General features: G+C 34.7%; 1 long non-coding RNA gene and 1 pseudogene across 2 annotated transcripts; one reads left to right on the forward strand and one right to left on the reverse strand.

The window, feature by feature from the left end:
• The first annotated feature begins 18,761 nt into the window (after positions 1-18,761).
• Positions 18,762-50,258, forward strand: LOC149528155 (beta-galactosidase 8-like; annotated as a pseudogene).
• On the reverse strand, positions 46,561-50,232 carry LOC149528156 (uncharacterized). Of its 2 annotated transcripts, XR_016358490.1 has the most exons (3): positions 50,091-50,232; positions 49,871-49,990; positions 46,561-46,770 (listed from the first exon to the last, which is right to left on the reverse strand). It is a non-coding gene; the product is annotated as an uncharacterized LOC149528156 (long non-coding RNA). The 2 variants fall into 2 exon arrangements; XR_016358489.1 differs by lacking the exon at positions 46,561-46,770 and having other exon boundaries at positions 48,861-49,990.
• Positions 50,259-72,089: the final 21,831 nt, after the last annotated feature.

The raw sequence follows: 72,089 nt of genomic DNA on the forward strand, positions 1-72,089 counted from the left end.
AACTTTTAGATAACAACCTTGTCGGCTTAGATTTGGCAAATCTTTGATTTTAAAAATAATGCAGCAACTCGGCATTATTGGTTTACTAGTGCTCGGCATCTCCGTGTTACTCGACACTATTGGTTTTACTGGTGGTCGATACCTAATATCACTCGGCACTTGATAAACTCTATATCACTCGGCATCTGAAGTTTACTCGACATCTAAAGTTTACTCGGCACTTGAAGTTGAACTTGCTCGGCTTCAACTAAAAATCTGTTCGGCACCTAACAGCTTGCTTTGCTCCCTCTTTCTAATGAACTTAGTTGGGCTTTACAAAAGACTTAGCTAAAACCTTACATCTTTGATATGTTTTAGTGTGTCCATTCTCTGTGTCTTATAGTATGTCATCAAATACACTTTTTCATCAATGGTTTAGCTAATCCTTGTACTTCATTACAATATCATAACTTCAACCTTTCTCTAGGTGTTCTAGTTACATCTTATCGATTGCCTCCTCCTCGTCAATCAACTAATTGATAGTATTTGGATCACTAAAGCAATTGTCATTCTTGCGAGTAGCAAGTTTGACATCAATGACAAAACAATGATTGAGAACATTCTTTACTAGTTCCATATGATCAATCCAACAACTTTCCTCATGACCTTTTCAATCATTTCCAACAATCTCCCTCTCTGGAATTGATGGCAAACCAAACTGATCAATTAACCAACTTAGTTACCACCAAGATTGTATACATTGTCTGCTACTTTTCTTGGCTATTGCATCTTTACTACTGATCTCATATATCTCCCTCTTTCATATATATCTCCCTCTTGCTTTGTATTGATAAGGTTTCTTCACATTTCTCCCTCTTTGACATAAATTCCAAAGATGTAGCATCTTTATCATGCAAAATATAAGCTTTGGCTTCTTGATTTTTTCTCCCTCTATCACCATGCTTGTGACTGATTTAGAGTTTTTGCTCCTACTATTATCCTCTACATCAATCTGTTGATATTTCAATGATTTTTTCTTGTTGATGCAGGACAGCTTCCTTGTTGCTTTAAACTGCTTGAGTTAGGGGTATTGACCCCCAACTTGCCTCTAAGATATTCATAAGCATCCTTGGGCAATGGTTTTGTGAAGATATCTGCAGTTTGTTCCTTTGTGTGAATGTATTCCAACTTCACTTGTTTGTCTTCTACCAATTCTCTGATATAATTATACTTGATTGCAATATGCTTGGTTTTTGCATGTATTACTGGATTTTGGATATATTTATAGCACTTGTGTTATCACAATACAATATCACAGGTTTTGTTACCTCTTCTTTCATTCCTTTCAATAGATGTGTGAGCCACACAATGTTTGTGCAATTGATTGTTGCTGCCACATATTCTGACTCTGCAATGGACTAGGATGTGCATGTTTGTTTCTTGCTAGTCCAGGTAACAAGTCTTTTGCCTAAAAATAATGCACCTCCACTTGTGCTTTTTCTATCATTAATGTTGCCTCCCCAATATGCATCTATATATGCATTGAGCTCAAATTTTTCATTCTTTTTGTAGTATAGACCAAAGTTATCAATTCCTTTAAGATATCTCATTATTCTTTTTATTGCTATGAGATGATTTTCTTTAGGATTAGCAGAGAATCTAGCCACTATTCCAACTGATAATGCTATGTCTGGTCTACTATGTACAACATATTGTAGTTTTCCAATCATAGATCTGTACATTGTTTGATTGACTTCAGTTGATTCGTCATTTTTGGACAGCTTATTTCCTATTGCCATTGGTGTGCTGACTGGTTTGGACTCCTCCAATCCAAATGTTTTAAGAATCTCTTTGGTGTACTTTGATTGTGTCACAAATATACCATGTTCGAGTTGATGTACTTGCAATCCAACAAAAAATTTGATTTCTCCAAACATAGATATCTCAAATTCATATTTCATTTTGTCAGCAAAGCCTTTGCAAAGCACTTCCTTTCCACCAAACACTATGTCATCCACAAATATTTCAGATACAATAATGTCCTTATCTTCTTCTACTTTGATGTACATGTTGCTGTTATCATTAGTTCTTTCAAATCCTATTTGCATTAGATACTTATGAAGTCTCTCATACCATGCTCTAAGTGCTTGTTTCAAACCATAGAGTGCTTTATGTAGCTTACAAACCATATCTCTGTTGTTCTCATCAACAAATCCTTCTGGTTGTTCAATGTAGACTTCTTCTTCTAGTATACCATTTAAAAAAGCAGACTTTACGTCCATCTGATAGACTTTAAAATATTTATATGCAGCATATGCAAGTAAAGTTCTTACTCCTTCCATTCTAGCAACAGGGGCAAATGTTTCTCCATAGTCTAGTCCTTCTTCTTGAGCATAACCCTTGCATACTAGTTTAGCTTTGTTTCTAGTAATCTCACCATTCTCATCTAGCTTGTTTCTGAATACCCACTTGGTGCCAATCACATTCTTGTCAACTGGTCTGGGAACCAAACTCCAAGTTTTGTTTTTCTTTATTTGATCAATCTCTTCTTCCATAGCTTTATACCAGTCATCATCTTGTAATGCACCATATACTGTCTTGGGTTCAGATTTGTTGATCAGACATGATTCATGTCTCATTTTGTTCCTTGTCATTGGTCTTGCATCTTTGTCACCAATTATTTGTTCAGCAGGGTGATGTCTTTTTACATATTTGGATAATCTTGGCTCTGTCCTTGTTTCCATGTTTGATCTTTCAAATTCAGGATCACTATGCACTTGACTATCAGGTTATTCTTCATCTATTTCATGTGTACTATCTTCAAAATCAGATTGTACATTTTCTTCATTCTGCAACTTGGCTTCTGAATGCAACTCGGCATTCACTGGTTGGGACTCGGCTGAGACTGAAATTTGTTGTTGAGTATCAATTTGATTGACGACATCCTCATCAACAGGCATTCCTTCATAAGAATACATAAAGGTTCTGTACTCTTCCATTTTCTTTGGTTCTTCAACTTGGACTTTTGTGTGCTCATCAAAGTTTACATTTGCACTTTTCACAATTTTGTTAGTGTTAGTATTCAAACACTTGTATGCCTTACTTCTAGTGGAGTAACCAAGAAATATGCCTTCATCTCTTTTTGCATCAAATTTTCCATTTCTAGCATCTTTAAGGATAAACCATTTGCAACCAAATACTTTGAAATATTTTACATTGGATGAGTGACCATACCATAATTCAAAAGGTGTTGTATTTGTACCTTTCTTGACTTGTACTCGGTTTAGTGTATGAACAGATACACTTACATCTTCTCTCTAGTATTTTAGAGCAACAGTTTTTTCCATCATTAATGTTCTGGCACAATCAATCATAGATCTATTTCTTCTTTCAGCAATTCCATTCTGTGGGGGAGTTCTAGGAGCTGACATTTGTCTTTTGATTCCTCTATCATTACAAAATATCTCGAATTCATTTGATGTGAATTCACCACCTCTATCTGATCTTAGGCATTTCAAGCTTTTTCTTGTTTCCTTTTCAACTCTAGCCACATACTACTTAAACATTTGAAAAGCATCAGATTTTTGTTTTAAGAACATAACAGTCATCATCCTGGAATAGTCATCAACAAACAACATTATGTATTTATCTCGTCTATAGCTTTGTACTTCCATTGGACCACATCAGTTAGTACGAACTAACTCAAGTACTTCTTTAGATGTATAGTTTTTGCTTTTGAAACTTGACTTTGTCATCTTTCCTAGCTGACATTGTTTGCACATGATATTATCAGGCTTCTTCAATTTTGGTAAACCTCTGACTCTCTTCATTTTACTGATGTTGACTAGATTGTCAAAGTTGACATGACATAATCTTCTATGCCATAAACATTCATCATCGAATTTTGTAATAAAACAAGAAACATCATCCATATCAAGATAAAACAGATTACTCCTTGTTTGATCTCCTTTTCCTATTAGTTTACCATCAATATCATAGATTTTTGTAGTTTTGTTTCCAAATTCTACTTTGCATCCTATATTGCCTAACTGTGAGACGCTCAGCAAATTGTAGTTTAATCCTTCAACATAGTATGCATTATCACATGAAATTTTTTCTGTAAGCTTAATGGAACCTTTTCCTTTGATTTGACATGGAGCATCATTACCAAATCTGACACTATTTCCACCATACTGAGTAAAGTTAACAAACTTACTTTTGTCTCTTGTCATGTGATGTGAGCATCCACTGTCTATGATCCACCTATCATTCTTGCTCATACATGTTACCAGTGTTGTGGGCTCTTCTTCATCAAATTGGTCCTTTATGGCTACATAAACAACTTCATCATCATTATCATCAGAATTTTCTTCAACAATATAACACTTCTTGCCTTTTTCTTTGTAATTTCTTTTGTCATCATCTCTTCTGAATTTTTTTTTGTTGCCTTCCTTGTAATCCTTTTTCTGTGTACACTTGGTAGCAATATGACCTACTTCATTGCAATTGAAACAAATGATAGGCATCTTACCTTTGAATTTTCCTTTACCTCTGTGAAATCTTCTAGATAGTAATGCTTCCACTTGTTCCACATCTTCCTCATCAGTGCTACTGTCACTGGATACATATTTCATTTTTCTTCCTTTCTTTGATTTCACCTGTTCAGCATCTTTCAGTGATAGCTTGGCCTTAAAAGTAGATTCAACATTCTCAGGTCTGTAGTTGTCAAAGTTAGATAACTCAAATGCAGTGAGTCTACCTATTATACCTTCAAAACTCAGATTGTTTCCTGGTACACATCTTAGTTCTTGTATTGTTGATACTCTAATAGCATAGATAGGGAGCAAGGTTCTTAAGAACTTACTATTAACAATATCTTCATCCAGTTGACCACTCAAGCATCTTATTGCACTTACCACTTCTTTTATTCTTGCGCCATACTGAGCAGCATTCTCATTTTCCTCCATTTTCATATCATCAAACTTTCCTCTGAGACTTTCTCTTTTTGCTCTTTGTACATTCTAATCTCCTCCATAGATGTTTGATAGGGCTTTCTACATTTTGAATGCAGTGTCACAACCTTTGATATCATCAAATTTAGCATAGTTGAGTGCAGAGGCAATTTCCAACATTGTCTGATTGTGTTCCTGCTTGTTTTTCATATCTTTTGCAGTACGAGTGCCAGTTGGATCTACATGTTCAGTGAAAATTGAATTTTGGGCATAATCTCCTATGGATCCAAGATGTAGCTTCATCAAGCTTTGCCATGCAACAAAGTTGTCTTTGTTGAGCTTGGGAACTTCTCTCTTAGGCATTTTGATCTTTTCTCCTTATAGTCCCTTTAAACTGAATCAACAGTCTTGCTCTGATACCAATTGTTAGAATTTTTTAGAATAACTGAGAGGGGGGGGAGGGGTGTGAATCAGTTATCCAAGGTCCAAATGCCCTAATAATACTTTTTCACTACTTTTAATTAATCCATACACTTTTCATCCATCCAAACTTAAATCAACCATATTAGCAAGTTACAGTAAATCCACATGCAGAGATAAAACATGCAAGATCAACACATGACACAATGATTTACGTGAAAACCCAATTTGGGAAAAACCACTAGTAACATGCTACTTGATTCTCACTCTTCTAAAGTGATGCCCTGTTAAAAGCCTACCCTATTAAAGGCTTACAACACACTGTTAAATGTGACCTTGTTAGAGGATTTCACCAAACTGTTAGGAATGGGCCTAGTTAAAGGACTTTAGAACATTCACTTGGAATGTCACCCTGTTAAAATATTTATCTCATAGCTATTAAACCAACCTAAATTCATAGGATTTAAACTAATTGTTACAATTGCTAGAAAGTAACGATAATGACTTTTTGATCTGATATAACTTACAACATACTTTGTAGATTTCAGATCAAACTTTCAGTTCAATCCTTATGCTTGGCTTCAATCACTTCAGCTCTGACTGCTTGTCTTCCTCTCAAGCTTCATCTCCTTGAGTCTTCTTACTCATCATACCAATGCAGCCATATATATGGTCTACTTATTGAAACAGAGTAACTATGCTCTCTTTCTCCTTAGTACCTCCTTCACCATTTTATGCTTTCATGCTTGACTGCCTCTCTCTCCCTCTCTCTCTCTCTCTCTCTCTCTCTCTCTCTCTCTTTCATGAACTTATGACTCCTTAAATAGAGATCTGATTTGCCTTTTCCACTCAATTCTCCCTCTCTAATTTTAGGGTTTCAAATGGATTAGGTAGGATACAATGTATCTACCCCGTATCTTGCTCTTATCTAGAAACTTCATCAATTGTATCTTTAAAAATGTTCTACATGGTGTTCTGTGCCACCAGCTCATCATTCTTATCTTCCATTTAATTCACAAAATTTTAGATAACAACCTTGTTGGCTTAGATCTAGCGAATCTTTGATTTTTAAAATAATGCAGCAACTCGACATTATTGGTTTACTGGTGCTCGGCATTTTTGTGTTACTCAGCGCTATTGGTTTTACTAGTGCTCAGCACATGATATCACTCGGCACTTGATAAACTCTGTATCACTCAGCATCTGAAGTTTACTCGGCATCTGAAGTTGAACTTGCTCGGCTTCAACTAGGAATCTGTTCGGCACATACTAGCTTGCTTGGCTCCCTCTTTCTAATGAACTTAGTTGGGCTTTACAAAAGACTTAGCTAAAACCTTACATCTTTGATATGTTTTAGTGTGTCCATTCTCTGTGTCTTATAGTATGTCATCAAATACACTTTTTCATCAATGGTTTAGTTGATCCTTGTACTTCATTACAACATCATAACTTCAACCTTTCTCTAAGTGTTCTAGTTACATCTTATTGATCGCCTCCTCCTTGTCAATCAACTAATTGATAGTATTTGGATCACTAAAGCAATTGTCATTCCTGCGAGTAGCAAGTTTGACATCAATGACAAAACAATGATTGAGAACATTCTTTACCAGTTCCATATGATCATTCCAACAACTTTCCTCATGATCTTTTCAATCATTTCCAACATGCTCGCCTTGCAACCAACCACTCCTATAAGGATAAGGATGCCTCTCTCTCTTCAAACTAAGTTTTTGAACCATCTCCTCAGCAACAAGGTTATCTGTAGTAGCACCATCTACAATCACCATGTAGACTTTACCACCAAACTTACACCAAGTCCTGAACAAACTAGTTCTCTAACAAGAATACAGTTTCCTCTCACCAACCAATACTTGTCAAGCTAGAAAATTCTCTCCTTGCTCAGGCTGACTATCCTGGACTGCAACCTCATTTGCAATAGTAGTTTTCCTTCCAATCAAACATTCAAAAGATCTATTCCCTTCTTGAAAAAAAACCTAAAATAATTACCTCTTAACCCACCTCCACTTGTTCTAGTTTTATGTTCAACGAGTTTTTGTTCAACTTCTGCACTCAATTTATTTTGTGTTGAGCTATCATGTTTCTCCTTCCCTCTAGCATTACCTTAACTCTTCCTCTTCAACTTATCTTCTACCTTCAGAGCATAATGATAAGCATTTTCAACTGAAGAAATATTTAGCATACCAACCTCATCTCAAATATTGAATCTTAAACCATTAATGTATTGAGCTACCTTTTCCTTTGACAATTCTCTATGACCAGACTGAATAGTCAACTTATAGAATTCCTTAGTATAATATTTCACTGTCATATCTTTCTATTTCAAATTTTGCAACCTTATAAACAACTCAAGTTCATAATCAATAGGGATGAACTTAGCTTTACCTTAGCCACCATCAACCTCCATCTAGTGATCTTCATTTCGCCTTCCTCTTTTTTGTCCCTTGGTATTCCCTTCCACCAAAGAGTAGCATATTCGTTCAGCTTAGTTTATGAAAACCTTACTTTAAGTGGATCCTCAATATCCTCAAGCTCAAAGTAGTCTTCCAATTCACCAATCCAATCAATCAAGTCTTCAAGATTTAAAGTACCTGAGAAATTAGAAACCTCCATCTTATGCTTCAACTTCAACTGAGATCTAGGTCTAGCAAAATGACCAAACCTATTTCCCAAATGTCTCTCCACACGACTAGTTCTGGCCTCACCACTTGATCCAGTAAATTCAAAGTCTTCAACAATTTCCTCATAACCATCTTCAATACCCATGTGTCGAGGTACACCACCTCTAACACTTATGATCTTAGTGATCATATCATCCTTCATTGTTACCATCTCAAATCTAAAAATGGCTTTAACCTCCTCTATTTTAGATCTAAAATCTTATTTAACCCTCTCTTAGATCCTTTCTTCCACAACATCACTAAGATCATTAATCACCCTAGGGTTCAATCTTCTCAAAGGCATCTTCCATGATTTTTGCAAACCCTAATAAATCTACTTCACATAACCCTGGTACAAACTACCTCAATTTCAGTGCTCAAAAAAACCTTAGCTCTGATATCACTTGATGGAGTGCAAGGTAGGAGAATCTCCAAAGGAGATGTTGTAGCCCCTAGCAAATAACCACACAACAAAAACACAATAACAATGCAAGATTTGATACCAAATCACAACTCTTTATTCATAAAATAACTCTTACATGCAATGTGTCAAGTTGTAAAGCCTTCCTGGTTATGGCCAAATACAAATAAATTACAATAACAATTCTACAAGATCCCTCAAGATCCAACCCAAACCCTAGCTAGTCCAAATCCACAATCTGGTAGAAACCTCCAAGATCTCAACTTGTGCTCACAAGTCACCAAGCAATCTCCTTGTTTCCCAAGCCTCAACTACTAGCCTTCTCAATTTCGCTCCTCTACCACCTCCTTTTCTCCAAGATGGATGAATAAATGACTAAAGACTTCACCACAACCCCTATTTATACCAATCTAAGCCACAAGTCAGCCCAAAATGATTAAAAACTAAATAAACCTAACATTTAAATACTTGAATAGCCACAAGTAGGCCTCCAACAGAAATTGAATACCAAATGCCTTTAAAGGCTTACAATAATTATTAAATACATCAAAATTAACTACCCAAGACCCAAATAGGTCCACTCAACCCCACCAAAATATCTTAATCATGTAGGATAGCCAACTACCCCAAGATGCTCTTGCATCATCATCTAAGATATTCCTTACACAACATATTCTCAATATAAATCATAGGAGAAAACTGAAATTCCAAGGGATGGTCATTAGGAAGGTTGGATTTTCAAGTTTAAAGTTGGGTTCAAAACATCAACTAATAGTATAACAATAAGTTTATTCCTAATTGAACAACATTTTTTAATCTTGAAACAAAAAGTAGAAAATATAATTGTAGATAGTAAAATATTTTGATAGAAGTTTTATGGTCATATAATTGATGATAAGAAGAAGGAACAAGGTGAGAAAGCTAAGCTAGAACATGTAGAGTTGGATAACACATTATACATCAATAATGATTAAAGAGACATGGTTCAACAAGGAGCAGATAATATAGAAATTGTTACAATTAAAGATGAGTTGGAGGTCTTCCCAACAAAGGATATAACACAAGATGAAAATACAGTGGCTAAACAAGAGAAGATGTCTACAATGATCAAGCCAGAGAGGGAGGAAACTCCAAAACCTAAGTCAACACATGAGACCTTGATCCAAACTCTATGATTGTTTAAGTTAAATATTATCCTAAGGTTGACATATAGGTAAGAACTCAATAGGATGACTCAACACCTATTATTCCATCTATTTCTATTATTCTATTTAGTTTAGATGTCAATAAGGGTGATGAGAATATTGGTGAGGCTGAGCAACAGAGTGTGCCAACCAATGAAGGTGAGAACACCCAAGAGAAAATAAATGAAATATGATTCCACTGAGGGAAATGCAAATGTTAATAATGAAGGTAAGAAGTTAGACAAGAGCCTAAATGATCAAGTAGACTAGTCTACTACTAGTGAGAGACCACATGCCTCAAGATCTCTGATGGAGGGTGAAAAGGAGGTAGATAGTTGAGTTCAATGAGTGAACTCAAAACTAGTGATTAAAAGGAGAAGAAAGATGAACAAACTCAAAAAGAGCACAAACCTAAGGAGGAGAAGAGAGATGAAGAACCTAAGAAGGCCAAGGAAACAAGAGGCAAGTTACAAAGGTGGAGTTTGGAGATTAAAATACAAGAACAACAAACTATGTCAAGGTACAACACACCAGACTCCAAGGGCAAAAGATTAGAGAAAAAGGTGAAACACTCACCCCAATCCATTAAAGGTATGTTTGTTACTTTAGATGAGGAGATTGTGATTTCAAATTGGAACACAAATAATTTAAATAATGATTAGATGATGGCACTCAGTGATTTTCTAGCAAGAAAGACTAAGCAAGAGGAGATGTGACAAGAGCATCAACAAAGGCAAAAATTTCATGATATCAAAGATATATTTCTTAATACTTTTGTTGTTGATAACCTAGATGAAAAAGCACCCATCATTGACTAACTTATCAAAATCGTTGAGAAAGTTAGTGAACCTACCGTTGATACACAAGACAAATTCATGCAATGGCAAGAAAGAAAATTTGAGAATAAAGTATTGTAGAAAGTGGCTATAGAAATTCAATTAAGAAGGTAGAACTTTCTACTCTTATTATAGATTTGGAGCAATTAGTTAATATTGCCAACACATCATTTGGTAAAATATGTAATGTTCTAGTATTCACAAAGGAGATTAAGGAGAAAATGGATAAAATAGATGCAAATATAAAGAAATGTGGATCAATCTGAACATGGATCCTAGTTCCAGTTCAATTTATTTTTCAAAGATCAAATTTTTGTAGGGAAAATAGTTAGAGTTAATGCATAACGAGTGCAACATAAGGGTCACTACTATCCAAGTACTCATTTAAACTCATTTGGAAGTAATGCAAAGGGAATTTACAAACTACAAAATATCTTATGTAGAGTCCACAAGTATCTTATTGCAAACAACATGGTGGATCTTGCAACAACACTAGAGATTGAATGTCAAACTCTTGAGACTACCAAGAAAAATTGGGACAATACAATGTCTATTGTTATGAAATGACATGACCCATTTTTTAAAGAGTTTGGTATACTCCCTGGGCCCCAACTGCATATCACTACTCAAAATAAGTGACAAAACCAAGGGGGAAATATTTATGAAAGGGGAGACATACGCATATTGCCATATTATGTATAATATTTCTAAAGGAAAGGGATTAATAAGGAGATAGAGGTGCTCACTTTATTTTGACATATAAATCCTTTAATCAAGATAAACTGTAGGATTTGATGATGAACAAATCCACACACTCTGGATATCCTAAATGTAAATAACCTGTTACAAGGAACAAAGAAGAGAGAGAGAGAGGGGGGGGGGGGGGGGGGGGGGGGGTTTCTCAACAAACAAGAAAATTGTATTTTCTTGTGCAAATTAGAATGAATGAATTTACAACCGATCAATCCTTATGAAAGAGATAAAAACCCTAAAAGGTAAATGACAGTTAATAATTACTAATTAATTATTAAATCAAAATGCAATGTGCATAAAGTGAAATATTAAGAAGGGAGTAAAGGTAATTTAATAAATGAGATTAAATTAACATTTTACTCTAATACCTCCCTTAAGATGAATAACAATGTAGCTACAAACAATGCAAGGAGACTACAATGCTGAAAGAAAACTTGGGTCTTGACAACAAGGCCTGATGAGGTACCCAATCAAAACCAAATCTCTATGAAATGGAGGAAAAGAGAAAACTCAATAGGAAAAACCCTACTCCAAAAAGAGATAGAAAATGATGCACAAATGACACATTTCAAGAGACTCTCTCAAGGACATAAGTACAATGAAGGCCCCCATGATAGAATCTTGAGACGCCATAGCCCCCTCAAAATGGTGGAACTCCTATGTCGATGAACATACCAATGTGGCTCCAATCTAAAGAAAAAAAAGGTAGTGAACAAGGATAATAAAACCCATGTATATAAGGTGTAGTTGGAAGTCCTAGCTAATGCACAAAGGAGAAAGAATTAGAATCCTAAAATAGAATCTCCTATGGAGATGGGGATAATAGGTGCGTTGAATCTACCATCTAAGGGGAGATGTGTGTCCTTTGATATATCCTCAAAAAATATAATATGTGGCTCGATGAATAGAGTTGCAATAGTAGGCAATGTTGAAGAGTAATCCTATGTGAGAAATGGAATCTGAAGAGGAGGTGAGGTGTAGAAGTCACAACATCCATCTCAAGAACAACACATAAGTTCAATCAACCTGACCACCTCAGTAGTCTCTCATGAAGAAGGAGAACGAGTCTTCGATAATAGACATGTTGGACCAGAATGTGAGAAGGAATATAGGCGAGAAGCATGATCAATAATATCTATAGAAACAATATTGCTTGTATCATTATCTCTAATGTGCACTGAATCTTGTGCAAACTCAAATGTCTTCCCTGTTGCACTGTGTGTAATTTGATAAATAGAGAGAAGGTTAGAGGATAAAGATGGTACACAAAGTACATCATGAAATGTACCATCATCAATTTCAATATAACCTTTTCCACATATAGTCATAACATTGTTGTTCCCCATCAAAATGTGTGGAGTAGGAGAAGCCTCAAAAGTACATAACAAATCTTGAGAAGATGTCATATGGTGTGAAGCACCTGAATCTAGTAACCATCTAGAAGAGGGTGGAGTATTAGTTGCACATAGTGCATGACCCTTTCCTATATCTTTACCATCTAACTAAAATGATGATGATGAAGAAGATCTATGAGAAGTAGAAGGAATATTAATGTTGCTCTTCTAAAGGAGAACTATCAAATCTGAAACATGTTTGGCATAGCCATCTAACTTCTTCTCATAGCAGTGTGACTCATCATGATTAGGCTTATTATAATAAGCACACTTCATTATTTTTGGTTTTGGTTTACCCCTCTTAGGAGAAGGTGGCCCTGATGAACTGTGAGGGATAGAATCAATCTGAAACTATATAGAATGAGATTTTTGTGTCTTGTCCTTCATCCCAAAAGATGGTCAAGCTACCAATGCATAAATCTATGAGCCTATGAGAGAATCCAACTGAGAGAGCTTAGCTTTCTCTCGAGTCAAATGATCACAAAAAACCTCAAAAGATGACATGGTAAATCTATTAATACCCAAAGCATCTTTGGTGGAATAGAAGGTAGAAACAAAAATCTAAAATTTTCCAAGAAGCTTAGAAAGAATTAGGTAGATGCACTTAGTATTAGTCTTGGTTTTCCTACAACCCTACAATAAAGGTTTATGTTGTTTGAACTTCATCAAAAAGTCCTCAATGGAAGGAAAAGAATTTGGTACAAGAGAGGCAAGCTCTGTTTCAATTGAAGTGCCCTGAACTCTCATTCACTATACCAAACAAGCCATCAAGCTTGGTCCACATATCTAGAGGGGTATTGCACCCATCAAGATGAAATTGTAGATTGTCTTATACTTGTAAAGAAATCAACCCCATTGCCTCATCCATCTTGAACCTATGCTACATGACCTCAAAAGGTCTTTGTAAAAATGGTTGCATGGTATCTACACAAGACTACAACCCTTTTGACTAGAGAAGTCATGTCATCAAGGTCTTCAATATGTGATAGTTATGAGGGGTCAAAAGATATAGACAAGAAGAAGTTTTGACCATTGTTTTAGAAGGTGTTGAATTATTTTTTTGCAGGCCAGAAATGACCAATTGTTGAAAGTACTATGTCCACTCAATATTACTTCAAACTGATACCAAATCAAGAAAGTAGACAATAAGACATGCACTTTAAAAAAAAATAACACCTAAAAATGTGTCTGTATGAGTCCAAACGAAGCCTCCAAAGTTGTAAAAATTGAGATTTACAATTTTTCAGAACAATTCTAAAACAATGATAAAAAAAGCCCTGCAAAAATGATTTCATATGAGGGAGATATCTATGTTTGAAAATCACCTCTGTAATTATTTTTTCTAAATCGTCATCGTCGCACCTCCAAAAATCAAAGACTGCCCTATTTTCACAAAAAATGTTAAAAAAATGTCAGATCTGTTCTATCAAACCCTTATTCTTCTTTTTCTCCAAACAAGAACAGGGAGCTATAGTCAAGGCTCTGATGCCATGTAGGATTTGATGATGAACAAATCCACACACCTTGGATATTTTGCATGCAAATAACCTGTTATAAGGAAGAAAGAAAAGCAGAGAGAAAGTTTTTCTCAACAAACAAGAAAATTAAATTTGCTTGTGCAAAATATATTGAATTAATTTACAATTGATTAGTCCTTATGAACGAGATTAAAACCCTAAAAGGTAAATAATATTTGATAGTTACTAATTAATTATTAAATGGAAATGCACGCTGCATAAAATGAAATCTTAAGAAGGCAATAAAGGTAATTTAAAAAATGAAATTAAAATTAACCTTTTACTCTAGCATAGACTTAATAATCTTGTAAGCAATTAACAAAGCATACCCCTCACAAGGTAGATCATTAGAAGTGATCAAAATTGTAGCCCTAGTAGACATACTTTATTGCTATAGTAGTGAATATTTTGTCGGTCGCATCCCCCACCACATTTTTACCTTCACCTTGGAGCAATCCTATGTTACCACATCTTGTGTTATATTCTGATTAGTTGTTTACATGTTTATTCATGTTATTAGGTGTTAGATTAGATATTACATGTTATTATGATGCATGGTTAAAGGGTTAATGAGGTGTGAGGTGAGATAATCTTGATCTATGGTTTATGTTTGATATGATATGATGATACATACTATCAAGTGTGGGATTTACACCTCACTAAAACCATATATACAATAAACTTCTAATCTAGAATAGGGGTAACATATTATGCCTAAATAATGCATAAAAAGAAAGCAATATGATAGCATATCAAAATCCCCCTCGCACGAGAATCAAAATGCCCTATGCTATGAGGAATCAAGGATAGCAGGATGGTATATCTAGAATGGTGATTATAGAGGAGGATAATAAAGACACCAAGGAGAGAGAAGAGGAAATAATGAGACATTTTTTAATCATGGGAAGTTGGTCATTATGTTGTTAAATGATACCTACTTGAAAAGATGTGTGTGTGTGTGTATTTTGTGGATGATATTATACTACAATTTTCAATTGCCAAAAAGATAAGGACTTTTATAACCTACAAGATAAATCATCATGGAGTGATAAATTTCAAAGAGGGGCCAACATGTTCCAAAAAGTAACACAATACAGTGCATAAGGTTGTAAAAGGATAGAATTATGAACATCAAATACACCATGCAATAGGATATCAAAAGAAGAAATTATAACTACCCAGAAAAGAAAAGAAAAAGAGAAATAAAAGAAAGAAGAAAGCTCTTGTGGTGAATGACGCACATTGCATTAATAAAACCAATAAGAAATATTTGATATAGGAAGGATTTGTATATTATTCCAATTTAAAGATGAAGAAGATAAAGGCCCATCATTGATCTAGAAAGAAAAATAAATGGAAAAATGGCATAACACTTAAGTTGCCTTAATATATATTTTCACACCCAATGATTTGAAAGGAAAGATATTTAAAAGAAATTACATAAAATCTACAAAAATAAAATAAAATTGTGAGAGATATATATCTCCATAATGATTTTTGTAAATAAAGTTTGGAAGAGAAAACTACTGTGTTAATTGATAGTGCTTATAGCTCAAAGGAAGTCTCTTCATTAGCTATGTTGGAGAAAAGAAACACTTTCCTCCCTCATTCATAATTTTAAATAAACCTCTTCATTCAAGAGGGGGCCCCAATTCATATAATCTTGTTGTAGTTATTTGAATGTTGTAGTTATTTGAATATATAAACAACTTAAAATAAGAGATACAATTTGTTAAAGTTTTTCTTGATAGTTAGAGACTAACATCTTTTTCACTTACTATATCTTTTCCTTTCTTCATATTTCAAACACTACGTGATAACAAATCATAAATTAGATATTTGCTAACTTTTAACATTCCAAATTAATCAATTATAAATACATCATGCTTGTATCAATCAAATTGGACAAATTTTTCTATTTCAAGTTATTTTAAACATGAATTTTTCATATTGACTATGTAAATTTACTTTTTTTAAAGAGACATTATTTATTCAAAGACAAATCTATAACATAATCATGTAAATTTATTTTCTCATTTCAAGTTAATTTAAAATTTATTTTATGATATTGACTATATTTTTCTTTTTAAAAAAAAAGAATTAATTTTTTAATTTTACATTTATATATTTATATTTCTTCCATTTGAACAATAATATATTAATTATTTTGACATTATATATTTCAACATTTAGTTTCAATAGTTAATTGATTTTTGGATATTTTTATAGTTTACAATTATAGTCTTATTGTGTTTTAACTTTCAAACGTGCTTTCAAGATTACTATTTTAAAATATAGAAGCTATTTTGACTATTCTACTATCTATTCTCGCTACATATTTCAAATTTTTAATCTAACTAATTTCTCTTTGTCATTCAAACCAAAAATGTTTCCATCATATACTTGGTACTTACTCTCTTCCTATACTCACCAAGAGCTTTTGTTTAATTAATTATTTCATTTCAAATGCTAGTGTCTAGGTATTGGTGGTTTGGATCTCGTAGACAACTTTGGCAAAATGACATCTACGGTCTCAAATTAGACACAACCAAATTTATTCGCTGAGATAGGGTGCCATCATTGAACCGTAATTAATTGTGTAGCCCAAGCTTTTGTAAGGATACATATAAGATATCATCTGATTTAAATATATGTTTTCATATTTTACATACACTTAGCATGTTTAACCATAAGAAAGTATGCTATGGAATTCAATTTTTGAAATTTGAAGTCTTGTGATTGGGGAGTATATTATATTTGATTGGTTCCACAAAATGCAAAAAGTTTTGGCTTCGTATTGCAATCTATGTACAATAATGTTTTTCAAAAGGTGTAAAGAAAAATTTAAGAAAATTACATTGGAAGGCATAGTCAAACAATGAGATCTTATTTTTTTATTTTTTTGGCAAATGATACACCCCATTCACCTATCAACTATATACCCTTGCATCTACAATCAGTCCAAGTGCTAGTTATGTAACAAAGATGTAATTGATAGAGATGTAAGAAACTTTGTTAAAAAATGTATGTCCATCAAATTTAAATAGAATAGATTATTTTGACCAATCAAATCATCATAAAATATAGTTGAAAATTAAATTTTAAAAAAATGTATATTTTCTCTATAAAAATAATGATAACAAATATAAAAAATAAAAATAAATCCTAACATGTAATTTGTCTAAACAAACTTTTCCTTACCATTAATTAAAACTACAAATTATAATAATTCAATTTGATATTTTTTAAAAGAATGCTGCAAAATTATAATAATTAAAATAAATTATAAACTAATAACAAATAAAATTAATTACAGCCAATAGTGGCATCTTGTGATGGTTAAGTTGTTGTGCTGGTTCATAGCTCTAGGTCAAAGCGTTTACCCCTCTTATAAAAAGAAAATTAATTAATTACAAGATGATGATAATGTAATAACAATTAAAAAATCAAAATTTGTTATTAATTGGGTCATTATTGTTATAAGTACTATTGTGACATATTTTGGATTTTACGCTAACTAGTGATTAAATTTTTTGGTTTCTATACTGAGAATTAATTGATTTTAATTTTTGTTATCAAATTAATGTGTTGCATAAGCATAGATGTAAGATTTTGAACTTTACAATTTTTAAAAAATATATTTCTAAAATTTGATTGGGTGAATTCATTTAGCTCTTATATGGGTGGGTTTGATGGATTTTAGATTTTTATTAAGATGACTATGATTATTTTTTATGTTTTTTTAATATAAGTGTAGATTTTTATATTTTTATATTGCATTTTTTTAATAATATAATTTTTACCATTCAACTAAACATTAAAAAAATGATATTTCTTATATTATAATCATTTAAGAAATATTATAATATATTATTATTAAAGATATTATGATTTATTTATAACATAACAGTATCATATATATATATATAGTATCATTTCACAAAACTATAAATATATAATATTTTTATTAATTAAAATATTTTATAAATTATATCAAATTTCTTAAACTAAAACTATATCTATATAAAAAATTATAGACAAGTACTAAGCCACGATATGACAGTTACTCGGAAGAAAGGAACATTTCCATCAAGTAGAAAGATGAAGTGACTAAATAGCCAACTAAAACGTGAAGCGGATATAAAGACACAGACGATTGTAAACTAAAAACTAAAGTTTCCTCACTTGATAAGATGCGCGTTTTAGTTTGCTGTACAGACGTTGCCTCTGAAGATAGCTCTTCAATAAGTCCTCCAAACTTAAGCTAAAAATGGGGCCTCTCGCTCCAACCAAATTCCCAGAATTCCACATTTCATGATGTCCAAGTACTTATCAAACCATTCTATCCCAAAAACATAGGTTTGCAAGATCAGCAACATTGTTATCGGATAAGCACAGCCCCATGACAACCACCAGCGAAGCAGAAACTCGATGTTATTAAAATGGCCATTTTCATCCATATCACCTTGTCAACTGAAACCCCAAACAAATTCTCTGAACTAGACAGTTTCATAATATCTGCCATAAATCCGCCACCCTACATGGTAGCCTCTTAAAATGGACGTAAGTCAGTCTATAAATAATCACATATCTTGACAGTTGATTTGGACAGAACCCAACTGTTCGAAGAGTCTCGAACAAAAACATGGAAGTGACAGGGATAATTATGTTGGTCCTGATATTTGCTTTGTATGGGATTTGTCAAGTACAAATGTTACCTATGATCACAGAGCTCTAGTGATCAATGGGCAAAGAAGAGTTTTGGTATCTGGGTCTATTCATTACCCTAGAAGCACACCGCAGGTATATAATGTCTTCCCTTTTTCATGAAGTTTGGGGGAAAATGGTCTCTTTTAAGTTCACATATTACTTGTTAAGGCATTCAGTAATTGCTTATGAAATTAATTACTGTTAAGTATGCTGAATCTTGTAAGCGGACTCCAGAGCCTGCTCTTGTTTTACTTTTATGAAAAATATGCTAGATTGTACCCCATATTTGATACTCGAAGTTATAGGTAGCCTTATTGCTTTTTTCACTGGCTTAGATTAGTACTGATTCACTGAAAGATTATTTGTATTGCATTGGCAGATGTGGCCTGATCTTATTCAGAAGGCCAAGGAGGGAGGCGTGGATATAATTGAGACTTATGTGTTTTGGAATGGGCACGAACCCCAGCAAAACAAGGTGCTTAAATCTTGGTTTTCATGTTTTGAATCATTTTCTATTTTAAAATTTTTACTATGCAAGGTAGATTTTGGGTTAAGAATGTGGAAAGCTTTCCTACTGTGTGCGTTTGTAGACAACGGTCATAACTGAAATTGAATCTTAAAACTATATTCTTATGTTTTTAAAAAAATGGTCATGCTAAAATGTTCAGTATAATAGTTAATAGAATTTGAACTTAGGTTACTCACCGATTATTATTGTACTACATCCCCCTACAAAATAGCATGTTTCCCTGTAGAAAATCTTTACAGTTCTAGCATCTCATTAATACCAAGTCATCTGCACACTTGGACCAAAATCATTTTTCAACTCGTCATTTGCACACTACCAGATGCACCAAAACCACCTAGCAAAATCTATTCTTTGAGACGCAATAATCAATTGAGAGTTCCCTGACCAAAATCAATTTTCAACTTTTCGTTTGCACACTTTCAGTCATATCAAATCATTCTGAAACCCTGCCTCATTTTAGAAGTTTAGATTGTTCTGTCTCCAAACTTGAACCTTTTTTCAGCACCTTGTGATACTCTGTGACTCAGCTACTGGCTTTTCACCAATTCTATTTTTCCACTGAGTGCGAAATATCCTTCCTGCATACTACACCTTTCTTGTTCAAAATGAGAATCTCTGACTCAGTTTTCCATGGGTAGCCTTCCAAAGCTTTACTGCGCTTAATTATACCACTGGCTTAGAAGGTCTCTCTGCAATTACGGTGCCTTAATTCTTTGGATGTATTACTTGAGGGATCTAGTTCATTAAATAATTATTTCAATTCTTTTAATTATCTTTCCCTCGTCCCTTGCCACAAATTATGTTTAATAGCCTCTTAAATACTAAATTTTAATGGTATGTTTAAAACAAGTAGAAATTATTCTGTTTGTCATAAATGTTTCCGAATATAGATTGGAGAACTTTAAAGACATGGTGAGAAATGATGTATTGTCAGTAATACCAACAAAATCACAAGTGTATGTTGCCTATGAATGCACTTTGCTGAAAGACATGGTGAGAAATGATAATATTGTCAGTAATGTGAACAAAATCACAAGTGTATGTTGCCTATGAATGCATTTTGCCGAAGCCTATATTGTTGTCAACCATTTTTTGCAGTATAACTTCAAGGGAAGGCATGATCTGGTGAAGTTCATAAAAGAAATTCAAAAGGCTGGACTCTATGCCCATCTTCGCATTGGTCCATATGCATGTGCAGAGTGGACTTATGGGTAAGTCTAGCCCAAAAAATGTTATCTATTCTTGCGGCTGTATAGAAATGGTAGATGAAATCATTGTCATTTCAATTGATCTAGAGGTTTCCCACTTTGGTTGCACTTTATTCCTGGAATCAAGTTCCGGACTGATAATTACCCATTCAAGGTTGGCAATTTTCTTCTTTATGCAATATAAATTTACAGAGCTATTTTTGTGTTGTCGCATTTTGAGGTCTAGTAATCTTTGATAAGTAATTACAAGATCTTCTCTGGCTCCATTAAATACTAACCAGATTTCTGTTTTCCCAAAATTTTCTTGGTTTTTCTTTGGTAGATTGAGATGGAACGTTTCACCCAAAAGATTGTAGACTTGATGAAGCGGGCAAATCTCTTTGCTCCTTAATCTTTGATAAGTAATTACAAGCTCTTCTGCAGCTCCATTAAATACTAACCAGATTTCTGTTTTCCCAAAATTTTCTTGGTTTTTCTTTCGTAGATTGAGATGGAACTTTTCACCCGAAAGATTGTAGACTTGATGAAACACGCAAATCTCTTTGCTCCTCAAGGAGGACCTATTATCTTAGCTCAGGGCTTTTTTGTGAGGTTTCTGTATGTTTCTTTGGTTTTCTTCAAGATATCTATTTTAAACTATGTTACCCTGAGTTTCTGGGACGGGGGGACGGCCAGGACGGTTTTTTTTTTTGGCTAAAATAGGGGACGACAGGGGACGGCTATATATATATATCGTTGAAAGACATTTTTAGCTAGCCAATTTTATAGCTGACCTGAGCAACTTAATTTGGTGCTGCGTTTTAGCACCTTTGTAATTAATTGCACTAGGATTTGAAACCTTCATTTTGGGCCATTATAACTTGGCCATCATTTCAAGGACGACTTTGCATGTTTGATATGTGTAAACCCTATATTTATGTTTTTTGGATAGTAGACTTCTGGGCAAGTCAAGTATCAAAATCTGCACATCCATCTCTATTATATCTCAAAAATAGTAAGGAAGGTTGTATTTCAAGACTGAAATTTCCAGGGCAAATATTAAGATTATTGTATGTTTCTAAACTCAGAATATAATCTAAAAAACTGTCTTTAGTTGATAAACTCAGATCTGATTCTGACATAATATCTGAGCTGTAATTGACGTATTTGAATGCAAATAAATATTTTGAATGTTTGTGCCCTAGTTTATAATATTTGTTATCTTTTCCTAGCATCCCTATTTGGAGATATTACACTACAACAGCTTCAAAGATGAAACTTGAGCATAAAATATTTAGCTAATCATGAATAAGAGCTACGTAAAGTAGAGTGTGAAATGTTTTCTCTATTGTACCCCTGGGAAAACAATAAAATTATTGCATATTAACAATTTAATAGTGAAATTTTCTAAGCAGATACTAAGATTAATGTTTGTTTCTGAATTCGGATTACTATTATGTTTCTAAATATTTAACTAATCATGAACAACAGCTAGGTAGAGTGTGATCTAATATTTTCTCTATTACACCCTAGGGGAAAACAATAAAAAATTGCATATCACTAGTAATGTTTTTTTAAAGTTGAATTTTATTTTAAAATTGGAAACTTCAAGCAGTCCCCAGGACGGATAGGAAACAGCTACGGAGTCCTGGGGACAGTCAACACCATCTGGAAACGCGTTGATCATTTTCAAATTTTCAGAGACGGATTTTCAATTCTTTTGCTTGGGTGGGGACGGCTTGGAAACATTTCCGGCCGTCCCCAAGTCCCCGAAACAGGGATGGTTTCCGAAACTCAAGGCTAAGGGCAGGAAACGTGTTTTCAGGTAACATAGATTTTAAATTAAAACATGGATGCGCTTTAATTTCATTGCTCATGCATGCTGTAGGCTAGAGACGCAAATAATAATTTTGTGTTACTTTGTAAGAGTTAAAACTGAAACAAAATCCATTAAGTGAATGTGCATGCTTTCCACATTTTTGTAGTGGAACCTATGAGAAAAAGAAGGCAGGTGGGGTGGTGCACACTTTTTAGAATCATTCTAATGCTGTTTATCTTGTACAACAGATAGAGAATGAGTATGGAAACATTGATGGACCATATGGAGAAGTAGGCAAGCGGTACATCAAATGGGCAGCATCTATGGCTGTTAATATGACAATAGGAGTTCCTTGGTTGATGTGCAAACAAAATGATGCTCCTCCTATAGTTGTGAGTTCATGCTTCAACCTATATGGAACATGTTTCTCTTACAAGCAACTTCTTCTCATGGTTAGAGAAAAGACTCTCTTAATAGTTACATTTAATTCTTACAAGCTGAAATTAAACTACAGATATATTAGTTATGACTAATGGCTAATTGTAATTAGACAAGATCAAGTACAAATAGGTCCTTATCAAACAGACATGGGTTGTGTTGGTAAATAGATTTGTTACAGTAGAATTTGCCCAATGGAGTGTGTGGCAAACCATTCACAACAGTTGGATAGGCCTTAGTATGCGGCCTTCCTCTCTGTTTAGAGGGGCAGCTCCCTCATATGATATAATTTTTGAAAAGATTTTCAACTAAAGAATCTAAGATTTCACGGATCAAGAGAAAGTCATTCAGGACGAATGCACCACACGCCCTCACAACCTTCTTCGGTAAACAAGATTGATAACAAAGGTGATCAAGGACTACGCTTGAAAGCAACCAGTATTACCAAACACATTCATTATCATTCATAAACACTCACATAGTACCATGAGAATGTCTACTACAACGTATAATAATTTTGATTTTAGAATAAGAAACCCAAAGCACATCTCATTTCATTTCCTTGCACCAAGAAGACAAAAGAGATTTTCAATTTCAGAGATAAAAAGTGTACATACTTTCCAAAATTTATTATCAATCAAAATTTCAGCATAGTGTTCCCTTATTTTTAGAACAAAAAAAGTCCCCTTACAAAGCCAAAAGGAGTCCTTATATAGACATAGAGGTTAATAACCAACTCTTCGTGATTAATAACTACTTCCCAAATATGTGATTTGGGTGAGGTTAATTAACCTCTACAAAATTAACCTATAAATGACAATGACCACTAATCGAAATGTATGGTTTGGAACATGTCTTCAAATGGTCGAATCATTGGTTTATTGAGTTATTTGGTACAAACTCTTCTTCATGATCATCGCCAAGTTTGACAAAGAAACAATCATTCACAACATCAATTGCTCGTTCATTGACTGTAGTCTTGATAGTGATACTACAACCTTGTCTTCCTATTGATATAGATTATAGAATTTTCAATCCTTTGGGACTGATTTTGATGAGCCATTATCATATCCATCTGTTTGAACGCCCACTCTTGATAGTAAAATTTGTTGGATCTGCTTGCTCTGATATCAAAATTCTCTCTTCCACCCATCATTTCCATGAGCAACATACCATAGTTGTAGACATCTGATCTGTCAGTCACCGGTCCATTGCTTCTAGACCACACCTCTAGAGCCACGTAGCTAGGAGTTCCTCTAGCGCCTGTCAGAGAAACATGGCTTTCTTCTTTATCTGTTAATTTTGCCAGACCAAAATCTGCAACCTTTGGGGAGAAATTGGCATCCAACAATACATTATGAGGTTTTATGTCACAGTGCAATATCCTATTTCGACATTCATCATGTAGATATGCAATCCCATGAGTTGTACCCATTGCACTGGAGTGCAATTGTTTCCAATTCAATACATTTTGATCATCTTCATGGATATATTTTTCAAGAGAACCTTTGATGATGAACTCATAAATCAAAGCTCTTTTAGACCCTTCCAAGCAATACCCTTGGAGTCAGACAAGATGTAAGTGGTGGATCCTTCCAATGGCAGCCACTTCATTCAAAAATTGAATTTGACTTTGTTTAGATTTATCAATTGTCTTAACAGCAATCATACATCCATTGGTAAGCTCACCTTTGAAAACTGTACCAAAGCCTCCTTGACCAAGTTTAATTGCAAAACTTTTGGTGTACCTTTTTATCTGACGATAAGAATATCTTGTTGGAATTCCTGCTTGTAAGAAGTTCTCAATGATTGAAGATTACAAAACTCTTTTGGCAAAGCTTCTAAGCTCGTGTTAAGACAACCATCCACCACAATATTTTGTAGCTGGTGCAAATGCCCTAAAGATTTTGGAAACATTCCGATGCTACCTAAAATAACCAGCTCCCTCAACTGTATCAGTTGCTTTACTTTACTAGTCCATATTTTATTGAAGGACCCAATAACGTGCATAATTCTCACATTATCAAAAGACACCAATTGGAGTATGCTTGTGTATGTACAATTGCGCCAGAGAAGCCACACGATGTCTTTTGTGATCTTGCTATTCTCACCTTTCAAGGAATCCCCATTGGCCACCAGAATCTTTATAGTTTGCCTCTTGTTTGTGAGTCCAATCTGATCTGACAATGATCGCGGAATCCCATTTTCATGAGACATTCTTTCAAACACTTGCCATACATCACCCTTGATTGACTTGTTTCATCCATTTATATTGTAGATGTGTCTGCTTACGTAGAAAGAAACCAACATTTCTCTTTACATAGACCGCAGCAATGATCATTGTCTTATTTCAGGGGACCTCAGATAGCGCTGTTTATCGTGATCTTGGGCACACGAGATTAATCCAAAACCTATAACTTTGGGGTTGTAACCACTATCAAGCAGTGAAGATTTCACATCTCTATGAACAAAGGGTATCATGCAGCAGAAAGCAAGTATGATAAAGCTTCTGGAGTTTTGATAGCAATGCCGAGTCGTGTTTCCTAGTGAAAGCAGTGCTCATATTTGTCACCGTGGAGATGATCAAACAGAGTTCCGTTTGAAATTTATTCATAAACTAACAAGGGAACTGCTGTCTCCACGCAGCAGCCAAACAATTTGATATTTCCGAGCACAATTTTGATATAGTTAAGCCACTTGCTTTAGCATTTCTATGGATTGAAGGCTCATATGGCTTATACGCTGAGAGCTCTCTTTACTGTGAGTATGTTATCATCATAGAAAGGTGGCAAATAAGATATTCCTCCTCTTTGATAATGCCATCAAATCAAAACTGCCACCTTGTTTTAAAACTTACATGTGACACAAGTTAATAACTGCCTCATAGAGGTTAAGAAATACGTGTTTTTGGAGAGGTTAATTAACCTACTCCAAAATGTGTGCTTTGAAAAATTTTATCATTAACCTTTTGAGAGGTTAGTAAAAACGCATTTTTGGAGAGGTTAATTAACCTACTCCAAAATGCACGATTTGAAAGTTATCATTAACTTTTTGAGAGGTTAATGGTTAATGATAGACTTGAAAACACATATTTTGGGTCTCTCTATTAACTTGCGATAAGTTGGAGCTCAGAAGCCGGATTTATAAAATTTCAAGTGCTGTGCGGAGCTGGGAACGAGCCGGAGATAGTGAAGGACAAGATCTTTCAAAAACTCAGACATGAAAAGACCAATTTAAAGCTTAAAACGAGGCAAATTTCAAAAATAACCATGGCTCAGAAATTGAAACAATTTTATAACCGGGCAACAGGTTGTAATCTATTTGAAATTATAACAATGGCAGAAATTGGCAGAGTCTGGACCTGAAATACATTTCTTGATTTTAGTAATATTCAGGAGACAAAACAACCAAATTATAGGGAAAAGTAAGTTTGTGGAGATGATGTATATGCTTAATTACCTCATGGTCATTTAAATAACTTTCTTGTTGAAATTGTAGATAGACACTTGGAACGGATTCTACGGTGATCAATTTACCCCCGAGTTCGCAACAAGTCCTAAAATTTGGACAGAAAACTGATCTGGCTGGTACAACCATTGATGCTCTCTACCCTAAACTCGCAAGAGAGGGATAGCTCATATATAATGAGCATCTCAAGATCTTGGAGGAAATGAATTTGATGTTTACTATAGCACACTTTCAATTGTATTTTAGTATCTCATTGAAATGGATAGTACATGGGGTAAGTTCAAATTCTCAACATATCTTGATGTGCCTTATGTCATACATATTTCTTCATCCAACTATTGGCAGGTATTGTGCATTTGGGGGTACGGTTCCATCTAGGCCTGCAGAAGACCTAGCCTATGCTGTCCCACGGTGGTACCAGAGAGGAGGTACAATGCAAAATTATTATATGGTATGCATGTCTTAAATAACTAGTTTATGATCCTACAAATTAAGATATATGTATACAGCAATGATCAATCTATTTCATAAAATAAAATATTCTAGATAATGAAGTCATTATAGGAACAACATAACAAACACCTACTTCTATGATTGCAGTATCATGGAGGGACCAACTTTGGCCGCACATCAGGAGGCCCTTTTATTTCTACAAGCTATGATTATGATGCTCCTATTGATGAATATGGTAACTATTCATGCTATCTTACAATTTTTGATGAGAGTTTTGGTAAAATGGATGAGTATGTTTTATCGATCATGCTTCTCTGTCTTAAAAAACCCAAAAGAATCCCCATCTTACAAGCTTCTAAAAATTGCCATTTTCTAGGTCATTTATGCCAAAATCTCTTTTTGACACCTACCTTTTCTAGTGTGAAAACTTGTTCATTTTTTCTACATAAGAATAAAATGGTTCAACATGAATAGATCTATAATTTTATTCAATAGAAGGTCCTCTTACAGAAGAAAATAGAAGAAAATGGTCTGGCAAGACATACAAAGAATGGGGATGTCTATTCATTTTTTTTGCTATTTTTCTGACACTGATACAGAGTAATATCATGGGTGGGAGATCTAGAACTGCCTTGTATAGTTCATCAACGAAAGAAATGAAATCCAAATATTTCTTATAATTTATATCATATATACATTAGAGTAGAAATTGAAGAGAGGAATATTTAGGTCTTAATTTCTCGACTGAGATGAAATCACATAGTTAAGATAATATTAATTATTAGTTAATATCAATGAACATGATTTAACCATTCTGAAATTAAGAGCCATGATCATCACATTTAGTACAAGCAAGTATTTGAAGTTTAATCAATATGAGATCCAAAATGGATTTATAAATTTTCCTACCAACTACTTATTTTTGGTAACATTCCTATATGCCGTTATTGTACACATCCTCTAAAATGAGCAACTGTTTGTGCAAGGAAATAAAATGTTTCTTGGCATGACATTATCAATAAAATCAACATGCAGGACTTCCAAATCAGCCTAAATGGGGGCATCTTAAGGAGCTTCACTCAGCCATTAAACTTTGTGAAGGTGCTATGATAAACTCAGAACCACAGTTTGTTGTGCTTGGTCCTAATCAAGAGGTTAGTTCATATACATCTTATTTGTGTAGTGTAAACATTAATATTCCAGAAAAAGAATGTTGAAGATAATAAATATGGTTTCAATTTTTTTATTTTGCAGGCACATGTTTACTCAGATGGACCAAACATATGTGCAACATTTCTTGCAAATATGGACTCTAAAGTTCATGTAACAGTGAAGTTCAATGGTGTCTCATATGATTTGCCAACTTGGTCTGTCAGCATTCTTCCGGATTGCAAGAGTGTCATTTTCAATACTGCAAACGTCTAAATTCAGACTCATTATAGATTTGTCCTTAGACTAAAATTATTGCAAACGATTTGTTTTAGGGAGAGGTTATTTGAAGGAGTTCCGCTTATCATATCATGCGTCTCTAAAATCCAGTATATCTTCACAGAAACATTTTATCTTCAACAATTTACATGGTCCAATGCACGTGTAGTTCTTTGTTTGGTTAGCATCCATGCTACCTGTGTAATTCTTTGTCCATACTGCTTTGTTTTGCATTTTCATTGGTCAATATCTCTAATACTCATTGTAAGTTATGTTTATTATTATGTTGATTTCAGCTATGGGGCCTTGGATTAGTTTAGGGACTGTCTTAAATTTTACAATCCAAGCGAACTGGATTTTAGTTGTCGAGATACAATTTACCCACTCGCTGTGAGGGAATTATTGAAAATATGATGATGCTTTTAGCATTATTCTTAACTCCTTTGTATTTGGAACTCCAAGAAGCAATTCACATGGTACCTGTGAAGGATATATGAAAACAATAACCTTTCTATCTGGGGCCAAGTGAGCTAAGTCTACAAGTTACGTTTTCCTGGCTTTCAATGCTCATCAAAGAGCCAACATTTTTTTAGGAAGATCAAGTAGATGATTTCAATTCACTTTGAAATGGTGTTTCTAATGACTTGTTTTATGGTACAACATCTTAGCAATTTTAAATGGGATCAAAGTTAGAGGTTAATCACAAAAACAGGGTTTTCAAAAATCTACTTGTGTTTTGGCTCACAAATACGAATTATTCCCTGAATAATGATTGTTGATCAAAGTCCTTAATGGTTGTTCTCTTGATGGATGTAGAAACAAATTTAAACATTTTCTATGTTTTTACATGCCATTATGTAGTCGGTATTACTGGAGTTGGATGTTTAATGTCTTTTTTGTATTGTTCCTGATGTCTGCAGATTAGTTCCCAGACAACATCTGTACAAATGCAGATAGCAATTTCAAAGTCAGTACATTCTAGTTGATTGGGAAGATCAGTTTTGGAAATGGAAGACAGAATGAAGTTGGTTGCATGAACCAATAGGAATATGGGGGAAGGGTGCATTCTCTGAACGTGGATTAATGGAGCAAATAAATAGAACTGGAGATTCTAGTGACTACTTATGGTACACGACAACGTAAGAAAACACCTGTCATGGTTACATTCAATTTTTAAAACTATTTTTATAAACAATGAAATAAAATTCATATTGATGTCTGAAAAAGATATGCCTATTGTCTTACATGGCAGAACAGAGCATAATGCACCCCTCATTTTTGTCTTAAAATAGCATCATCAGGATAGTTTCATTTTTCCTATAGCCGGACAGAGTAATTATATACCACATGAAAAATATATGGTAGTGGCATACTGCACTAAAATTGTCAATCATGCAGGTACTTCTATAATCATTGCTTCTGTAAATTATATTTAATATGAAATATTACTAACTTGCTAAATGGTTGGCAGTATTGATGTTGATGACAATGAAGCATTTCTCAAAGACGGTACTCAACCAACTCTTCATATAGTGTCCCGTGGACATGATTTGCGTGTTTTTGTCAATGGACAGTATAAACGTGTTCAATCTTTTAATTGACTAGGAAATAGACAAACAGAGAAGTGATATGAGATTTTAGACATATTGTGTTAATTATTGTTAGTTGGACAGCTGTTATTTCTGACCCGGAAATAGCAGCACTATTTATGAGTAGCTTGGACAGCTGTTCGTCCTTATCTATGAATAGCGGTTGTATTTATGGGTGGTTTGGACAACTATTTGTCCACTTGCCAAAAATTAGTAAATGGTTATTATTTACTAATTTTAGTGATTCCTTTTGGACACTTTGCAACCAATTCTATTATTGGCTGTCAAGTTGTCTTAATCTCAGCCGTTGGTTAGATTTAATCTCGGTCGTTGGTTTACCAACAGGAGTAGTATAGAAAGGGGTCATTGGGTCATTTGGATGGCGGAAAGCTTTGGTGAAGCAGTTTGCAGTGTTAGCAAGGGCACAGGAAGAAGCTTTTGTGAAGCAGTTTGCAGTGTTAGCAAACAGTCTTGCAGTGTTAGCAAGGGCGCAGTGTTAGCGTGGGGATAGCAGTGGGGAATATCAGCGGGAGAAATTAGGAGGTTGTCGAAGTTCTACCAGTGAGAGGCAAGGAATTTTGTATCTCTTGATTTGCTGAAATTTAATATAATTCCTCATCTGTAGAACTGGTTTTCCCTTAGGGGTTTTTCCAGGGACAATTTGTCCGAAAATATTGTGTTCATTGTGTTGCGCATTTCTTTTCGTATTTTTTAAGTGAAGTTGCAGTTGTGTTATTCTTTGATATTAGCTGGGAATTTATTTTCAGCAGTTTAATAATCGTTTACGATAGGAGATTAATAATCAGTGACTGCAATAGTTGATTTTTCACATGGTATCAGAGCATTGTTAAGGGTAGAAGAGTTTTGCCCTAGGAAAGAAATTTTGATCTCTTTAGATTTATTATTGCTTTAAACCCTTGAGATGGCTTCAGCTAGTTTGAGAGATCAGGATAGATTGGATGGTGCCTCAAATTTTGGTGTCTGGAAGGCCAGAATTTCTTTATTGTTGGAAGAGAATGGTATCAAGGATTATGCTACCAGTGGTGTACCTGTACCAACGGATGCAACACAGCTTGCAGCATATAGGAAGGATGATGCCAAAGCGAGGAGGATTATCCTTAATGGTGTCAAGGATCATATTGTTCCACATATCTCAGAGCTAGATACAACAAAGAAGATGTGGGACGCCATTCTAAATCTGTACCAGAATGCTACCACTAACAGGAAGTTGATTCTCAGAGAGAAGCTAAAGAATACCCGGATGAATCAGGGAGAAGACGTCACAAGTTACCTCACCAGGCTCAGACTTGTCAAGGATGAGTTAGCAGCTGTTGGAGATAGCCCTAGTGATGATGAGCTAGTGAGAATAGTCCTAAATGGGTTTACTAAACAATGGAGTGTCTTTGTTCAAGTTGTCAGTGGACGAGATACTTTACCGAGTTGGGATCGACTATGGACTGATTTCACTCAGGAGGAGTTTAGACTAAGTCTTGTCAATGGGGCCAACAAGAGTCAGAAAAATGAGGTGGAACAAGAGAACGTTGCCCTAGCGGGTAAAGGGAAAGCAAAGAAGGGATCTAGCAAAGGATCAAATTCACAAAGTGAAAAGAAGAAGAAGGACCTTTCTAAGGTCAAGTGCTTTGGATGTCACGAGTTTGGCCACTATGTTAGTGATTGCTCAAAGAGGAAAAAGGGTAAGAAGCAGGTGGCAGCTTCAGCAAGTGCAGAAGAACTCTCCAGCAGAATGGAAGATGAGTTTGCACTCATAGCTTGTATGGTTAGCTCAACCTCACAGTGTGTTTGGTATATAGATAGTGGGGCATCATTTCATATGACAGGAGTTAAAGAGTACTTCTCCAGTTACAAGGAGGAGGACACCAACATCTAGGTTTCTATGGGAAACTTGTCCAAACTCAACCCTGTTGGGAAAGGGACTGTTCAGTTTCAGAGGGAGAATGGAAAGATAATTCCTCTTCATGATGTGTTGTATGTGCCGGGCTTAGGTATGAATTTGATTTCTATATCTGTTCTTCAGGATAGGGGGTATAATGTACTCTTTAGGGGGACACATGTGTTGATTAAGCACAAGGATTGGAAATCACCCATAACTATTGGAGTTAGGAGTGGTCGCCTTTATAGATTGCAGTTTGATACTCCTAAGGCACTTATGAGCAACAATAATCCTAGAGATCTTGGAGAGCTATGGCATAGGAGGTTGGGCCATATTCATCATGGAGCACTTAGATTGCTTCGTGAGACCATAACAGGTGTTCCAGAGGTGAGCACAGAGCATGACGATGTATGTAAGGGATGTGTGTTGGGGAAGTTTGCGAAAGCATCTTTTCCAAGGAGTGACACCAGATCTAAGGGTGTTCTTGATCTAGTACATTCAGATGTTTGTGGACCAATGTCAACGAAATCTCTCAGAGGATATGAGTACTATGTTACTTTTATTGATGACTTCTCTAGAAAGACCTGGATATACTTCTTGAAGACTAAAGATGAGGTTTTCAGTCGATTCCAAGAGTTCAAGGCTCTTGTGGAGAACTCGACAAGAAAGAAGATAAAGGTTCTTCGGTCAGACAATGGAGGCGAGTACAAAGGAAATGTCTTCCAGGAGTTCTACACCAGAGAAGGAATCAAGAGAGAATGGACTATTCCTTACAATCCACAGTAGAATGGAGTTGCTGAGAGGAAGAACCATTCTATATCGGAGGCAGCAAGAGCTATGCTACATGACCAGGACATGCCCCGTTACTTATGGGTAGAGGCGTGTAATACAGCAGTCTACATTCAGAATAGAGTTCCACACAAGGTGCTAGGGAAGATGACACCAGAGGAGGCTTTCACAGGGAAGAAGCCAGATGTTAGTCACTTCAGAATATTCGGGAGTTTGGCATATTGTCATATTCCTAGAGATACACGTACAAAGTTAGATAAGACTGCAGAGAGGGGGTACTTTGTTGGGTACAGTGCGACCTCAAAGGCATACAGGATTTTCATTCCGGGGACTAAAAGAGTTATTGTCAGACGGGATGTCAAGTTCATGGAGGACAAGGCATTCAAGAGATCCAGAGATTTGCTAGCAGATAATCAGAGTGAGGAACCAACAGAAGCTCCAAGACCAAGTCAAGGGCATCAAAGCTCAAGTACAGTTACCAGTACAAGTGTAGACTCAGTTAGTGAAGATTCACAGAGTATGGAGCAACAGGTGCAACAGGAAATGCATCTGGAAGACTTAGAGGTTGACATTTCATCCTCTACAGTTGGCAGCAGGAACCATGTGGTTCCAGATACACAAAGGGATACTCAGGAGTTTGTGGGAGCTCCTAGGAAGAGTACTAGACAGCGAAGACAACCAGCCAAGTTCAATGACTATGTGGCATTAGTTAGTCAGTTGGTAGATAGTGAGCCTTCTAGCTATCAGGAAGCTGCAGAACATCAGGTATGGCGAGATGCTATGGTTGAGGAATATTCTTCAATAATGCAGAATGATGTGTGGGAGGTAGTACCTAGACCAACAGATAGGGCTGTAGTTGGATCACGCTGGATCTATAAGATAAAGCACGGTGCAGATGGTAGCATTGAGAAATATAAGGCTAGGTTCGTGGCAAAGGGGTTCTCTCAGAAGGAGGGAATAGACTATGAGGAGACATTTGCTCCAGTTGCCAGGTATATTTCTATACGAGCTGTAATCTCACTTGCAGCACAGATGGGATGGCAGATCCATCAAATGGATGTCAAGACAGCATTCCTCAATGGTGAGTTGAAGGAGGAGGTATACATAGAACAACCAGAAGGCTTTGTAGCACACAACAAAGAGACCCACATGTGCAGATTGAAGAAAGTTGTTCGACTACAATACATACCTACAGATGAGCAGGTAGCAGACATTCTGACGAAGGCTTTGGGAAAGGCCAAATTTATCTTCTTCAGAGATAAGATGGGTGTCATGCAGAACAGCTTCCTCGCTAAGAGGGAGTGTTAATTATTGTTAGTTGGACAGCTGTTATTTCTGACCCGGAAATAGCAGCACTATTTATGGGTAGCTTGGATAGCTGTTCGTCCTTATCTATGAATAGCGGTTGTATTTATGGGTGGTTTGGACAGCTATTTGTCCACTTGCCAAAAATTAGTAAATGGTTATTATTTACTAATTTTAGTGATTCCTTTTGGACACTTTGCAACCAATTCTATTATTGGCTGTCGAGTTGTCATAATCTCAGCCGTTGGTTAGATTTAATCTTGGTCGTTGGTTTACCAACAGGAGTAGTATAGAAAGGGGTCATTGGGTCATTTGGATGGCGGAAAGCTTTGGTGAAGCAGTTTGCAGTGTTAGCAAACAGTCTTGCAGTGTTAGCAAGGGCACAGGAAGAAGCTTTTGTGAAGCAGTTTGCAGTGTTAGCAAACAGTCTTACAGTGTTAGCAAGGGCGCAGTGTTAGTGTGGGGATAGCAGTGGGGAATATCAGCGGGAAAAATTAGGAGGTTGTCAAAGTTCTGCCAATGAGAGGCAAGGAATTTTGTATCTCTTGATTTGCTGAAGTTTAATATAATTCCTCATCTGTAGAACTGGTTTTCCCTTAGGGGTTTTTCCAGGGACAATTTGTCCGAAAATATTGTGTTCATTGTGTTGCGCATTTCTTTCCGTATTTTTTAAGTGAAGTTGCAGTTGTGTTATTCTTCGATATTAGCTGGGAATTTATTTTCAGCAGTTTAATAATCGTTTACTATAGGAGATTAATAATCAGTGACTGCAATAGTTGATTTTTTACATATTGCACTTATGTAAGATATTTAGCGAGTATAAAAATATCATGAAAGTGGTGACTTTTATTTTGAATTCATACCAAGTTCGGAATACAAGCATCTATTTGTTTTTAATACTAATTCATCACATTTATAAGGTTGCACGGGGATGGGTTACTCAAGTACGGGTAGGAGTGTTGAGAAATGTGTCTCATACTTGCAAGCCTCCACTAAAGGTAAAGGTGTTACCACCTTTTACCTCATGGTAAATTAAAAGGCTATTTCACCTTTACCTCTTAAGATTTCACTATCTGCATAGTGAATTGGCACTCAACATTTAATAATGCCAAGTTGCATTATTAAATGTGTCCACTCTATGAATGGATGACTCCTTCCACCTTGTGAGTGGATGAGTCACTCCACCTTGTGAGTGGATGACTCACACCACTTTGGTGTGGGGGTGAAATCCTTTAAAGGATGTTCATACCTTGCATTACAACACAACACAACACTAACATAATGAGGGCTTGGAGAGGAGATGAGATATTGAGTTCTATTTGCAAGACTGGGTGCTAGAAGGAGACTCTCCAAGCTCAAGTTGTGGTGATGCTCCTGTAAGAACCTGCATTGCAAGTGTATTGCAATCTTCTTGGTTTGATAATACATTGTGCAAGTTTTGGAGGGTGGAGTTTTTCTCCCGAAAGGGTTTCCCCACGATAATTACTATGTTATGTGATTCTCTTTTTTTATGTACTTCATCTTTGTAATACTTAAGTTGAAAATTGCACAAGTCATCCTCTCAAGATTAGCATAGGAAGTGTTTCCACTTAACTCTAATTCCTTTCAAGGAGTACAACTATTTTTCAAAATAGAACGGGTGTACTTGGGCACGCTAATTTTTTTATAGATGTAATTTAATATGTATAGAAAATCTGAAAATATGAGTCATGAAAATGGTTTTTCAAAACAAGGACAGTGACAGATTTTGCAGGTGTAACATATTGTTTTCAGTTTCAGATTTGCAGTATGTTTATGATTATCATATATGCTTAAAGTTAAGATGCATAACAGAGAAGGAGGACTTTAAACATGAACAAGAAGATCATAAATCATATAACAATGCAATGTTGCAAATAATAAACTTCTGACTTGAACAGTGATTAAGTTTATTGTTAATTGGTAGTGCATCAAAGTTTCAAACTGATTACTTATTAAGCTTGATAAACAACAAACTGATACATAAACAAAAAACTAAAACTAAATTCAGAAATCTTAATCAAGGTCCTTAGCTATGATGCTCTCCACTGAGTATCTTGTACTTGGTACATGTCCCAGGGTTGTGGATACGAGTATCCATGCAACATAGCATTTATCTCATTTTTAGCAAAGAAAATATTGTATCTAATGGCATTCTGTGGATCCTCTTTTTCATCTATATTAATTGGTGTAGTAAATTTCCTAATTTTTAGTAATCAATGGATTGATAGTACTATATAGATTAAAATTGTTAAAAAGCATAATATATCTTTAGGTTCAATTGGATTGATTTAGAAATTCCAAGCAAATTTTCAAGACTTTTTAAAAAAAAATTAATCAAAACTGATCACAGTAAATAGGAGTTATCAATAGGTCACTGAAAAAGCTACTCAGTCTAACCATAAGTACAAAGCAGGCACTAGAAGACTGATAGTAACATTCGTTTCATAATCTGAACAACTTTAATGTATGCAAATTTATATAGAGATATCTTTTTGAAGTTCATTGTTTCTTCTAGACACAATTTGGTGATATTATGCCATCTTTTTGCATTCATTGTCTGTCTGCAGATATTATGTCTTTCGATGTCTATGTTCAATTGAAGGACTTTTTGACAGATTATTTTATGTTAACTATAGAAGCATTGAATCATAGCCAGAAGACTATATGTATCCTTTGACAAATTGTTTTGAATCGTACTTGGGAAGCAGGACCACTACAATTAAGAACAAAAATATATGAAGCAAATTCAAGAATAATTTACTATTTCCTGCTAATGTTGTACTCTTTATAAGGAACTAACATGGTTTCATTTTCTTTGTTTATCTTGCATATTAGTAAAGCCATAATATGACTCAATTTTTACTTGTTTGTAATTCAATAAAACTTTGTAATAACCCCAATAGGTTATAACTTCTTCAAACACCAAAAATCTTTATACTTCAGTTGTTTGACATTTCGTCAAACACTTTACAAGCAAGCTCTGATACCATTGTAATAAGCCACCTCAAGTCTACTCTCAAAAATGCTGATGAAAGCTCAAAGAATTTTGTCAAACACTTTGCATACAAGGGGTCATATGACTGATATAACTTTTCAGATTGCTGCAATAACTCTTGTTTTGATTTACATCAAAGAGAATGCTTATAAAAGACTCCAGATTTGTCTAAACAATGACCTAACATGAATGTGCAACTAATTTTAGCAATATTCAATACAAATATGTGACTTAAACTACTTACAATATGCAGCTACAGCAACTAGTGATTATGACAAATACTTTGGATGCAACCTAAGATGGCATTATGCACTTACAACCAAGTGGCATTAATATAAACACTTAGTATGCAAAATTATGACATTGTTTATGCCAAAAAGAGAACTTACAACCAATTGACATTTTGTCAAACAATTGGCATGCAAACTAATAAGTTGATCATCAAACTTAGAGTTTGCAATATAGATAGTCTAAAAATTACAATGCTCTTTCAATTGCAAAATCCTTGCCTTCCTTTGATACCAATAATGCCAAATGGCAAACAAAGACAAGTACAATATGAAAATAGTGAAGTGCTGATGCTATATTTTGTACTCAGCTGAAAACCTATATTTCTCAGAAAATATGCCAAATAAAAAGTGAAAAACTTGATTGTAGATGGCTGTAATAATTTTCTACAATGCTGCCCCTTTTGCTTTGCTTTTTCCGATTTTCTTTTTCGACTGCTTTTTCGGATTCGCTTTTTTGAACTGCTTTTACGAATTGCTTTTTTTGCCTGCTTTTTGGTTCCGCTTTTTTCGGGCTTCTTTTTCGTATCTGCTTTTTTCAGACTGCTACCCTGTTGAATCTCAAGACCATATCTTTCAATGGCGTCAAGATTTTCAGTTTGAAGGGATTTCGTCCTTCAAACTATTGAGACATGATCTCCAGAAAATTTTCCAATTTTTTTGATTTTCCCAAGCATACTTAAAAGAATCTCTTCTATTTCTTTTATAGTGTTCTCACAAGGGCTCCATCATTCGTTTTCTCAATGTGGGATAAAACATAACTCCCTTTATGTAACTTATGTCTCCAATGTGTTATAAAATAAAGGGGACTCTTTTAATTTAAATATTTTCCAAAAACTATAGTCTATGCATTAATAAAGTTAAATATTTAAATTTAACTTTATAAAATAGCTTTATCAATACATAACAAATCTTATCAGTGATAAACAAGTCTTCTTGTCGATTTTAAACAATTACCATCGACATATTGTTGCCAATGGATGTCCGCCCATGCCCAAGATGACTTACTATAAATAGTAAGTATGCCCAAAATTGCCTCAAAACCCCTTAGGAAAATCTGCAACTGAAACTATCTAGGCCAAATGGCCTCTAAGTCCCATTAATGTCTTGGTTAGTCTACGGGACCGTGGGGAAGTCTGCTAACGACAACATCATGCTATGAATGGTAAAAAGGGGATATTACAGTTCGCCCTTCCCAAAATTGCGTGTCCCCAAGCAATGGTCGAACAACAACCCAATCAATCCACCTGGATCCCAAATGCAGTCATGAACTATACTGCTGTCAGTCAACATAGGCTCTTGCAACAACCTCTGAAAATTAACCAAGAGGAATCCATAATCAAATTCGTGAATACAACTCACCCAAACTCCAAAGTCAAGAACCCATGAGAAATAAGCTCTCGAAATATCAAAACCCAAGTAGAGTAGATAACCCAAACTGCCAACATAGTAAATACCATCAACACATCCCACTAGCCTATTCGAAATGTATAATCCAACTCTAAAACAATGGTGAACGCTCCCGAATGAAACTGTACCAAGTATGGAGAATTCACACACTATACAACTCTTGTAGTCAACACAACTCTGTAGATCACCGGCCACTATCTCATAACCATAACTCCCATGCACCGCTGATGGTGAAAAGACATCACAAGATAAACAGCAAGAAATGGAACCCAAACCAATTTTTCCTGCCATCAACTCCTCAACACAAGGATCAAATGCTAACTGATGTACATACCCTACAGTATAATGCTGATAAAAAGAACCAACCTTAGTCAACAGGTCACCACGAACAAGTGATACAACCCACTGTGACTAATCACCAGCTAAGTCAGGAGATGTCATAGCCAAAGGAGTAGAATCAATAACAACAACAACTGAAGCATCACTCCCAAACTCCTGCTCTAAGTCATGTATTATCAAGCTGTCAACTGCAGAACCTATTGCCATGTCATGCCCATCACAACTCTCATCCTGAGGCGTCAAACCGTTCCATAACTGATGACAAGCACTAGGAACCAAAGTACATCTCTATATCATCATCTCATTAACATGGTCATCAAAGGTAAATTGATGAGCATACCTCACAGTGTAATGCCGGTAGAATGCGCCAATCTTAGTCAGTGGCTCAGACTACAATCAATCATTAACCATGTTGGAATTGACTACTACCTCCGAAGACATCACCAAGGGAGTAGTATTACTAGCAGGAACCATGCCAACTGCTGGCTCACCAATATCACAAATGATCTTTGATACAACATCTCTAGTCTCTGTGCCATCAGTACTAGAGGCCACCACCATGTCAAGCATACCACAACAATCTGCTGCAACACCCAATTCAACTGATCTCGACTCTAGTGGGAATGAACCCGATATGCCAATGTTAGTATCAAGGATGGATGCATTCCCATCTCCACTATCTTTGACAATCTCGACCATGGACATCCTCAGATCACCAGACACCACAGCTTGTGAATGTACAGAATCTGGTAAAGACTGTAGTCGCTCTAACTCCATGGTCACCTTAGCCAAATGAAATTGTGACTCCTTGAAAGCCAACTGTGCACTCTCAAGAATCTCAGAAGTCACCTCGAGCTGCTGAGTAAGCTCACTCACCTCATCTTCCTTGGCCAATAATGCTTCGTATGTTGTACTCCCCCATTCCATAAGATAATCTTTGTCGGCTACCAACTGCATATAATTCTGTCTCAGAATCCTAATAGCCTCCCATAAAGAGTAGATCTCTGTCAAGGAAAGATAACTGCCTCCTTGCTCATCACTAGTAGGAGACCCCCATCCATAAACTGCTAACAACTGGCGAGCGGCATCAAAATGTTCGCATGCAATAGCAATGTCTTGCTTGCCAACTCTCAGCTGACTAGACACATGATTGTGCCGATTGGTCGAACTCCTATACTCTATCCCTGGTACACTGTCCAAAGAAGTAACCTCAAAATAGCTATCATCTGTAATACTCAGATCCTGGGACTCTCCTGTAAACTCTATCATCTCTGAAAAATCATCAACATGTGACCTGACTGTAAAAGAAAACTGAGTCCCTGCTATATGTGCTAACTCCTGAATTGAGCTCACCTCAAGACAAAGCTCGTCCACATGTCTCTCAGAATCCTGGAGAGCCAACTGAATACACACCAAGGAATTCTGAGTATCCTCTAGCTCATGAGAAAACCGTTCAACCTCCTCCTCCTTCAATGCATCTAAATAGATCCCTACAAGATTAAGGAGATGATCACGATCTGAAAGTAGGTGTATGTAACTTACCTTCATTGCCTCCATGCCTTCCTTGATCTTCTATAAGTCATCACAAGAAGAACCTATTGTGACTCCTTTCTGTCTCTCCTGCAGTTGAATCATCCAAATGTGATTCTCAATCAATCCATGCATCCTGTCATGATGAGATAAAGCTGCAAAAATATCCTTGTCCCCTGTCTTCAGCTGGCTTGCCAAACCAAGTGAAGAACTACTAGCCTCTATCTCATGTGAAGAAGCATCCAACTGTGTCTGATACTCATTTTTTGCAAAGTCCTGAATGCTCACTTTTTGATCAACTATACTATCCTCAAACATGACAGTATCCTCAACTGCTGTAACTTCATCTAGTCCAATTGTGCTGTAATCACTATTAGTGTCAATCACGCAATCCGGTGAGCTTGTGATATCACCTTATGCACAACATCTGTAACCCCTTCTACCTGTGAAGATGATGCAGATAAACCATTACTTGAAGATGTGCTAATGTCTCCTTGTATCGAATTAGCATGTCTGTTAAACTCCTCATACAAGTTTTTGCCTGTCATAGGGAAGGCACGATCCTTAGGCCTATCAAAACATTCAATCAATCTCTCCTTAAACTCCACATATGAGTTAATGTGTGCATGACCCATAGTGACCATACCATGATGCCACCACTCGTGTGCTAACCCATCTAGGTGAATTGCTGCATACTTAATAGCTTCTTCCTCAGGCATATGGTTCATTTGAAAGTATGTGTCAAGCCTTTGAACCCAAGCTCTTGCTGTAGACTTCCCCGAGCCATCATAATATGGTAACTGAAGTTTCCCTACTTTCTTCCGTAGCTCATAGCTTTGGTTCTTGTCATGTCCACGTGGCATATGCTTCATCCGCACATCTATATATTCCCTAAAGGTAATTGCAGCAATAAAATCTGGACCTCCGGCTTCCCAATCTCTCCTCAACTAGTCCTGTATATTAGTGATCTGGGGCTCTAGTACGAGCTGCTCTGGAGTTCTAGGAGGAAATGTGGCAACCATGGGCCTTGAACTCACTATCCTAGTTTGCTGGGGTGCATGACTGAAATTGTTCCCAACTTGTTCGCCTCCATGATGTGTCCCATCTTGATTATTACCACTCTGGTTATTACCATTCTGATTATTTCCTCCACCCACATTAGCATTCAACCCCATTTGACAAGCCATCATCTGCATCATAAGCTCAAATCTTTGACTTTGTTCCTGTGCTCTTTGCTCTGCTGATCGCTATCCCTGTGCTAAAGTGTCTAATAACTGTAAGAATCTTTCATTTCCCTGATCTGGACCGACATTCATTTTGTCAAACATTTTTTTCTCTATCTGGCTATTCCAAATTCCCTATAAGACCTCCACAAGATAGCAGGACTTATAGCTCTGATACCACTGTAATAACTCCAATAGGTTATAACTTCTTCAAACACCAAAGATCTTTATACTTCAGTTGTTTGACATTTCATCAAACACTTTGCAAGCAAGCTCTGATACCACTGTAATAAGCCACCTCAAATCTGCTCTCAAAAATGCTGATGAAAGCTGAAGGAATTTTGTCAAACACTTTGCATACAAGGGGTCATATGACTAATATAACTTTTCAGATTGCTACAATAACTCTTGTTTTGATTTGCATCAAAGAGAATGCTTACAAAAGACTCTAGATTTGTCTAAACAATGACCTAACATGAATGTGCAACTAATTTTGGCAATATTCAATACAAATATGTGACTTAAACTACTTACAATATGCAGCTACAGCAACTAGTGATTATGACAAATACTTTGGATGCAACCTAAGATGGCATTATGCACTTACAACCAAGTGGCATTAATATAAACACTTAGTATGCAAAATTATGACATTGTTTATGCCAAAAAGAGAACTTACAGCGAATTGAGATTTTGTCAAACAATTGGCATGCAAACTAATAAGTTGATCATCAAACTCTAGGTTTGCAATATAGATAGTCTAAAAATTACAATGCTCTTTCAATTGCAAAATTCTTGCCTTCCTTTGATACCAATAATGCCAAATGGCAAACAAAGACAAGTACAATATGAAAATAGTGAAGTACTGATGCTATATTTTGTACTCAGCTGAAAACCTACATTTCTCAAAAAATATGCCAAATGAGAAGTGAAGAACCTGATTGTAGATGGCTGTAATAATTTTCTACAATGTTGCCCCTTCTGCTTTGCTTTTTCCGATTTGCTTTTTCGACTGCTTTTTCAGATTCGCTTTTTTGAACTACTTTTACGGATTGCTTTTTTCGCCTGCTTTTTGATTCCACTTTTTTCGGGCTGCTTTTTCGATTCTGCTTATTCGGGCTGCTTTTTCGTATCTGCTTTTTTCAGACTGGTACCCTGTTGAATTTGAAGACCATATCTTTCAATGGTGTCAAGATTTTCAACTTGAAGGGATTTCGTCCTTCAAACAATTGAGACATGATCTCCAGAAATTTTTCCAAGCATACTTAAAAGAAGCTCTTCTATTTCTTTTATAGTGTTCTCACAAGGGCTCCATCCTTCGTTTTCTCAATGTGGGATAAAACATAACTCCCTTTATGTAACTTATGTCTCCAATGTGTTATAAAATAAAGGGGACTCTTTTAATTTAAATATTTCCCACAAACTATAGTCTATGCATTAATAAAGTTAAATATTTAAATTTAACTTTATAAAATAGCTTTATCAATGCATAACAAATCTTATCAGTGATAAACAAGTCTTCTTGTCAATTTTAAACAATTACCATTGACATATTGTTGCTACTGGATGTCCGCCCATGCCCAAGATGACTTACTATAAAGAGTAAATATGCCCAAAGTTGCCTCAAAACCCCTCAGAAAAATTTGCAATTGAAACTATCTAGGCCAAATGGCCTCTAAGTTCCATTAATGTCTTGGTTAGTCTACGGGACCGTGGGGAAATAGGCTAACGACAACATCATGCTATGAATGGTAAAAAGGGGGCATTACAAACTTGCAGGAGGTCAATTGGGGGCTTATGACTCTTGGAATATCATGATGCATCAGCCTATTTCATTGAAGAGGAGAAGAAATCACATTCAACTCTTAAGTGCAACTATTGGACTGCAGGTTCCCTCCAAAATTCTACATTTACATCTTTCACTTGCTAGTTTTCTTCTTTTTAAGGATTTTTCGCCTTGGGTTAAAATTCAGATATGTAGTTCCAAGAATTAAGAACATTTTGGCCATATGTTTTATGACTTGTTCAAAATTTTATTTCTTGTATTAGTGGCATTTATTATCAAAGTCAGTCAGTTTTGATCAGTATTGCCAAATATAATTCAAAGCTCCTTTACTCATTCATGTTAACTCCTTGATTGATAAGATTATTAATCTGTTGTTATTTCACTAGCATTAACTTGTTGGTGAGTCTCTTGTGTGTGATTGAAGTAAATATCATTCACATTGATAATAGAAAACACAGCCTACATGATGTCTATAAATCTACACAAAGTACTAACCTAGATAGAACAACCTTCTCAAAGGTCATAAGAATATACTTCTGCTAGGTTATATGAAACTTACAATGAGGTTTTTTTTTTACAACAGTGACATAAATTTTAAATAAAAAATGACTCCTTGCAAGTAAATTCCCCTCTGAAGTGTTTAATTCATATTTTAATTGTTAGAACATATTATTGCGAACTGTCTGTGGCACGCCCCAAATAATGTACTAAGACTAGGTAAAAGTTATTTTTATCAGTGGAAATGTGGTCTGGTAAAAATGTGAAATATCATGTTGAATCTTGGAGAGGTTCCATTTTACGAAGTACATAAAAATGGTGTACTTCTATTTGGAAGTCAGTTCTGGAAGCTCTTCAAGAAACACAAGCTGAAAGTCGCTTAAAAAAGACCCGATTCTCAAATGTTATATCGTTCTTAATCTTACTGTCCTCTACAGGGGCTTCTAAAATTTTCTTCCCTTTCTTTGGTGTCTTTCTCAGGTGCAGACTTGAAATTTTCCTAAGGTCTACAGAACTCTTAATCCCTGAATACTTACTAGCTGCCTCGAAGATCCACTTGAGCTCTATGGTCACCCAGCCGACTGTCTCCTAGTATTACATAATTGAATTTAAGAGAGGTACATAAAATTTTACTAGATTTGTTAGAACTCTATCATCGTATTGAACAGTACATGTTCACTCTATGATTTGCTAATCTTTGAATTTTGTTAAGCAACTCAGATGCTACGAGACATTCTGAAGAACCAATAACAATACAAAAAAGTGACCGAGCCACTGTACAACATGCCTGGTCTCTCACTGGGTTATGTGTGTTCTCAACTGCTAAATTTTGTCGCAAAATTGTAGCAAACAGCGACAATATTTTTTTTGCTATGTGGCCCAATCTGTGTTGTTGCTATAAGATATATTGCAGTTATATCAAAATCTTCTTTTGTTTTTGTCATTCAATTTTCAGTAGAGGTCATCGTTGGCATGCTTTAGCATATCTATTATGAAAAAAGGTACCATTAGATTTAATGGATCTATCTCAAGTGTAAGATTGAGTAGAAACATAACATTTCCCAAACTGTACATTGGTGCCAGAGAATTTGTAGTTTCTCAATTACACTGTATTGTCAACTAATAAGGTTTCCATTGTACAAATCCCTTGCATAATCCAATAACAACTGTAACAAACAGATTTTCATAACAAATTAAAGGTTATCTGGAAAGAATTTTCCTCAACTAACTATTGAAACAAAATATCTTGAATTCTTTTTCATGAGAAATTAACTGATATTAACTACTAATGATTAAATGAGATAACAAAACCAAACTGAAAGAACTGTAATAACGATCATCTAAAATAACTATAATAACGATTAACTGAAACAACTATAACAATGATCAACTAAAACAACTGTAACAATGATCAACTGAAATATCGATTTACCATCTTTCTTTGCATAAAGTAAATTAAATTGATAAAATGAAATAGAAAGAGGAACATATGAGAAGTAATTGGCGAGCCTTTAATTGGTTGTGCAAGCCTTGACTTTTGGTAAGAGGAGAAGCATTGACTTAGGCTTAACCTCCCAACCTCAGACCATATTCATCCCAATACAATCTATTTAATAGAAAGGCCCTCCCTACCTTGAGATCAGGCTTGGGATACTTTTAATCCAGCCACCTAAGCATTCTGATGTTTAGAATGTCTGGACAGTTATAGAGGGACATGTCTGAATAACTAGCACTACTGACATCAAGTGATCATAGATAGCAAGCATGCCTTTAACGACCTTGGCCAAGGTTTTCTAATGGGTTCAATGGCCCGATCACCACTGCTTGACTTGATGACAGGGGAACAATAAGTATGAGCATGCATGAGCTATTAAATGATTTTCCTTTAAAAATAATTTAGAATTGTTATATCATGTCTGATTCTTATTTACATGATATTGCAGATTTCTATCTCACCTCTTTCTTGGCTATACAGTCGAGTGAGTCTCCGGTGTTAGAATTTCAGAGCGACCAGCTCTTTCTGTTGATCCTCAACTGATATAAGAATATTATATGTTTCCAACTTATCATATTTCTATGATCTGAGAAATGTAACTTTAAGACTTGCAGAATAAATACCATTTGATTCTAACATTCAACGGCATAATAAAGATATGATATCATGTCATGGATATAATACAATCTGGAAATATAATTGAGTCTTGGCTGGATGCTATCAATCAACCCCCCTTCACCGAAGAACTCTGGTTGCAGACTTAGTGCGGTTACTAATCATGTGCTTTAGCAAGGAAAATATATAATGAGATGGTAAATCACGGCAAGGAAATATGCAAAGGGATATCGAGTGTAATAATGCAGAGATATGTCGTGAGTAATAATGCCCATGGTCTTTCATGGCTTCATAATATAAAGAAGTATTCGGAAAAACTTTTGGCTTTCAAGAAGTCGTAACTTAAAAAGAAAAGGACTTGGCTTCTTGAACGCCACTATGCTAAATGTGCATTTCGATTTCTAGCAAGAATTTGAATAAATAAGAAAAAAGATTTGAAGGTTATAAATCAAGGATAATTATAATATATGTATCTACTTGCATGTATATGTACTTATGAGGTGGCATCATATTATTTATTTTATAAAAATAATATTATGGTGTCACCTTTATTCCTATGTCTATGTGCACATACATAAATATACCTTATAATGATGTGGTGGAAAAGTCAATCAAAAACTATTTGAGGTCCGCATTATTTTTAATTAAAATAATTAATATTTTAAATATTTATTTAATAGCTCACGTGGGTCCCCTGATGTTCAAGTCGCTAGGTCCTTACAAGACAATTAAAGGTCATACTTGTCAACCCGATAATTGGACTAAGCTAGTACCCCATTCTGTTGATCCCGTTTAGCAATGTTTCTCCCCTTCACCTTCTCCTGCAATCACCTGTGCAATATTTCCACGATAATAACAAGTTCCATGATAAATCCTTAATAACATTTAATGTAGATAAGGAATTTAATTATTAACCATAATTCCAAAATCAAGCAACTGCTAATCATCACATGACAAAACAATGGATAATGACTATCATCATTAAACAGTTAACATAATGAATACAACGGATATATTTAACCACTCTTTTCACATGATTATGAAAGAAAATCCATTCAATCCAACGGCTAAAAATAAATTTAAATTAAGTCAAAATTTGAGATGTAACAACACTTTCCCTTATTGAATTATGTACCTCCATTAAACGGGTACTTTAACTTGTTAGCAATTTTCTGGTAACGAACTCAATTGTTCCATTGTTTATTGTTCAGCGTGTATCATTTCAGTTCTGATATTTCTTATATTATATATATTTTCAATCAGTTTTTTATAAGCCAAATTCTAAAACCAGTCTATTTGTATAAGAAGATCAGTTGTCTCACTTGACGCCTTCTGGCTTGCCTATAAAATGGTTTAGTTAGAATGATATAACATGCTTATTCAAGTTTCTCTTCTATTTCTCTTTTCCTTCCTTTCCTCCTCTTCTTTTGGCTATGTATCCCTTCAAAACTTTTTCTCTAGTGTTTTACTCTTAGAGGAACAGATTAGACCATCTGATTGACAGTCCTATTAATCTTATCCATGTGTAGTTATTTATGCTGAAATATCTATAGATACTATGGTGATGATAAAAAAGGATGTAAAGGTTGAGGCTCCAATATATACAGAAATTTAATGTATTTATCATATGGAATAGGTTGCGAATCTCCTTCTTCTTAAACAATTCCTAGCTATGATACTGACTTCCTTACTACCCTTGGATATTACATTGTTTAGAATATCCTAATTTTTCTTCTGTGTTGCGAGCATGTAAATTCAGTACCTAGTTCGAGACGATTTCCATTATACATATTTTGATGCATATGGGTGCAGTGTGATTATGTACCAAGCAGTAGACACTAAAAGCCTCGTTTTCCCTGTCATTTTAACTTAAGTTTCGTTACATGTTTCAACGATCTGAAATATCACCTTTCTTCAAATTATGGATTTTATGCAATGTTTTGAGTAAATAGCTTTGCTTCTATGGATGCTTATTGCTTGATCTCTGCTTCCACGATATTAATTGACTACTGTTTCTTTGTATCCAGAACTATGGGGCATTTTATGATCTACAGGGTGCAGGACTCATTGGGGTTAAATTGATGGGCTTGAAACACGGGGAAACAGATTTGTCATCAGGAATCTGGAGATATCAAGTTTCGTCTTAAATCTTTTGATGTTGCCTGTCTTTGCCGCAAAGTGAAATCCTCGTTTCAGTCAGTTTTGGAAAGAAAGCAAATTCATTACTTGCAATTGACTCTTTTTTTTGTAATAGATTTTACCAGCATAGGTATTTGGACATGAATCATAATTTACCAAGAAGTTATCATTCTACAACAGTCTGATGTAAAATAGTATGTAATGCGATTTCATCTAGTTTTGTTGTTTTGTGATTGCATGACAGATTGGATTGCACGGTGAAAAGTTGCGATTTTATAATGGTAAGACCACTGCTGGGGCACAGTGGGCTACAGGAGCACATATACCCAAGAATCAACCTATGATATGGTACAAGGTTGAAAAACCATTCCTTTCTAATTATCTTCATGCTCTTCACTACAAATTGTAGTGAATGGTAACTTTCCTTAGACAATTGACCTCAGTATTCAGAATACTTGTCTATTAAAGGTTAATGAATATGTTGATGGATTAGTCTGGTGTTATAGAATCTTTTAATACCTTACTCCATTAAAGCATAAACATCTAATGGCTTTTTTCAATGTCCAGTAAAGCCAACTAGCTTTGTAGATTTAGTATATAATGAAGATATAAATAGATTCAGTGTTCTTTATGAGTAGCAAGACAAGCTCGAGAAGAGGGATAAGATGTACAAGTTCTCTTATACTTCTGAGAGGCTTTACTGATTATTGAAATTTTACGGGTCAAGGACAATTATTCTCCACTCTCCAACTTTGGCAATGACTAACCAGTTGAAACACGCGAAAACAAAAATGGATAGGAATTTGGATTATAGTTGTCTTTATTGGTAGCTTCTCAAAAAGTTCTTCGTCAATGCATTGCTAATCTTCAATTTGTGACATGTTAATCTATATATATCTCTGTCTAGACTGAACTAACAGGTTTTAAACATAATTTATTACAAAAAGAACAATATGCCACTTTTTAGGACAATGGAATCCATTTTGACATTCTATTCACAAATGATGTCGTGGGTTTGATTGACAGACCACTTTTGATGCACCAGAAGGTGCTGATCCTGTTGCATTAGACATGTCTTCCATGGGCAAGGGAATTGCATGGGTGAATGGACAGGATATTGGGCGTTATTGTCCCAGCAAACTTGCTCCTGAGACTGGGTGTACCGAAACCTGTGATTATCGAGGATATTACGATCCAGAAAAATGTGTAAGAAATTGTGGCAAACCATCGCAAACACTGTAAGAAATCTAACATGCCCAATTCTAAAAACATCAGGTTTTCATAATCCATGAAATATGACAACAGAGCTTTTCGAAAGCAATAGTGTAGAAGAATTTGATTTGTATCTACACAAAAGCGATACATATTTACAAAAATCTTCTACACAAATTTTCCGAAAGTTTTTTGTTTCTGTCAGAGGTCAAACCCTAACGTTACCTGTCACCGTGTTTGAAATGGAATTTTCAACTTTGGTTTGTTTAGACATGGTGTACAAATCTCTCTTTTCACTGACACATTTCTGATGTATTTGGGATCTCTTTGCATACTAATTAACGCTCACAATCAATGGATATGTTCTTTATTCCTCAGATATCATGTTCCTCGTTCATGGATTAAGCCAACTGGCAACGTACTCATGCTCTTTGAAGAGGAAGGTGGGAAACCTAGTCAAATCTCATTTATGACGCAGACTGTAAAGAATTTGTGTGTTTGGGTATCACAAACCCATCTTCCACCAGTGGATTCATGGAAATCAAACTTAAAAATTAGAGCAGAGGAGATTAAACCTAACCCGGAGCTTCAACTGAAATGTCCATCAAATGGGCAAGTCATCTCGTCAATAAGTTTGCTAGTTTTGGAAAGCCCAATGGGGAATGTGGGAGTTTCGCACATGTTGCTTGCAAGACCGCTACTGCAATGCCCATTATACGCCAGGTTATACTCAATGATTAATTCTACCAATTGCGTTCAATCAAAATTTTAAACTTAGAAACAACACTACGAGAATGTACCTGCAGCATTTTCTTGAATTCTATTTGTTCTCTCTAACATTTCTTTGGCCTGTTTTGCAGGCATGTATTGGACGTGCAAGTTGTTCTGTGGAGGTTCCTGAAGAGAAATTTGGAGATCCTTGTGCGGACACTACTAAGACATTGTCAGTTGAAGCTATCTGCAGCTGATTGCATGTGTTCTTGGGAAATCTCTTTACAATGTCAATATCAGTTGACAGGGAAAAAAATCTTGGCCCTGAGAAAAGGCAAGTCCTGAGAAAGATGTAATTATCTGTACGACAATCAATAAAAAGCCTTGGATTTATTTTTGACCAAATCATGATGTCTTGGTGTACGTTTGAAGTGGACTAAAATTCTTGTGATCTTGGTATCAGGATTTAGCTGAATAGTTTTGGAGTCAAACTCATTGAGTCATTAAATGAGTAGTGGTTTACACAAACTCATTTCTCACCTGTGTAAATTCAAGGTGAAGCACTTCCAAGAGGTCACCCATCTAGATGCTTCATCTCTGCCAAGTGTTCTATTCATTGTCATGAGAGAGGGGTTTGTGAAAACTATTAATCATGAAATATGAGTCAATAAGTTTGACTACAAAACTACACTTAAATCATGTTAATTTATTCTAGAAAATGTTTCCTACTTATCAACTAAAATTCTCTCAATAACTTTATTTATTTATAATTTGTGTAAACTTTTGAGATTGAATTGATCACTTCAATGTCTATATTTTTTAATTACTAATGCAATAGAGACTTGGATAAATCATATTATTCTTAAATATATATAAAATAAAATTCACTATATGTTAGAATAGATACTTATATACATTAAATTATTTTTAAATATCCATATAAAATAAAACTCAGTAAACATATATTAATACATATGAAAAATATTTGATTAATTAATATTGAGAGACATTTCATACCATGTGTCCCAAAAAATATTAACTATGACTTAAATTAAATCACAAATTTGATATAGTATGCATTGAAACCAAAATTGCACTAATGAAACATAATTTGGCCTTAACAACATATTTTGACAGAATTATGTCCATATGTGAGGATATGCTAAGTATCAAAGCATGCGCACACAACTAAAATGAGACAAAATACAAAAAAATAGATCACCATAACACAATATTTTTGTGTCCATTAGAAAACCCTCAAAATCAAACTAGTTTCCTCATAGGGAGAAACCCCACTCAATAACCTATATCTTTATTGATTCAATAAGCACCAGCTCTTACAATTTGTTTAGCAACACCTACTATAAGGAGCACCAACCCCTCTCCAAGTATTACAATTGATATAATATTCAAATCATTAGTGGTCTCACAAGTCTATTAACAACTTTGCAGTCATGAGATCAATAGTAATATAAGATTTTCAATGAATCTAATATAGATACAACGTTGTATGTAAAAACATAGACACCCATATTGCACTCTTCTTGCACGCATGCCTACATTCCTATATAGAAGGAAGAGACGAAAAATATTTGATTAATTAATATTGAGAGACATTTCATACCATGTGTCCCAAAAAATATTAACTATGACTTAATTTAAATCACAAATTTGATATAGTATGCATTGAAACCAAAATTGCATTAATGAAACATAATTTGGCCTTAACAACATATTTTGATAGAATTATGTCCATATGTGAGGATATGCTAAGTATCAAAGCATGCGCACACAACTAAAATGAGACAAAATACAAAAAATTAGATCACCATAACACAATATTTTTGTGTCCATTAGAAAACCCTCAAAATCAAACTAGTTTCCTCATAGGGAGAAACCCCACTCAATAACCTATATCTTTATTGATTCAATAAACACCAGCTCTTACAATTTGTTTAGCAACACCTACTATAAGGAGCACCAACCCCTCTCCAAGTATTACAATTTATATAATATTCAAATCATTAGTGGTCTCACAAGTCTATTAACAACTTTGCAGTCATGAGATCAATAGTAATATAAGATTTTCAATGAATCTAATATAGATACAACCTTGTATGTAAAAACATAGACACCCACATTGCACTCTTCTTGCATGCATGCCTATGTTCCTATATAGAAGGAAGAGATTTAACATTATAAAACTTAACAAAGTACATGTGTCTTCATAATTACCCCATGTTACAATAAATGAGCCTGACTTGGGGTTTTAAACAAAAAATCATCTATCACACAACAAAAATTGTTAAAGAACTAATCCGACCCACGAGTCTTTTGAGAAAATATTATTGACACAATTATTTTGCACAATAGATCCACTTCAGGTTAATTAAAACTATTTTATTAAGCTTTCACAAGCCACAAATTGTTTTTACAAAACTATCCTCAAGGTTTTATGCAAAAGCAACCAATCGTTGACAGAATTTTGAACAATCGACATTAAGGATTTTTCATTCAAGAACCTCATTGTATGTACAAATAATAAAGCACATTTGTCTTCATAATTACCCCATGTTACGATAAATGAGCCTGACTTGGTGTTTTAAACAAAAAATCATCATTCACACAACAAAAATTGTTAAAGAACTAATCTGACACACGAGTCTTTTGAGAAAATATTATTGACACAACTATTTTGCACAATAGATCCACTTAGGGTTAATTAAAACTATTTTATCAAGCTTTCACAAACCATAAACTATTTTTACAAAACTATCCTCAAGATTTTATGTAAAAGCAACCAATCGTTGACAGAATTTTGAACAATCGACATTAAGGATTTTCCATTCAAGAACCTCATTGTATGTACAAATAAAAAAGTACATTTTTCTTCATAATTACCCCATGTTATGATAAATGAGCTTGACTTGGGGTTTTGAACAAAAAATCATCTATTACACAACAAAAATTGTTAAAGAACTAATCTGACCCACGAGTCTTTTGAGAAAATATTATTAACACAACTATTTTGCACAATAGATCCACTTAGGGTTAATTAAAACTATTTTATTAAGCTTTCACAAACCATAAACTATTTTTACAAAACTATCCTCAAGATTTTATGTAAAAACAACCAATCGTTGACATAATTTTGAACTATTGACATTAAGGATTTTCCATTCAAGAACCTCATTGTTGTTGGAAATTTGATTGAAAATGAATACTATCAAAGAGGGAGATTGCTGATAAAGAATGTTTTCAATCATTATTTTGTCATTGATGTCAAACCCACTATTTGTTGGAATGACAATTGCTTATAAGATCCAAGTACTATCACTTTGTTGATTGATGAAGAGGATTTAATCAACAAGATGTAACAGGAGTACCTAAGAGAAAGGTTGACTTATGGTCTTGTAATGAAGTGCAAAGATTAGTTAAGACAATGGTAAAATGATGTATTGATAATATACTTGAACATACAGAGGTTGGCCACACCTAGAAACATTGGAAGAATAAGATGCAACAAGGTTGTCTACAAAGCTTAACTAAGTTCATTAGTGAGTGTCTAGCAAGCTAGCTTGAGCTAAGCAAATTTTTAGTTAGTGCCAAGAAAAAGCAAAATCTAGTGTGTGTTTAGTGATACAGAAGGAGCTGAGCGTGTTTAGGTGTCGAGCAAAGTAATAGGTGCCGAGCATCAGTAAAACTTAGTGGATGTCGAGTGAATCCATAGTAGGTGTCGAGCATCAGTAAAACGTAGTTGATGTCGAGTAACATAGTATGTGTTGAGCACCAGAATTTCAATACTCTCAAGTTGCTGCATTATTGAAAAAGTCAGAGATTCTCTAGATCTGAGCCAACAAATTTGCTACTTTGAATTTTGTGAACCAGATGAAGGATAAGGATGATGAGCTAGTGGCACAAAATTTTATGTAAACTATTTTTGAGTGAATTCAAGAGGATTCTTCATGATGTCTCTAGAAGGAACAAGCTATGGTTTAGATTCAATAAATCCTACCTAATCCATTCGAACTAAAATTAAAAGGAGGGAAGAATCGAGTAGGAAAAGCAATTCCAGACTTCTATTTAAGGAGTCACAGGTCAAGAAACAAGAGTGGTTGGGAGTGCCATAATGCAAAATTGCTGAAGGATGTTAAGGAGAAGGTGAAGGAAGAACAGAGGACAGAGACTCTACTTTGATAAGTGGTCAGAAAGAATATTACAGTAGTACATCGAGCATGAAGACACAAGGAGACAAAGCTTGAAAGGAGGTCAAGCTGTCAAAGCTACAGAGACTGAAAGCCAGGCAATGTTATGAGTTGAATTGTGATCTAAAATTTGCAAGACAAGTTGTGAGTTGTAGCAGGTCAAAAACCCTTGTTGTTACTCTCTAACAATTGTGCAAGCTAGGGTAAAATCCTATGGACTTAGGTTGGTTTAACAACCATTTGTAAATCCTTTAGTAAGGTGGAATTCCAAGTGAATGTTCTAAAGTCCTCTAACTAGGCCCACTCCTAATAGGGTGGTTAAATCCTTTAACTAGGTCACATTTAATAGTGTGTTGTAGCCTTTAATAGGGTAGGCCTTTCACAAGGCATCACTTCAGAAGAGTGAGAATTGAGTAGCATGTTACTGGTGGTTTTTTCAAATTGGATTTCCACATAAATCATTGTGTTATGTGTTGATCTTTCATGTGTTATGCTTGCATGTTGATTTACAGTAACTTGCTAAGTAGGAAAGCTTAAGCTTGGATGAATGAACAGTTTAATAGGCTCACTTTACTTGATGAAAAGTTTTAATTGGACATTTGGACCTTGAATAATTGATTCACCCCGCCCCTCCCCCCGCCCCCCCCCCCCTCCTCTCAATTGGTATTAGAGCTATCTGCTAATTTAGTTTAAAGGTACTAGAAGCAGGAAGATCAAGATGTCCAAGAGAGAAGTTTCCAAGCTCAACAAAGACAACTTTGCTGCATGGCAAAGCTTAATGAAAATGCACCTTGGATCAATAGGTGATTATGCAAAAATATCAATTGGAGTGGAACATGTAGATCTAGCTAGACCCCTTTCTGTAGATGATTTGAACAAAAGGAAGGAGCACAATTAGACAATGTTAGACATTGCCTCTACACTCAACTATGCTGAATTTGATGACATCAAAGGATGTGATTCTACATTCAAGATGTGGAAAGCCCTGTCAGACATTTATGGAGGAGATCAGAATATTCAAAGAGCAAAAAGAGAAAGCCTTAGAGGAAAGTTTGATGATATGAAAATGGAGGAAGGTGAGAATGCTGCTCAATATGCCTCTAGAATGAAAGAAGTGGTAAGTGCAATAAGAAGTTTGGATGGTCATTTGGAAGATGATACTATCAATTTCAAATACTTAAGAACTTTTCTCCCCATCTATGCTATTAGAATTTCAGCCATCCAAGAGTTGAGGTGTGTCTTAGGAAATTAGCTAACTTTTAAAGAAATAGTAGGGAGACTCACTGCTTTTGAGCTATCCAATTTTGATAACTGCAGACCTGAGAATCTTGAATCTGCTTTCAAGGCTAAGCTATCACTGAAAGATACTAAGGAGGTGAAATCAAAGAAGAAGAGTAGAAAAGGAAAGCATGCATCCAGTGACAATAGCATAGATGAGGAAGATGTGGAACAATTATAAGCATTACTGGCCAGAAGATTTCATAGAGGCAAAGGTAACTTCAAAGGTAAGTTGCCTATCATTTGTTTTAATTGCAATGAAGTTGGACATATTACTACAAGGTGTACATAGAAGAAGAATTACAAAGAAGGAAATAAGTACAAGAACGAAAGAGAAGATGATAGCAGAGATTACAAGGACAAAGGCAAAAGATGCTACATTGTTGAAGAAGATTTTGATGAAAATGATGATGAGGTAATCTATGTAGCCATGAAGGATGAATTAGATGAAGATGAAGCAACAACACTAGTCACCTGTGTGAACAAGAATGACAAATGGATCATAGACAGTGGATGCTCACATCACATGACAAGAGACAAAAGTAAGTTTATTACCTTTACCCAGTATGATGGAAATAGTGTTAGATTTGGAAATGATGCTCCTCATCAAATTAAAGGAAAAGGTTCTATCAAACATACAGAGAAAATTTTATGTGATGATGCATACTATGTTGAAGGACTGAACTACAATTTGCTGAGTGTATCACAGTTAGGAAATGTAGGTTGCAAAGTAGAATTTGAAAAAAAAAACTGCCAGAATCTATGACACTGATGGAAATCTAATAGGAAAAGGTGAACAAACTAGAAGCAATTTGTTTTGCCTAGATATGGAAGATGCAACTTGTCTTATTGTTAGACTTGATGATGTTTGGTTATGGCATAAAAGGTTGTGTCATGTCAACTTTGACAATCTAATTAGCATTAGCAAAAAGAAGAAAGTCAGAGGTTTGCCTAAGCTGAAGAAGCCTGAAAATACAATGTGCAAATAATGTCAACTGGGAAAGATGACCAAGTCAAGTTTCAAAAGCAAAGACTACACTTCCAAAGAAGTACTAGAGTTAGTGCATACTGACTTATGTGGTACAATATAAGTACAAAGCTATCAAGGAGACATATACATAATTCTATTTGTGGATGACTACTCTAGGATGATGACTGCCATTTTCTTGAAGCAAAAATATGATGCATTTCAAATGTTTAAGTGGTACTTGGCCAGGGTTGAGAAGGAAATAGGAAAAAGTCTGAAGTGCCTAAGATCAGACTGAGGAGGAGAGTTTACATCAAAAGAGTTTGAGATATTTTGCAATGATAAAGGTATCAAAAGGCAAACATTAGCACCAAGAACTCCCCCACAGAATGGGATTGTAGAAAGAAGGAATAGATCAGTGATAAACTGTGCTAGAACATTAATGATAGAGAAAAATGTTGCTCTAAAATATTGGAAAGTAGTTGTAAGTACTGTTGTCCACACCCTGAATTGAGTACAAGTGAAGAAAGGTACAAATGCAACACCTTTTGAACTATGGTATGGTCACTCACCTAATGTAAAACATTTCAAAGTATTTGATTGCAAATGCTATATTCTTAAAGATACTAGAAATGGCAAGTTTGATGCAAAAAGTGATGAAGGCATATTCCTTGGATACTCCACTAGAAGAAAAGCATACAAGTGTTTGAATACTAACACTAACAAGATTCTGGAGAGTGCAAATGTAAATTTTGATGAGCTAGCATGCAGAAGTCCAAGTTGATGAATCTAAGAAACTAGAAGATTATAGATCTTTTGTATACTTCTATGAAAGAATGCCTACTAAAGATGAAGCTGCAAGCCAAGTTGAGAATCAACAACAAATGTTAGTATCAGCCGAGTCATAGCTAGTGAATGCTGAGCTACATTTAGAAGCCGTGTTGTAGAATTAAGAAAATGCACATTCTAACTTTGAAATCAGTACACATGAAAGAGACAATGAAATACCAGATGGTGATGTGCAAAGTGACTCTAAAGCTGAAGGACCAAACATGGAAAGAAGGACAGAACCAAGACTAGCCAAGTATGTGAGAAGACATCACCCAACAAAACAAATCATTGGTGGCAAGGATGCAAAACCAATGACAAGGAACAAACTAAGAAATGAATCATGTCTACTAAGCAAGATTGAGCCCAAAATAGTGAAAGATGCTCTACAAGATGATAATTGGCATAAAGCTATGGAAGAGGAGATATATTAGATTGAAAAGAACAAAACTTGAACCCTAGTTCCTAGACCAGCTGATAAAAATGTAATTGGTACCAAATGGGTCTTTAGGAACAAACTTGATGAGAATGGTGAGATAACAAGAAACAAGGCTAGACTAGTCTGCAAAGGCTATGCACAAGAAGAAGGACTGGACTATGGGGAAACATTTGCCCCTGTTACAAGAATGGAAGGAGTAAGACCAATACTTGCATATGCTACTTATAAAGGTTTCAAATTTTACCAAATAGATGTAAAGTCTACTTTTCTGAATGGTATACTAGAAGAGGAAATCTACATAGAACAACCAGAGGGATTTGTTGATGACAACAACAAGGATATGGTTTGTGAATTGCATAAAGCACTCTATGGTTTGAAACAAGCACCTAGAGCATGGTATGAGAGACTGCATAAATACCTTGTGAAGATAGGATTTAAGAGAATAGATGACAACAACAATTTGTAAATTAAGGCAGAAAAAGGTAAAGACATTTTGATATCTGAAATCTTTGTTGATGATATAATATTTGGAGGAAAAGATGCTCTATGCAAAGATTTTGCTGAACAAATGAAACATGAGTTTGAGATGTCAATGTTTGGAGAAATCAAATTCTTTGTTAGATTGCAAGTACATCAATTGAAGCATGGCATATTTGTGACCCAATCAAAATACATCAAGGAGCTACTCAAGACATTTGGATTAGAAGACTCAAAACCAGTCAGTACACCAATAGTAATAGGAGATAAGTTATCCAAGAATGATGAGTTAGCTAAAGTGAATTAGAAAATGTATAGATTAATGATTGGAAAGTTACAGTATGTTGTGCATAGTAGACCAAAAATTTCATTAGCTATTGGAATAGTGGCAAGATTTTCTGCTAACCCAAGAGAAAATCATCTGATGGCAATAAAAAGAATACTGAGGTACCTAAAAGAAACTAATGACTTTGGTTTACACTACAAGAGGAGTGAAAAGTTTGAGTTGAAAGCCTACACTGATGTAGCTTGGGGAGGTAATATTGATGATAGAAAAAAAATCAGTGGAGGAGCACTTTTCTTAGGTAAAAGATTGATTACTTGGACCAACAAAAAGAAAAGTTGTACCTTATAGTCCACAATAGAAGTTGAATATGTTTTTGCTGCTATCAACTGCACTAATATTGTATGGATCAAACATCTATTGCAAGGTATGAAGGAAGATGTAACTAAGCATGTGATACTCTATTGTGATAACACAAGTGTCATCAACATATCAAAGAATCCTGTGATGCATGCAAAAACAAAGCATATTGTAATTAAGTATCACTATGTAAGAGAATTGGTGGAAGACAAGCAAGTAAGGATGGAGTATGTCAGCTCAAAGGAACAGATTGCTGACATCTTCACAAAAGCACTACCTAAAGATGCATTTGATTATCTTAGAAATAAGTTAGGGGTGATACCTCTAGTGAAGGCTACTTGAGAAAAAGCAAGACTGCCTTGCATCAAATGAGTTGAATGTTGGCATATTACAAAATGATGTAGAAGATATTTACTTTAGGATCATGCCTAAAGTAATCAAAGTATTGAAGTTCTGAATCAGTCACAAAGCAAGGTGATAGAGGGAGGAATTGGAAGTACCTGCAAATGCTACACTTGCATGTTAAGATGCTAAAATAGTACATCTTTGGCATTGTTTTCAAAGAGGGAGAAGTAAAAGGAAACTAATCAACAACATTCAATTGGATAGAGGGAGAAGTAGCAAGAAATTGATCAAATCTATAGGATCAAATGAGCAGAAGGAGAAGTAACTGATACTAGAACATGATCAATGCATATAAAGGGAGAAATAATGTAAGAGGGAGTCAGGAGCAGTACAAGATCAAAGTGAACAGATCAAAGTGAACACTGGTAAGTCATAGAAAAGAGGGAGAAAAAGGATGTTCAGGAAGATATAGCATAAATGAAAGAAACAAAAAAATAGCAGCTCAGAGGGAGAAAACATTATAGACAAGAATTAATTAGAGGAATAATAGAACAAAAAGAGAGAAGACAAGTTTATCAGTAAAAGAATTCAGAGGGAGTCATGAGCTAACTTATGTTGCTAATAAAATGAACAGTTTTGAATGAAGTTTTCTTTTTGGCATTTGATTTACTATTTTAACCTAGATAGCATTTTGATAACTTGGTTGATCAGTTTGGTTTGCCATCAATTCCAAAGAGGGAGATTGTTGGAAATTTGATTGAAAATGAATACTATCAAAGAAGGAGATTTTTGATAAAGAATGTTTTCAATCATTATTTTGCCATTGATGTCAACCCCACTATTTGCTAGAATGATAATTGCTTATAAGATCCAAGTACTATCACTTTGTTGATTGATGAAGATGATTTAATCAACAAGATGTAACAAGAGTACCTAAGGGAAATGTTGAGTTATGGTTTTGTAATGAAGTGCAAGGATTAGTTAAGACAATGGCAAAATGATGTATTGATAATATACTTGAAGATATAAAGGTTGGCCACACCTAGAAACATTGGAAGAATAAGATGCAACAAGGCTGTCTGCAAAGCTTAACTAAGTTTAGTAGTGAGTGTCGAGCAAGCTAGTTTGAGCTAAGTAGATTTTTAGTTAGTACTGAGAAAGAGAAAAATCTAGTGTGTATCGAGTGATACAGAAGGAGCCAAGCATATTTAGGTGCTAAGAAAAGTAATAGGTGTCGAGCATTAGTGAAACTTAGTGGATGTCGAGTGAATCCACAGTAGGTGTCGAGCATCAGTAAAACATTTCAAGTAACACAGTATGTGCCAAGCACTAGAATTTCAATAGTGTTGAGCTGTTGCATTATTGGAAAAGCCAAAGATTCACCAAATTTGAGCTGACTAATTTGCTACCTTGAATTTTGTGAACCAGATGAAGGATAAGGATGATGAGTTGGTGGCATAGAATTTTATGTAAACTGTCTTTGAGTGAATTCAAGAAGATTCTTCATGATGTTTCTAGAAGGAACAAGATATGGGTTAGATTCAATGAATCCTACTTGATCTATTTGAACTAAAATTAAAAGGAGGGAAGAATCAAGCGGGAAAAGCAATTCGAGGCTTCTATTTAAGGAGTCAGAGGCCAAGAAGCAAGAATGGTTAGGGGTGCCATAATGCAAAATTGCTTAAGTATGTCAAGAAGAAGGTGAAGGAAGAAAAAAGCATAGAGACTACTTCGATAAGTGGTCAGAAAGAAGATTGCACTGGTACATCGAGCATGAAGACATAAGGAGACAAAGCTTGAAAGGAAGTCAAGTTGTTAGAGCTATAGAGACTGAAAGCTAGGCAATGTTATGAGCTAAATCGTGATATGAAATTTGCAAGACAAGTTATGAGTTGTATCAGGTTAAAAGCCCTTGTTGTTAATCTCTAACAATTGTGCAAGCTAGGGTAAAATCCTATGGACTTAGGTTGGTTTAACAACCATTTGTAAATCCTTTAACAGGGTGGCATTCCAAGTGAATGTTCTAAAGTCCTCTAACTAGGTCCAGTTCTAACAAGGTGGTTAAATCCTTTAACCAGGTCACATTTAGCAGTGCGTTGTAGCCTTTAACAGGACATGCTTTTCATAGGGCATCACTTCAGAAGAGTGAGAATTGAGTAGCATGTTACTATTGGTTTTTCCCAAATTGGGTTTCCATGAAATCACTATGTTATGTGTTGATCTTTCATGTGTTATGCTTGCATGTTGATTTACAGTAACTTGCTAAGTAGGAAAGCTTAAGCTTGGATGAATGAATAGTTTAATAGGCTCACTTTACTTGATGAAAATTTTTAATTGGACATTTGGACCTTGAATAACTGATTCACCCCTCCTCTCAGTTATTCTAAAGCATTTCTAACAATTTTATGTACAAAGACCTAATACTATTTGTGTTGCCACATATTCTTCCTTTCCCATTTTTAATTTAGGAATAACAATCATAAAGTAAAGGAAATTTTTTTTTTCTTCTACATGCCAAGAAGTTTAAAAAAAGAAATTCAAGGAAGAAACCATCATTTTCCCAACATGAAATAAGTTATATATAATTTTGTGCATACCTTTGCAACATGATAAGAATACCTAATTTACCAAGAATCACTACAACCTTGCAAAATTTTCTAAACTTCTAGCAAAATATGAGGTCCACCAAATGAACCACTATGAAGATAGATTTAACGCATTGAAAACCCTCAACCTATTGTGATAGAAAATCTTCCCAGGTTTGCACACAAAAATTAACATGGTGATCTTCTACATTTAGGGTTTTACCCAAAATGGATTACACTTTGCTATAATTCTTATTTCTTACAAAAAAGGTACCATAATACATTTAAAGAATTTTCAAGGCCACAACCATATGCATGCTTATGTGGGTCATGTTTGCCAAGACTCTTAACCATAGTTGCATAATGACATGTGCAATGTTACCATTTTATTAACTTTCAATTGTGCCTTTCAGTATTTTATAATTGTTGGTGCACTTAATGGGTTAGTATACTGGAGGGGGTGAATCAGTATACTAGTTGGTTTCTTTTTCTTGTATCTAACTTCACACTGATTTATAGGTTAGTGTTGGCTATAACTTAATTAGTTGAGATTAAGCAAAAATAATGAAGACAAACATAGCACCACATACCACAATATTTATCTCATTAAAACTTTGCTAGGGTTAAAATCATAGTATGCGAGTCAATCCTCAAAATTTTTGCACTTGATCGATAGCTATCTTTGTTAGATGATTACAAAGACATTGTTAGGTGCCACCTAGTTAAAGGCTTTAAGTGAGACCTACGAAGATCTTTCCCTATTAGGAGCAACTTAGGTAAAGGACTTCTAAACACAAATTAATGTGTCACCCTAGCCTATTAGGGTCCACCCTCAATGAGATTTTTTATTATAGATATTAGTAAACAACAAATGAATGATTAAAAGAAATAGTTACGACACTCAACTTCAGTATATATCCCTTTATTGGTCCTTGGACATGTCTCCAATAATGCTCTACTCTCCTTCGGCTCTGCAACTTCAAACATGATCACATATGCCCTTGGCACTACTTTTTAAAGATTACTTTTGTGGTGAATCTTTTCCATTTGGCGATCTTGTCTCATGGGTCGATCGTCATTTGGCAAATGACACATGTGACACAGGTCAACCGCATCTCTAGATATTTATATGATTTAGGTCCAATGCTCTTGGTAGTCGCCCATTAGTTATCACATGATTGGTAAAAAATCTTGGTCCAATCACCAATGTAATATATGTTTTGGATACATTTATTTTAAAAATTTTGCCATCTTTTGCATATCGTTTCTTATTGGACAACATTTTTTTGCCATTACTAAAACTAATTAATTTTCCCTTGGGTTGCGCATCACCTACCATTTTTTCGACATGTGTCAACCACCAGCCCCATTTAGCCAGTTGTTTCCTACTGTGGGCTTGCATAGGAAGGTGTGTTTTGCCTACATTTGACATTCTGACTTGTTAATCCTACGTAATTCGCCAACCTAGATTAGAATATAAGATATTATTATTCTACACAATTTGCTCTTTTTTGGTCTAGAGACTGACATTTCTTATTGCTGCCAAAGTTTCAGAGTGCTGAGTGCATTACCCATTGACTTGTGGACTGTGGTTTTCATAAAAGATAAGTGATTTTTTAATTTATTTTTTATGTGGATAGTGATACTAGTATTGGTTATTTTTTACTGTCCAGTGTCCACTAAAGACTAGACATCTCACATGCTAAGATATGTTTGTACATTTTATTGGGTTGTACCATAGACTGTAGTACCGTAGCGGTAGTACCCTTTTTATGAGAATGAATCATATTATTGTTATTATATGTAGTCTAAGTATTCTATTGTTACAGTCTTTGACTCGCAACTCTTTGAGTCTTTTGTTCAACAACTAAGTTGATTTATTTTTTGCAACCTTTATCAGTTTGCAATGTCAAACAAGAGGGGTAATAGGGGTTCCAGTAGGATCCCTGAAATCTAAGAGAGGCCACCATTACCAAAATGTAGAACCATATCTGCATATTTTGGTGGTGGAAATGTTGGCAACCTACAAGATTCACAAATTAGATCTCTAGTGCTTATTGAAAAAGGAGATTCATCACAAGTTGGAGAGCATATTGAAGAAGTTCAAGTTGGTGAACCTGATATCTCAATCGAGGATGAACTTGAACATGATTTGGAAGCACTTCCCTTAAGTAGGGAGTCACAAACTGATATTATAGACTTGGATTATGTTCCAGACTAGTCGAGTGAGAAAACCAAAAGTGATTCCATAAATCATGTTCATGCACAGAAGGGGAAAAGAAAATTGGAATATATAAAAGATTGATCTCGCTGGGATTTGTCCAAAAGGAATTCTCAATTAGAATGGGTGGAAAAGTATTGGTTAGTTGAATCAATGACTAATCCAATTAATGGTGAGTCTCCTATAGAATGAAGATGTAAGATTAGCATAGAGATAACAAAGAAGGAGAAGAGGTTGCATCTTAAACTTGATACCATAGAAAAGCATGTCGGGAAATTTTATAAAAATGAAACTATAGATGGAGTTGAAAAATCCATGCTAACTTGGAAAAAAAAGGACAACTATTTACATATTAGGAATACTGAAATATACAACTTACGCAAGCAATTATGAGAGAAACATTCTATAGTAAAAGGTTTCATTGAAGATTTCATTGGGAAAGCAATGAAAGTGCAAAATATGAGAAATGTAGTTCAATTAAGTGTGGTCTTTTATATTTTTATTATAGGGTGTCCTATAATGGACTACCCTTAAATTACTTCTTTATTGCACTTTTTTAAAGTTTGAAACTATCCGAACAGTTACTAGTCAATAAACAGTGGGTGGGAATGGGCTAGTTGTCTTGCACAAGTTGAAAAAGAAGATATGAAGGAAAAAAAGAAAACACTCAAATTTTATTGCATTGTCTCTAGATGAAGTTACAAAAATTGATAATACTTACTGGGATACTACAAATGATCTTTATTGCAAACCTTTCTACTATCTGTTGGTATATTGATTTGTAGTACAATAGTCAAAAATTTATATGATTTATTAAAGAGTACTCTAATTGTGGAGGTATGGATAACATGGAGATTGCCAAAAAGTTGGTGTGTGTTGGAGCAGATGGAGGTTCAATTATGCAAGGTTATAAAGGCAGTCTTTGCAAAAAGATCAAGAATGATTTGGCACCCTATGCTATTCCCATTCACTGCATTGTCCATCGAATGAATCTAGCTTTTGGAATTGTTAGCGATTTTGGTTGTGCAAGTAAAGTGGAATTTTTAATCAAAGAGATTTATCGATACTTTTTGTCGAAGTCCACAATGAATTCAAGAATTTCAACACTTTTCTCAAGGAAGCTTCTTGAAGAAAATGATACCAAATGGATCTCTTTGGATGAACCATCGCATCAAGTATTCTCTAAATATTCGTCATTGCTTAGAATAATCCACTATATGCAAGATAGATTCCCTCGATTATATTCAAGTCTAACTAATGTTAAGATAATCTTAACTTTAGTAGCTATTCTCCCCATGCTAGAGGACATGAGAAATATTATAAAAAAGGTTCAACAAAGAGCTATGTACATTGCAAAATATATTAAGTTGCATAAAATGACATGTAATAGCTTGGATACTCTGTATCGATTACTACCATTAGATGAACCAAAGTTTCCAAAGTGGATAGAAATCATAGATTTGAACAATCCTAGGAACTTTTTACATATTGGTGCAAATTATGAGGTATGTGCCAAGGTACATGGAGTTGACATACCAATGCAGTACTATGTCTATTTTGACCCTAACTCTAACCCTAACGAAGTAGGAAGCAAAGTAGAATCAGAACTAGAGAAGGTACTTTCATGTGCTACAAGTAAAGACTTCAAGAAGATCAAAGACTTTGTGATTGACTCTATCAATCAAGTTTGCTACAATATTTCATCACAAACTAGATTCAGATTCCCTCCAGAGGAACTGCTCGAAGCAATGTCTATTATTTTTCCTCAATATTGGTCTCTAAACTATCTAAGTGGTTTTCGAAGGATGATGACTTTGATTCAACATTTTTGCAAACCTAAAGTAATCAATAGAGTAACTATAAATAAAATTTTAGATGAATCTCGACTGAGAGATCAATCATATTCTTTTGCAAACATAATGAGGGAATAATATGATCTTATGGAGAATCCAAATAAAGACGGAGTAGTAATGAAGCTTTGGAAAAACCTTGGCCCAAAAAATCAGTTGAGAGAGTTAATACCAAAATATTTCAAGCTTACTGATTTATGTTTGACAATGATATTGGGTTCAGTGTAGGATGAGAGAGTTTTTAGTACTTTGGGCTTCCTAGAGTTAAAGGTTAGAAACAAATTAGACAAAAAATTGGATAATTATTTGAGGCTCTATAATTCTAGGTATGAGGTAGATAGTTTCTTTTATGACAGGGCTCTCAACATTTTGATAAACAAATGTCAAAGAAAGGGGATGGACAACATTTCAAACCCAAGTGGTAGTGGCAGTAGTGGTGGTAGTGATAGTGGTGGTGGTAGTGGAGGTGGCAGTGGTAGTGGTAGTGATTCATGCCCTGATACTGGAAGCAATGAAGATGATGTTGACTTTGGCATGCATACTGACATTGATAGTGAATTTGAAGAAAATACAATGAACAATAAAATGTTATATGCAATAAATGAGGAGGATTCTAATGATAGTGATGCTAAGTCGGTTTAAGTAGAGTGGCAACTATAACAACTTCTCAACTTCAAGTTCTTAACTTGTGTGTGAGTCAAGTAGTAGGCTAGTAGTTCTGGTTAAGTTGAGAGGCTTTCTACAGTGGAAGCATTCATCAATGTAAAATTTGGCTACTTTAAAAAAAATTGACGTTCATTTAAGTGTCATATATGTTATAATTATTTTTACATCTATTCATTGCAAATGTAATTGATAATAATGCATGCAATTAAAATGTAATAACAAAGATTAAAGAGTCACCTGCTGCAAACAATAACCTGTGCTTAAAGAATTTTTATTAATATTTAATGAGAATGGAGGAGAGTGGATAGAGTAGTAGATTAACTTTATCCATAACCAGTGCCTCTAAAAAGAATGACTGGAGAGTATTATTCAGCTTTGCAATAGATTTCATTGCATATTTTGGGCAAAGATATCCTTCTCGAGACACCTATTGTCATAAATTATCTCAGTGCAGTAATGCTTGAGAAGAATATCTCTTGGCTTATATATATATATATATATATATATACATATATGTATGTATATATATATACATATATGTATATATACATACATACATATATGTATATATACATACATATATGTGTATATATATATATATATATACATACATCTATATATATATATACATATATAGATATATACATATACATATATATATACATATACATATACATATATATATATACATATATATATACATACATATATATATATATATATATATATATACACCCATTTCAATTCAAATTAATTTATGTGCTCTGGTCTTACCAATGTATAAGACTCTATCTACTAATTAATTATGTTTGTAGAAGTTAATTTATAGCCTTCATTCATTGTCCTTTTATAAATGCTTAATTTTTTTTAAAACATATTGATGTTACAAACTTACATGTTGAGATTTTCATTGAAATTAGTTTTTACTTTTAGAGTCTACACATGTTGAGATTTTCATTGATTCTAGTTTTTATACATGTTGATATTTTCATTGATTCTAATTTTTATACATGTTGAGATTTTCATTGATTCTAGTTTTAATACAATAATACATGTTGAACTTGATATTTTCATTCATTCTAGTTTTTAGACATTTTTAGATTTTCATTGATTTTAGTTTCTTTAAGAAATTGTAACATAATGCATTTACCAAAATAAATTTTATTTTAAAAAAATTGTATTATGATTTATCATTATAAATCAGCTTGTAACACAATACATTTAACAATTACAAACAATTACAACCCTTTGTAGATGACTCAATGTCAAATGACCCTGAATTTCCTTTGCAAATGACTTAATGTCAAATGACCCTCAATTCCCTTTTACAAATACAAGGTAGCAACAATAGTTGCAAGCTAGTTTGTAATTGTATATATAATTAGATTATTACTACATAATATATTATGTGTGTACAATCACATTGCCACATTGCCAATTGTACATTTTTTTCAAGTAGGACTAGGGAAATTTTTTCCACTTGCTCTATCTAATAATAGTATCCCAATGCCCGGCTGTCCAGCTATCCTAATATGTTGGCTCTTGATTCCTGTAACAATTAACATTAAACAAATTTGAAATTAAAGAGCAACAAGTAATAAAATGATTATAGTATAAGAAAATGATTATAGTACTATCACTTACTAAGTTGTTACTTCTTAGTACTATCAGTTATGACTCTCACTGACACTAACAGTAACAATTTGAGAAGATGACCCAGCTCCAATTATGTTCTTTAGGGAACTCCATTTTGCATCATTTGGAAGCTCTATTTCTTTGAGATTGTAGATAAATAGTTGTAATCTCATCAACAATGAATACTTCAAAGAGATATTTTTACATGAATCAAGGAATTTATCTATAATTGCATTCATTGTTGACATTGGTTTGATGCAACTTGCAATTCTTTCTGGAGTGGTTTCTTTAGGCAAGTTGCCTAAATTAGAGTTCATGGTGTTGTGTAACTTTTTCATGTAATCTTCTATTCCAATGAATTTTTAGTCTAAGTAAGCTAGATTTGGTAATCCAACATTTAACAAGTTTAGTATGTTGCGATTCATCTTCATCATGTCTCTGGAAGTAGATTTTAGAGCTTCATCTATTTCCATTAATTGTTCACAATTGTGATAGACAACAAAGGTCATTACAGAGGCATCCAAGCAGTTGTTTATTCCTTGGTTTTCCAAATCCCTATCACTGGAACTCTGTACTTTATACAAAATTTGTATAACAAGATTTTTTAAAGAATTGGCGAAGATACTTTGTTTACCCTCAACATCTTTTTTTACATTTTCAAAGACAACTCTAAGATTGTTATTTAAATCAAGTCATTCAAACAAACTATCACTGTTCTTCAATAATTTCTCCCAATTTTCTTGTTTGATAAGCTTAACCATGTTTATTATAGCACCCTTGACATGATGGTCTTCAAAAGATGTTATATTTTGTGCAATTACATTTTCCATCTTTTTCTTCATTTTAGACATCTATATTTCGCTCTTTTTTTGTATTTTCTCTAGTTACCCTTGCCAATTAGTTGCTCTCTTCCTCTCATCTCCAATTTCTTCTTCAAATCTTGGATTGTCTTTGTAGTAGTTACCTCTTTTTTTTTCTCATCCTCGTGTTCCCTTTTCAAATCATGGATTATCTTTGCAGTGGACTCCTCCTTTTTCTTCGCATTGTCCAATTCCTTCTTCAAATCATGGAGTGTTTGAGCAAAATCCTCTTTCTTCATGTTCTCTAATTCCTTCTTTAGATCAATGATTTTCTTTGTAGTTGACTCCTCTTTTTTCTTCACATTCTCCAATTCCTTCTTCATATGGTGGATTGTGTTACTATTTGCAGTTGCACTAGACTCTATTTTCTTTGCATTCTCCAATTCCTTCTTCAAATCAAGGATTGTCTATGTAGTTGACTCCTCTTTTTTCTTCATATTCTCCAATTGCTTCTTCAAATTGTGGATTGTGTTTGCACTAGACTTCTCTTTTTTCTTCTGATTCCCCAATTCCTTTTGCAAATTATTAGTTATCCTTGCCTTAGACTCCTCTTTTTTCTTTTCATTCTCCAATTCAATTTTCAAATTATGGATTGTATTTTTAGTATAGGAGTGATTTTTCCTTTTCTTCTCCAATTCAATCTTCAAATTATTATTTTCCTTGATAGTAGAGTCCATGTCAATTTTTAATTTATTGTTGACCTATGCACTGCTCTCTATAGACTTGAACAATATGTAGTAGAGGATTTTTCATGTTGAATTCTTTTTTTGTGCTCATCCAATTTTTTAGTCAAATTTTTTAGTTGTTCATTCATCTTTTCTTGCTAGACAATTGCCTCTATAGAAGAAAAATTTTGTATCCTATTTTGAAATTATTTGAACCTAATATCTGTTGCTTTCTCCTTGGCCTTCACATTATCAAGGTCCGCTTATTACTTTTCTATTTTCTTTGTAAGCCTTTTGTTTACCTCTTTGCTTTCAGAAGTGTAGAGTAGACCATTTTGCTGCTCTCTTTTGATATATTGATTTTGTCAATATTTTTTACTTTTGAGAAATCTATTTGAAGACTGGTAACTTGTACATCATTGCGATTTATTTTATTTTCTAGTGGATTATTATCTCTAAACAAGGGCATAACAATCATGAAGTTCATCATTTTAGTGTTTGGATCATATGTTGGAAATATACTATTTGTAGATCCCTAATGTTCAACAACTGCATTACTTTTCAAAGTCTTCATAATTTGCCTATTTCTTTTGCTTGTTTGATCAAACTTTGATGCAAACTCCTTTAAACTAAAATTTGGATTCGTTGACACAATTGAGTGTTTGAAAGGTGAATTATTAGTTGTATTACTATATGCTCCTCCAACTCCAGTTAAACTTACTCTATCTACAAGTGTATTTTGAGGATTGCCAACATACTAAAGATGGTCCATTCCAAATCTTGGCATTTTAGGACTATTTTCAGGGTTTTGTACAGAAGTTACTAGTGCATGCATTGGTCAAGTATGTTGGTGTAAATAAGTATTCACTATTTACACTTTACTTAAGTTTACTTAGGTTAATGCATTATTTTATTTATTAGTTTGACACCTAGGAGTATGTGTACTCTTACATGTTGTCTTGTTGACAACATAAGAGTTAGCAACTCTTTTTATGCATATGGTGTCTACAACACAGGAGTTAGTAGTCTAATTAAGCACATGGTGTCTACAACATCTCTACACGAGATACACCTTGTCATACTTATCCTCTCATCTACAATGGAGGATAATCTACTTCTGGTGGATATGTACTTAGTTGTCATGCTTATCTCTTGGTTCTTTCTAGAACCATTAAGATGCATCTTAGAGGCCTTTATATATAGGCAGTCCTAGTGTGTATGTACATGACATGACATAGATATTCATTCTCATATTTTTATTCTGATCATACTCTTTTGGTCTATTCTATGCTTGTGCTTGAGTTTCTTGATCTTGGCTGATTTTGCCCTAAGACAAATTCTTACATGGTATCAGAGTTAAAAAAATTTCTCTTCACATAGCCATTGGAGACCATTTTCTTACTTCACCTCTTAGAGGATCTCGACTCAGATCTAGAGTATCATAGTCATTGGGAGAATCTAGAGCCAAAGTGGACCTCACCATTACACTTGGAATGTCAATTCGATGAAATTTGACTATAAATTCGCTTATCCTAGGCCGTAGTCAAATTTGAGATAATTTTTTAAGGCAAATCGACACTCAAAGGCCTAATTTGCAAATTCAGTATTATCATTTATTAGATCTATAAATTTATCTTTTAGATCGATACTTTACTTTCTCTAGAATTTTTTGCCATTTTTCGGAGTAATTTTTTGGATTTTTTTAAGGCCTACTAGGCCTGTAAAGAATTTTTTTTGTAGGAACCGAGTGGTGAAACCCTAGCCCCCACAAGGAATATTCACTGTAACTAGCAAAATATTCCTTCATAATTTTCATGTAGTCAGCACAAATCTAGGACTTCTCACACAAATCTGGCTAGCAAGCAATCCTCAAACCTGGTGACACACAGTGGTCTCAGTTTCAATTTCATACTCGGCGGCCATTGGGTTTTAACACCTCACAATACTACTCTCTACATGAATGTGGGACAATAACCCTTCTCGTTGGCATTAACAATCACTTGTTGGAACCCCAACTTCTGATCGTTAGACTATGAACTTTCGAGTGTCATGAAGAGTATTGTTGCCTACCACATGTACTGTGCCCTGACCATCGGTAAAGAAATTTTTGGCACCACTATTGCAAAGTTGCCGCTGGCCAAACTCAGAGATAACTCATCCACTACGTCCCATTTTGACTTTGTGGCAACTCATCCACCTTGCCACTTGTCACTGTTAATTCTGGCCACATCCATAGACACATGACATTCCAAGACACACAAATCTTGTCTAGTCAATGGGCTAGACCTACCACACAAGAAGCTATATAGGAGACATCAATGCTAGTTGTACTTGCCAACTCAGACTAACATGCCAGCTCCACATCTATGCTATATAGGCCACATCTACAGTTTTGGTACTGATTGTACAATTACTAACATCAAC

The sequence above is a fragment of the Cupressus sempervirens genome, chromosome 11 (genome assembly GCF_028749045.1).
Source record: "Cupressus sempervirens isolate cs-2001-9-10 chromosome 11, ASM2874904v1, whole genome shotgun sequence".
Classification (NCBI taxonomy): domain Eukaryota; kingdom Viridiplantae; phylum Streptophyta; class Pinopsida; order Cupressales; family Cupressaceae; genus Cupressus; species Cupressus sempervirens.